This window comes from Astatotilapia calliptera, chromosome 20 (assembly GCF_964374335.1).
Source record: "Astatotilapia calliptera chromosome 20, fAstCal68.1, whole genome shotgun sequence".
Lineage (NCBI taxonomy): Eukaryota > Metazoa > Chordata > Actinopteri > Cichliformes > Cichlidae > Astatotilapia > Astatotilapia calliptera.
Genome location: NC_137441.1, coordinates 35,837,285 through 35,906,402, shown reverse-complemented (window position 1 = coordinate 35,906,402; position 69,118 = coordinate 35,837,285). Strand labels below are relative to the sequence as shown.

The window sequence follows — 69,118 nt, the reverse complement described above, 5'->3', positions numbered from 1 at the left end:
GGTGGAGAAGCTATTTAGTTTACAGTTTAGCTGCAGTGAGTGTATTTTGTTTTTCTGGCCACAGAATTTGAGCTAATTTTAAAGAAACAAAATAAACTAAACATACATATTTTGTCCTCCCCTGCTGCTTTTCATTTTTGTACTAAAGAAATTATCATTAGACATGCTGCATTATTTATATCCACTTTAAGTTCTGTTGCTTTGTGTTGCATTGTGCATATGCAGTGGCTGTGTATATTGTTTTTATAGCCATTATTCTTTATAACATAGAAAATCTAGAGCTTTTAAAGCTGCAGAGTTTTTTGTGCAAATTTTGCCTTATTCTCCTTAATAACCTGAGGTTTTTTTATGCCTCCCATATAATTCTTTTAGTCACTTCTTTTTGTATTTATTGAAATGTCTCTGTTTCATAATAAAGTCTTATATACTTTTTTTTAATTAAGTATAATTTAAGATTATAGAACACTTCTGTCACTGCAGTGCAATGTGTAAGCATCTCCACCAGGTGACGCTAAATGCTCAGAGCTGGGGCGGTTTCCTGCAGTTAAATCATCCACCCACTGGATGGAAGCAAACAGAAATAAAATGCTAGTGAAAGAAATAACCGGAAATGATTTGACCGGATAAAATAAGGAAGGAAAAGCAGCGGGAGAAAAGAAGCGATGGTGAACTTGTGACGCTGCGTTTGTTTACCATCTGTGTTATTGGGGCTGTTGCATTAAATGGTAAGAGAAAAGCACAAATACGTTCCGCCTGTAGCCTGCTTGGGGCATGAAAGCGAGTCTGTAAAGCGCATCTGGAAGTGATCGACCACAGATGCCACACAAACCCAGGAAGTGCAGAGATTAAAGGGGTTTCGAATTGAAGTGCTGGATGTAGAACAAAGGCTTTGCGTCCTTCACGCACTGAAAGTAATAAACTCTGTAAGCACGTGGTCGTGTCACGTAGGCAAAGAAAAAAAGTTGATCAGTGATTGTGCACGTGCTGTGATTTCTGATCTGTGTACATCAGTATTAACGCTTATTTGAACAATGCTACAGTTACTGGTCTATGCTTGAACTGAAAAAAATATTAATGCCACTTAATTTTCTTCATGTCCGAAGCTACAGATAAGATAAGATAAGCACTATTCAACTCCCGTGTATCACAGTGTGAAATACTCACCACTCACTTCATTAGCAGTGGGTGGGATCCCCTCGTATCATTGATTCAACAAGGTGCTGAAACATTCCTCAGAGATTTTGGTCCATAATGACGTGATGGCGTCACACAGTTGCCGCGTATCCATGATGCATCTCTCCTATTCTGCCACGTCCCAAAGGTGATCTGTTTGATTGAGATCTGGTGACTTTGGTGGCCGTTTGGGTACTGTGAACTCATTGACATGTTCAACTAACCAATTTGAGATGTTGTATAGGTAGGCTCTCCACCACTACAAGGTGCCTAAATTCATCATTTATTGTCTTTTTGCCAAATTCTCAACCTACCATCCAAATGTCGCAGCAGAAATTGAGACTCATCAGATCAGGCAATGTTTTATAGTCTTCTATTAAATCATTTCAATGACCCGATGCAAATGGTGGTTGTAATGAGTGGTTATTTGAGCTACTATTGCCTTCCTCACAGCTATTTTAATCTCTGAGAACTGCCACTCACGTGATACTTTCTCTGTTTCTGATCTTTCTCTGTAAATTCTAAAGATGGCTTGTTAGGGCCATGGCTGGGCATGACTTGCTCTCTTTCCAGCCGTAGATGCTGCCCTTTCTCTGCTGTCCTTTCTATTCAACAATTAGGCGTTGAGTACTTAAGATCAGGGATCAGGTGAGCTCCAGTCCTGGAGAGCCTTTGTAGTGAGCTGAGTTGCGTATGGCTTAACTGCTTATGCCTGCTCTGTGGAGCAGAGGGCATTTTTAACCATTTAACCTTTTTGATGTGCTCTTATGCATTAAATCTTTTGATGCATATAGTGACTTGTCTGTCTTCTTTAGTATAGTTATTAATTTAAAAAAAAACTATTTCATCTATATTTTTGCCTCCTTGTCTCTTTTTTGCCCCAACCTAGATACTTTTTGTTACTTCCCTGCATCCCCTCGACTTTTAGAGGAATGTAACATGGATTTGTGGGAAAATCCCAAACTTTCTTCCCTGTTCTGAGGTTGAATTTGACTGTATCTACATACCTAAATACACTGAGTTTCTACCATATCATTGGCTAATTAAATATTTGAGTTAAGGATCAGTCACACAAGTATACCCAGTGAAGTGGCCGGTGAGTTTATTTTGTCAGAGATTGTGGTTTTCAACACGTTATAACATATTATGTTACATATTACATGTTAATTTATGTTAAATGTTACAGTTTTATATACTAAAAAAGTAGCTGCAAAATTGAAACATTTATTTATTAGATATCTTAAACAGTCTTGAATATTTCCCATTGTACATTCTTCATCCACTGGATTATTGGAGAGACTTGAATGAGTCATTAAAATAAATGTGAGAATATCACATTTTTCCATAGCCACATAAATTAAAAGGCAGCCAGGAATATGTTTAGCAGTGATTATGCAGGCATGTGCAGGACAATTAAGTGTTGCATTAGAGCCTGATAGATATATATCAAGTGAGCAATGTCATTGGCTAGTATTGGCTTAGAACAGATATATAAGCATTGATGCACATGCTATCGGTCATGCAGCAACTTGAAAACTCTTTGTCTTTGTTTTTAAAATAATGAGAAGGCAATGAATGCTTGTGGGAATGTAGACATGCTGTCATTGCCTATTTGACCAGCAGAGGGACCCTGACTCTGGTTCCAATACACTCCCTGCTGTCTGCAGCACATTTAGCAGAATAGCGTCACAGCTACAATTATTACCACTAGAAATGTTGGAGAATGGATGGATGTTGGAGCTGTTTACTTTTTTGAAAGTTTAATTTAGTCAAAAGGTTTTTGGTTGAGTTTGTTGGACATGTCACATATACTTTTATTAAAAGAAGTCTTCATCAACTTGTTTTGCCAGGAGTTGATTTAAATCAGTCATGGCTGAGGAATCAGGAGAGGAAATCCAGCTACTCAGAAGTCAGAAGCCAAAGCTTATAGAAATCCTAAGTGCCGATCCTGACTTTGTACTCCAGCATGCAGATGCTCGCCGTCTGCTGCCTCTTCACGCCTACCAGCACGTGAAATCTTGCCGCACTCCTAGTGAAAAAGTGACAGAGCTTTTGGATCACGTCATACAGAGAGGTCCCGAAGCAGCAAAAGAACTACTGGAGCTTTTCAAGGATAACGCCTTGCAAGAAACCTTCCCAAGGCTTGACTTTATTAACAAACTGAAAGTCAACACACGGTCCTCGGGTAGGTTAAAATTTGCTCGTTTTCAGCAATCTTTTATTCCAGTTAGATTTCTATTTCTGATCTATAAATATAAAGATTTTTTTTTCACTTCCAAGGGGGGAAAGAAACCTCAGAAAAAAGAAAACAAGCGCCTGAGATACCAGATGTCATTCCAAACAAAAGGATCTGCAACAATGGTGAGTGGCAATGCACTGAAATATATTCCACTGTCAAACTCTGTAAAACAGTCACATACTTTAACGGCCTCATCCCACAGGCTCTGGCATGGTGAGTGAGAAACAGCTGATGTCTGTGGCCCGTACCATCGGCAAATCTTGGAGGGCGATTGGCAGAGAAGCTCTGGAAATCTCATCTGTAAAACTGGAGCAAATCGAAGAGGACCATAATCTCCATGTGGAGCGAGTCTTTGCCATGCTGCGTCACTGGCGTAACTCACAGAGGGAAAAAGCCACACCCACTCAACTGCATTCACTTCTCAGTCAGGGAGAGTGGATGTTGCCACCTGAAAGCATCGACTTCCTGTTGAAGACTGACTGATTACTTGCTTGGAGTATAAAGGAAATGTTTTTACTGACAAGTCAGATCATAAATATCAGGGCTTAAACAAGAACAAGATTTTATTGTTTACTACTCTGCATTTAGCACTACTGTACTTTATACTGTACATTTTTAAATGATGCATTAACAGTTATCGTAGGAAAGTCATAGAAGTTTTGCCAGAAGTTTCATGAAATCTCTTACAAGAGTTGCTTTTATGTCTGTTTTCTGTTGTGGTATATGTAGTATGATTTTTATTCACCTTTCATTTGAGAAGATAATGAAAAGCAAGCTGTACTTACTTCATTTGAACGGTATTTTCTTTTTATGTTGGGATTATTCATCTTAGGGATGAAGCTCAGCGGTCCACATGAAGCAGCAGAGAAAAGAACATTTTCAAAACTCTTTCATGGAAAACATCTGCAAAGGACAGAAGCAGGAGAACCTTAGTACCACTTGAAATAACTCTTTGTAATTGTATTATTCGTTCAACTGCCATAAAATAAACAATTTTTTATTTTTTAACCAGTGTTTAAGAATTGAGCCACTGCAAATGGGGCACAGGTGACTGGACAGAAAATGGTGTGAAATCGAGTTGAAGGCTGATAAACTGGTGTGTAAATGTTTGGGGGTTTTTTTGGTATTTGAATTTAATCACCAGAGTAACCAGAGCAAGTTCAGCCACAGACGAAAGCATCACTGAATGTCCCAGAAACATAAGAGACTATAGAAATCCTTTTTTTTTTTTTTTGCTTTTTTACCCCTCAGCCGTAAAAGAATGATGGGGTAATGCTGTCACCCCACTGGTACGTGTTGATTACATCAGTTACATTTTTCTCAGTGCTGTTTTACCCATAGAACCAGATATTTTCTCATTTTGCACCAATCTCTGTAAACCCTGGTCGTGGTGGAAACTCCCAGTACAGCAGCAGCTTCTGAAATACTCTGACCGGCCCGTCTAGCACCAACATCCACGTCATGCTCAAAGTCACTTAAATCATCTTTTGTCCTCCTGTTGTTCAATTTGAACTTTAACAGTTCACCTCGAACATGTCTTTGTCAGTGCGCCCCAGGGCAGCTGTGGCTACAATGTAGCTTGCTATCGCCAGTGTGTGAATGTGTGTGTGGATGGGTGAATGACTGAATTTTGGGGTCCTTAGGGACTGAGTAAAAGCGCTATACAAATACAGGCCATTTACCATTTGTGCATAAATGCATTGAGTTGCTGCCTTTTGATTGGCTGACATTTGCATTGACGAACAGTTGAACGGGTGTACCTATTGAGGTGGCTGATGACCGTACATTCGTCCTTGACTAGCTGCAAACTTCTCCTAAACGTTAGCTGTTGCTGCTCATTAAAAAGGTAAATAAATAAAAATCACAGCTGGAAGAAGAAAAGAAGCCATAACTGGGAACAAAGCAATCCTAGGAGTTCTTTTCTGTAAAACTATGAAGGTTTTCTGTCTGAGCAATCTGGGAATCGCTTTGCTCCTGCATTGATGTTTCATAGAGTTTCTGTAGAGGCTGACTTGTGTCTTTTAAGATTCATTTACCTTCTCATGCATATCAGAGCAGATATACAGCCTCTATTGCATAACACTCCATAACTCATCACAGTAAAACGACTGCCTTTAACAATGTTCACCCACAAGCTAATCTGATGCTCTTTGTTGTGAACTGATGAGAATCATTTCATGAATCCACAAAAGTTTTATCCATTAAAGTGCTATACATGACTTATGACTTACTAAAGCATATTGACCTTCTAAAAATGAACTTTTGTGAGCCCATAAATCACAGTTGAGTGTATGTGTGTGCCCCATTGTCTTTTCTCAGCTCAGATAACATTAACTAGAAGTGTGGGACAAAGGTTGCCTCCCTCCCTCTTTTGCCACCTTACCTTTGCTTTGTAGCCATTTTCTGCAGTCTGGTTTCAGAGCAGCACAAACCCGTCTCCATTCTCAGGTTAGTAGTATGAAGTTTGCACCATGTGTCTGTTTCTTATCACACCTTTTGAATTTAAAAGTATTCATGTTTTTTTTTAAACAGCACATAAGAGATAATGGAACAAGCTAGTCTCCGTGACCTGAATGAGCCTCTCATTGACCATGCTGAAGGCCAGTTCTTCTTAAATGAAGCCTTCAAAATTATTATGGAGGAAGTGCTCTCCAATGGCACAGATGTCAAACAGAAGGTATCTTGTGAAGCACAAAATAGTTTCCCTGTCTGCGGTAGCTAACAAACTTCATAATCCACACTTTCCTCGTGCAGGTTTGTGAGTGGAAAGAGCCCGAGGAGCTGGCTCTGCTCCTGGATTTGGGGGTGAGAGAGACAGGAGAGCCACGGGACAAGCTCCTCCAGAGAGTAAGAGATGTTGCCAAGTACAGCGTTAAAACAAGTAAGTAGAAAAATGAGCTAAACAAACAGGCACTTGTCCGATCTTGAAGGGACTATTTCTTTTGTTAATTTCAGGTCACCCACATTTTTTTAATCAACAGTACGGTGGGGTGGACTATCATTCCTTGGCTGGAAGATTCCTCACTGAGGCTCTCAACACTAATCTGTAAGAAGGAGCAGATAAGATAAATATTGAGGGGATGGAAGGTTAAGCCTGTAAGAATATTGAACAATAAAATGTGTTAGGCACTGATCAAAGGAGATCAGAGTTTCTGCTTTGGTAGCAAACTGTAGAAATACTCTAGAAATAGGAATAAGCAGAAAGAATAACCTCCAACAGTGAGGTTATTTTAGGTATTTTGCATATTTTTAGCGTATCAGTGTTTAATAAACCGAATTTATTAGAAAGCATGTGCAAAAATATAAAGTCAAAGTGTTTCAAAAGGATGTTTGGGTGCACTGTTTGAGTGGTGCTTCTTGGCACCAATGCTGATGACATATTTCACAATGTTGTGGGTTTTTTATATATTGGTTCGTAAGCAAGGAAGGTTTCCTGACTCATAGAGCAGCGCTGCAGAGATTTACAAACTGAAAGATAAAATGAAGACGAGGCTAATCCAGCAAATTACATGATCAGACGTTTTCTGTGACAACTGCAGCTTCACCTATGAGGCAGCCCCAGTCTTTGTGCTGATGGAGAACGAGGTCCTCAGGGGCCTACGTCAGCTGGTTGGTTGGACAGAGGGTGATGGGATTTTCTGTCCGGGGGGCTCAACCTCCAACATGTATGCCATGAACCTCGCACGCTATCAACGCTTCCCAGAGGTCAAAAGCCAGGGGGTGTGGGCTCTCCCACGGCTAAGCATCTTTACATCTCCAGAGGTGAGGGCGACTGTTCACCTGTTTGTCAATGTGTATTGTTGATGCAATGGAAGCTTCATCAGGTTTATTTCTAACTTCATGACACTGTTGAAACAGACATACTTCTGTTTTTTCAGAGCCATTACTCTGTAAAGAAAGGCGCTGCATTTCTGGGGATTGGTTTGGACAACGTCATCTTTGTGAAAGTGGACGACAGGTAATTGAACTTTTTTATTGTCATTGTACAGTTGCTTGCACAGAGAAAGTAGGTAGCAAGACCACAAAGGTGCAAAAGTAAAGAAATATATAAAGAAGAATATAAAAACACTATATACACAATGTATTAGTTACATTATTCACTGTTGGGGGTGTATACATGGGCATCATAATAAGAACCCTGTAAAGCTGTTCTTTAGTCTGTATGTTTTGCACCTGATGGATCTGAACCACTTTCCAGAGGACAGGATGTTGAATTGGTGGTGGTTAGGACGAAGTTGGTCTTTATAATTGCCATGCCTCTAGAGAGACATCTAGAGGTGGCAATGGAGTCCAGGGAGGGGAGTGGACAGCCGATCACCTTCTCTGCAGTTCTGATGACCCTCTGGAGTCTCTTCAGTGTGCACCAGCACACTCTCAATTGTGGCTCGGTAGAAAGACACTAGTCTGCAGCCTGTTCCATCTCAGGACCCTCAAGAAATGGAGGCGCTGCTGGGCTTTCTTCACTAAGGCGGATGTGTTTGTAGTCCAAGAGTGTCTGGGGTGATGGTATTGAAAGCCGAGCGAAATCAATGAAGAGCATCGTCGCTGAAGTCCCAGGATTCTCCAGGTGATGCAGAACAGAATGGAGGGCAGTGGAAATTATATCCTCGGTGGACCAAAGCTGGGTGGGAGGCAGTCCTTAATGAGCTATAGGACCAGCTTCTCTAAACATTTTGCAAACTCAGGTGTCAGTGCAATGGGTCTGTAATCATTGAGGCCACTGAGCATGGTGGACTTGGAGACTGGGACTTTTGTTTCAGATTTCAGCCAGTGAGGGACAGTGTAACAGGGAGAGGTTGAATAGTCTGGTGAACACAGGAGCCAGCTGGTCAGCGCAGACTTTGAGCACTCTCCCAGGTATTCCGTCAGGGCCAGCAGCTCTCCTCTGATTTACTGCTCTGAACAAACTGTGAACCTGGAGTTCTTGGAGGGTAAATGTGTGTGGGCTGTGATCAGAGGCTATGGGCAGGGCAGTGTGCATGGTAGGGGTGTCTACAGTTCTCTGGAAGTGGGCAAATAAGTTATTTAGTTCTTCTGCTAATGAGATGTCCATGTTATCTGCATTTGTCCCACTGCCTTTGTAATTGGTGAAGTGTTTCAGGCCCTCCCATACCTTTCTGGGGTCGTTGTCTGAGAGCTGATCTGACAGTCTACTCGAATAGTCCAGTTTTGCTGCTCTGATGCCTTTTTTAAGGTCTGCTTTTGCTCTTCTGTACATATTCTGGTCCCCAGATTTGTATGCAGAGTTACGTGCCTTTAACAATGCCTGAACCTTACTCGACATCCAGGGTTTTTGGTTGGGGTAGACGCGGAACCGCTTTTCCGTGGTGACAGTGTCAATGCAATACATGATGTAACACAGCACTGCAGCTGTGTGAGTCTCTAGGTCGTCATGTTCAAAGACACTCCACTCTGTGAGGGCAAAACAGTCCTGCAGCTGAGCCAGAGCTTCCTCAGAAATGGTGCTAATAGTTCTGATTGTGGGCTTTGTCCTTTTACTGAGTGGTGTGTATAAGGGGACAACAAGCAGAGAGAGGTGGTCGGACATGCTCAGGTGTGGGAGGGGAACAGATCTGTAGGCCTGGTTGATATTTGAGTAAACATGTGTGTTATTCCCTCTCATAGGGCATGTCACATGTTGAACAAATGCAGGCAGCACGGTTGTTAAGCACACTTTGTTGAAATCCCCTGCGATGATGTGTACTCCCTCTGGATATCTCCGTTGCTGTTCAGAGATCGAGTCGTGCAGGTGGCCAGGGCTGAGCTAACATTAGCGTTTGGAGGTATGTAGACTGCTGTGATTAGCACTACAGGCAGTTCTCTAGGCAAGTAAAAGGGTCTGCACACGACAGACATCGTCTCTATGTCCGGGGAGCAGACTGTGGTGATTATCTTGGTGTTTGTGCACCAGTTGTTATGTGTGTAAATGCACAAACCTCCACCTCTGCTTTCACCTGCTGTAGCCTTTCCGCCGCTGCGGTGCATTGTGCGGCCCGCTAGTTGCATCGAGGCGTCGGGAATTTCCTCTTGTGGCCACGTCTCTGTGACGACCAAGGCACAACAGTCGCGGACGAGTGGCTGTGCGGGGAGAAGTGGGTTCACTTCGTCTGTTTTGTTGACGATCGAGCGTGCGTTGGTCAGGAAGATGCTTGGAAGCGGTGGTTTAAAAGGCTGCTTCTTTAGCCTGGCTCGCACGCCTGACCGGCAGCCCCGCTTTTTTTTGCGTCCTGTCCGCCGCCTGGGTTGCTTGGCAGAGCCGATAACAATCCACGGAGCGCCCGGTGTTCTCGCTATCTCCGGGGGGATGTTGTTGATCCTCTGATAATCACTGGTAACGGGGATCTGGCTGTTATAGCCGATGTTGCATAATTCCAGATGACTGTAGGTAAGTTTTGCGTTGCAGAAAGAAAAACGCCTAATTGGAGAGGCTGAAGCTGCTGCGTCCGTGTGCGCTGCCATCTTGGATGCTTTGGATGACTTGTTAGTTATCAGTTGCCCGCTGAAAGAATATTGAGCATTAAAGAAATTGAATTTTCTTCTGTCCTTAATTTATACAATTGCAAAACGAATGCTCATAAAACTCAACTTGCAGATGTTATATGACCTTTTCTATAGACTCAATAATTATTCAAAATACAGTCCCGATAAAAAGTTTAAGAACACTAGAAAAATGGCCAAAAAAATCATATTTTGCATGGTCGGATTTTAACAAGGTTCCAAGTAGAGCTTCAAAATGCAACAAGAAGAAATGGGAGTGAGACAAAGCAATTTCAAAATATTGAAAACAACGCTTAAAATGAAACAGGCCGTTTTCAGGCACAACAGAGTTGCCATTTTTCAAGTGATCTTAAACTTTTGATTGGGGCTGTAAATAATAGATTCATGTTCTGTATTGAAATAATTGTTACACCTTGATCTATTGTAACCTGGAGTTGTGCCAAGTAAAAATAATACCTTTCATCTAATTAAATGCTGTCTCTTGTGCTGCAGAGGTCGTCTGATTCCAGAGGATCTGGATGAAAAAATAGAGCTGTCCAAATCTCAGGTAGATTTGCTGATGTTTAGCTAGTTTTCATCAAATGTAACATGTAGCTTTTAATCATCATCTCCTGACTCTAATTGTATTTTTGTGTGTTTTCCATTAGGGTGCAGTCCCATTTCTTGTAAGCTGCATGTCAGGGACCACAGTGCAGGGTGTGTTTGACCCGCTGGATCACATAGCTGATATTTGTGATAAACACAAGCTGTGGATGCATGTAGATGTGAGTGCACTTGTGGAAGACTGATGTGTGTTGACGAGACTTGGTTTTGTGAACCTTGTGAGAATCTTTTATCTTTTTTTTGTCAGGCTTGCTGGGGAGGGAGCGTGCTTTTTTCTAAGAAACACAGACATCTGATGAAAGGAGTTGACAGGTATTAAAATGTACATGAGCTTGTACATGAGTGGAGATACAGTGTAAGGCTGTGATGTTGATTAGAGTTTGTTTCTGTGTATAACAAGAGCAAATTCAGTAGCATGGAATCCCCACAAGATGCTGGTGGCTGGCCTGCAGTGTTCTGCTTTACTCCTGAAGGACACCACGGTTTGGCTTCACAATTTAAAGGCTGCAGAATTAATAATCATAAAGTTTGGGTTTGTACGTTTTTTGACAATCATTGACTTTGTTCCAGAATTTGTTGAAGCAGTGCCACAGTGCCAATGCCACATACCTCTTCCAGCAAGATAAGTTCTACGATGTGAACCTGGACATTGGGGATAAGTCTGTGCAATGCAGCCGCAAGGTGGACTGTCTGAAGCTGTGGTTGATGTGGAAAGCTGTTGGCTCCATGGGCTTAGAAGAGCGTGTAGACAAGGCTTTTATTCATGCAAGGTAAATAAAGGATGTGTCACAGGGCGAGCTTCAAGTAAAGTCGTAAAGTCAGATTTGTCTCATTCTAACAGAAGATCAGCCTTACACATCCAGTTAAGACCCCTTGAAACCAGTTGTCTTTCTCTTGGTTTTCACTAACTAATAAATTATGTCTAATATGTTAGAAATATGATTTTTTTTTTTTTTTTAAATATGGTTACTTTTTGGGTCTTTTGCTAAATTTTTCTCTTGCAGATATCTGGTGGAGCAGATGAAGAAAAGAGAGGGGTTCCAGCTTTTGAGCATGGTAATTTCATACATTTTTCATAAAGCATACCTGAGTTTTTTACCTGCAAAATGTCATTACCATGCTTGCATTTGTCTCTGCGGACAGCCAGAGTTTGTGAATGTCTGCTTCTGGTTCATACCACCGAGTTTGAGAGGGAAGGAAGGAACTGAAGATTACCAGGAGAAACTGGCAAAAGTAAGTTTGTCTGTTGCTGAATAAGAATTAGCCGCCACATTTGAGATATTTTATTCCTTCCGTTGCACACATATTGACATGTACTTAGATGTGGCATCTTCATTTTTTGTAGTGTGCCCATTATCTGAAATGTACAGTTAATTCTGTGTATTGTTTTCTTGCTAAAAGGTAGCTCCTGTCATCAAGGAACGTATGATGAAGCAAGGCACTATGATGGTCGGCTACCAGCCTTTGGGAAACAAGGTCAACTTTTTCCGTGTGACTGTATTCTCTCCCCTACTGTCCCAGAAAGACATGGACTTCTTCCTTGATGAAATTGAAAGACTTGGAAAGGACCTGTGACAAAGCCCATAAGTGAACACCTTGCCCTTCAGAAAATGTGATTGTGCGTTTAATGCTGGTCATTGTAATTTTACAAATAACAACAAACAAGTCAAATTGTGTTCATTTCAATATCTGATTTCCTAGATTCCAACAGCTGTTAAATAAATAAATAAATAAATAAATGTTACTTGGTATTACAAACTTTATATCACCATGTTCTTTATTGTAAAGGAGTTTAAAACATTTTTGGAGAATGCCTACCCTTTACATTTTATACCTAACTAATTACTGATTTTTTTTTTTAATTGATTCCAAGAAAAGTGATTGGGAGCTTTTGTTTTGTTTTTTGTTTTTACTCAGAAAAACAGTTCAGGGTCACAATGTCTTTCTGTAAGTGTAATGTAAAACAAACAATAAAACAAATCGTCACCTCTGAGAACCTGCGTTTGGTCTTGTAATGGATTAATTATTCAATTATTTGGTTAGGTTTAAGCAAAAAAATTACTTTCTTTGTGTAGAAATAGTATTCTCAGTCAAAATGTAATATTTATAAAGTCTGCCAGACACAAAGCCTTTAAACAAAACTTCTGCAGCACACCTTACAGTTATGGCCGCAAATCTGGGTCACTCCGCTTCGGTCACGTGTCTTGGCGTACGACCAATCAGGACTCTCCCCGGGGAGCACTTCCGGTGGTGTTTCCTGTCAGTGTTTGTAAACTGAGAAAAAATTGGAAGTGCGACAAGAAATATTAATCTTCAGCACTGTGAAAAGCGAAAGGTAAGCGGTCGAGTGTGCAGCACGTCGCTCGCGGCTCTGTACACGTTTTATTTCTGGTGCCCGTGTGTTTGGAGCAGTTGTAGCTCGCGAGGGCGGCGTTATTTTGAGGTCGGCGCGGAGCCTGCACGCCCTGCCTGTTGTTGTGCTGTCCGGGGCGGGGGGTGGGGTGGGCGCTCACTCACACAAGAGTTGTCCCAAAATCCAACTCCGGGCTGGCTAGCTGCTTTCTGCTTTCGGTTCATTCAGCGGGGACTCTCAGCGTGCGGCACACTTTCATACAGACCCCCGCGGAAATACACAAAGCTGTCTGTCCCGTGTCCCGTGACCCCAGTGGAAAAATAAACCTCTTACTTTCTCTCCCCCCCCCCCCCCAAAAAAAGCTGGGATACGTTGCTAGCTAACTGCTGCTAACTGTTTGATCTTTGTAAGATCGATCAGAGAATAAACCCACCAGCTTACAAATGAATCGCAAAACAAAGCGTTTTCCAATAATAGATGTGGTCGAATCAATTAAAATAAAAATCTCTGCCCGTATTATGGAGTTTTCTGTATGGGTGGGTTTGGGTCGTCGAAACAGCCCCCTTTACATTACCATAATAGATCATGCAGTAATCGTGCCATTTATTGTGCATGTTTGTATGCATTCATCATTTAAGTACTTCTAGCACCAGCTTTTGACCTGACTGGGAAGCTGCTGTATGTATTTTATTATCTAATACACGAGTATTAAATGCAGGTAGAACAGACAAGAAAGGAGGGTAAGAGAGCAGGACAGCACACAGGGTTCACGGCAGACTGGAACCTAAGCCACTGCATATACATATACCCCCCCAAACCCAATGAGCTATACCGACCTCCTAGTAGCTTGGTTTTTACAGTATTTATGGCCTTTACATGTATGACAGAAGCAGCGTCATTCATAGCCTTTGTAATCAGTAATGCATATACTATTATATATTGTACATATATTTATTAGTCTCAGATTTAGCCATTCTTATATTTTGCTTGTTTTACGTTACTGTATTTTTGCACAATTCTGTTGCTTGTGAAGCTCGCACACAAGAATTTCACTCACATGTACTGTACCAGTGTACCTGCACATGTGATGTGACAATAAAAGTGATTTGATTTGATTTAATAGCCACATTTGTGTGTAGGGTTTTCAAGACTAATACTTATATCTTGTTATTTTAAAATTCATTTTAAAACATCCGCTGATATTAATTCTCACAAACACACAAAACATAATCAGATTTAAACATATTTTGATAAATGTAATTATTTAAAAATCCACACTGATTTAACGTGTTTGTAATGTGATTTCTAATTTTCTCTGTCATGTGCATGAAAAAGACTTTCAAACAAATTCCTGCTTCATTTAGGATGTTTTTTTTATTACTGCAGCTGTATGAGGTAGATACAGGTGTGTGTTTCATTACACTTGGACTAAAGTGCATTGCAAACCATTTAAAAAGAAGCATCATTTCTATATTCAACTACCGGCTATTGTCATTGAAGGATTTGTTTGGTTAATGAATTATTTACACAGTTGCATTGTGCATAACGAGCTTTTTCCTCATCTCCATCATTTTTCTCATTTTACCTTTTATTGTTGTGTTTTCTGTCAGCCATGTACCGAGCAACTGGTGCTTTCCTGTCTGATAGACAGCACGTATTAAAGCTGCACATACATTTTTAGTCATATATGCATATGCCTTTATTTTCAGACTTTTGCCCCTGATGATTTTGGAGGGTGTAGTCTCATCTGTCACCCCTCATCCCGAGTGAAGCCCCTCTGTCCCCACAAACACACACGCATTCAAAGCACGGCGATGACACACCATTCCAGCAATTCTGTTCGAGACCATATGAAATGGGTCAGTGGAAGTCTCTTCATCTCAAGATCACGATCATGGTTTTATCGTATGCATGTATCCGTTACTCCCATTGTTCAGTCCCCCTCTCCTTCCTTCTGATGCCTCGCTGCGTGAGGAGTCCTGCAATCTCCTCTTTTTCAAAACAACTTTTTGCTTGTATTGTCAGGCTGGGTTGCTGGGCTGCGAGGCAGTGCTGTCCAGCATGGCCCTAATGCAAGCCAACAACATCCCAGGCCAAAAGAAGATGATGTCACCCTTGGGTCAGGGGCAAAGGACCAGTCCTGAAAGCCACCAAACCCACTCGCAGCATAGCCAGAACCACCACAGCCACCAGGTGCACCATGGACAGCCACATCACAGCCACATGGGCCATCCATCAACTGGGAGCTGCCCACCCCTGGTGAGAGAAGCGTCTTTATTTTGCATGGAGAAATAACTCACTTTAAGTCTGCTGATGTTATTTCACAGTTTTGCTTTTATAAGCCAATTTAAGTCGTTGGTTGACAAATGTACACAGGTTGCAAAGCAGCATTTAACAGAAGCCTGTTGTCACGTTTTTTCATCTTTCAAAAGCTCATCCGGAAAGATGGAGATTATCATACATCAAGGATAATTGAGGGAAAGGGCATGCAGGCAAACCAGAATATGCAGCCCAAGAAGAAACACAAAAAATCCGGTTTAGCCAACAAAGTAAAAGTGGAGGTAAAGAAAGGTTAAAATTATACTGAAATTAGAAAGTGAACAGACTGTTGCTCTTAAGTTAATTTCATCTAATTGTCTTCACGTTTATAGCATTTAGTTCCATCAGTTGATATGGATGACGACAGCTCATTGAAAGTCCAGAAGAACTTCATCTGTGATCATTGCTATGGAGCTTTCCGGAGCAGCTACCACCTTAAGAGGCATATTCTTACACACACAGGTGAGAACTTACCCTCACCTCTTTACTTCAATTGGACTATTTTTTCATTTATTTTATGTTTTTTTGTATGTCAACTAGGTAAGTCTTTGTGAGGATGTTGCTCAGAATAAGCTTAAAAACACCCACCAACTTCCTTTATTTTTAGTATTTGCTCCTTTAACCAGTTTTGATGCATTTTCAGAGGTTGGTTGACAAGTTTGTAAAATGTGTCTTTTCCACGTTTCTTCTTCTAAGTTTGTATGTTGATCTGAGTTCTGCATTGGTCCTAATTTGTAACTCAATTATAAGACTCATACTAAAGTAATGTGCAAAAAATCTTGCCATCATTTTCTTTATAATTTGCTTCTGAGGAGCCACGTTTTGTTATAATCTTTTACAATGGGCTATAGAAGGCAGAGCAGTAGTTCTCCAGTCTTTCCAAGTTTTTCTTTGGACATCGATGCTTTTTCACTCATTTTCAGTATAGTCCTCATTAGGGCTGCCACAAACGATTATTTTGATAGTCGACTAGTCACCGATTATTTATGCGATTAGTCGACTAATCAGATCATCATCCACTGGACGTAAAACTACAGCTTATTGCACCAGCAGCATCTGCTCTTATATAACTATCATTAGCTTACAGCTTTAAGCTTTTAAGGTGCTAACTAAAAATAAAGACAAGGTGATAGTTTATTCAATTTTAATGAAATTTGCAGATTGTTTCGGTGAAGTTTAATAAACTCCTTGCTATCTAAAATATAACAGGACACCGGAGTAAATTCTCCAGCATCTCATACTTCTGATAATCAGCTGTCTGCTTGACGTTTATTCAGCTGTGTAAAAACTATAACTTTAATCTCAGACAAACCGGTTTACTCAGGAACAAATAAAATACTAAAAAAAAAAAAAAAAAGCCAAACAACAACATTTTTAATTTATCTAAGTGACTCATATATATTTAACCTGAGTAGCGAAAGACGGCGGTGGGTTTGAAAACAATTTGCCGGGAGTCCGGTGTTCTCACCGCGCTAGTGAGCCTAGCCCCCGGCTCGCTATCGAGCTAGTGGGTAACAGACGTCTCTGAAAACGTCGGAGCGCTTTTGAAAATATGCGGTGTCTTGATAAACTGAGCCGATATTTGAGGTTTACACAGCTACATTCTCGGCTGAAAATATGTTAAACGTTTATTTTGTGACCCAGAAAGAATAATAAGAGTAATATTAAAACTAACTAGCTGCCGCCATTGTTGGAAACTGAGCTGGGCCGCGCTATGAATTCTGGGACACAGCTGCTTCTTCTTCTTCTTCTTCGGGGTTTAACGGCAGCTGGCATCTTTGTACATGCAGTGCTGCCATCTTCTGTTTCAGTCCGTTATTACACTCTTAAATCCTGCTACTTATTCCTGCGTCTTTTGCGATCTTACAAAGCTTCAAACGACGCGTCGACTATTAAATCAGTCGTCGACGATTTTGATAGTCGACGTAATCGTGACTAGTCGACAAATCGTGGCAGCCCTAGTCCTCATAGTTGATTTTCAGAGGGGTGGGGTTTCTTTCCTTTGTTAAGCCACATAACACTGAGTATGAATCATTAAAGCATGAAAAGGGCATCTAGCTCAAGAATAAACCCCTGTCATGTCTACACATAACAGACAGCTTAGGAAAGAACCAATTTAAATAGTGTCTTTAAAATCATGTCATTTGTTCCCATTTCTTCAGTTGAATCTATTAAAAAAGGCCAGTAATGACACAGCTTGACAAGCATAAAACAGTATTTAGACCAAACAGGTCTTTCCCAAAAAAGTCTATTTACTGAAAAAAATGAGGAAACTGAAAAAGTGGGAAACAAAAGATGGTAGTCCTAAAAATCTATCTGTAGCATACGAACAGTGTTTGAAAGTCATTTCATGAAGAAAATGGAAGACAAATCCAGCGAAGACCTGACACAGGACCCGGCAGATGCATCTGAACCTTCTCTGAACTGTTTGCTGAACAAGAAGTGAAATTGGTGGAAGGCTGGGTGTCGAGATTAGATTCTTTAGGAGGGCGAATGGAGAGAAAATGCTGTGATATGTCAAATCAAACAAGAGCTACACTGAAAATCAGAGGCAACAGGACTTATGGAGTAGTTAATCCATATTTGAAATTGTTGTTTCAAATTGTCATCAGAATGTACAGAGTAGGTCACAGAGAGGTCAACAGAGTGTCTGAAGCTATCTTTAACACACAGTGGAGGCTCTGTCATGGTTTGGGGCTGCGTTTCAGTCACTGCTGTTGCAGATCTCCTTAAAATTGATGGAATTTTGAAAGCAGAGAAGTAACATCAGATTTTGATCCACCATACAGTACCATCTTAAAATGATCTCATTGGTAGTGGCTTCAATAATCCCAAACTGACAGCCAATGCAGTAAAAGCACAAAAAACGCACAATGCAACACTGTCAGTCTCGGATTGGCCTCAACATTACTGACGCAGTGTGGATCATGTTGACAGCGAACGGAACAAAAAACAGCCAACATCCAAAGCAGAGCTTTGTGTGTCCTTGAAGAAGAAGACTGCATAAAGAAATGACAAGAGTGCTTGTCTAAGAGAGTTCAGTTGAAAAAAGCTGGTCATATCTAATATCAATTATTAAGCTCATTAGAATTGCCAAAAGTGTGTTTTTGCCTTTTATGTTTTTGTTTGCACCCCTTTTCTCATCAAAGAGGTGTCTCCAGACTTTAACGCAGTAATTTAGATTTAGATGTCTTTTGTGAAATCAGCGATGATTAAATTCATTTTCCCCGTGTGTGGGTTTTGTTTTGTTTTCCAGGGGAAAAGCCATTTGCGTGTGATGCTTGTGATATGCGGTTCATTCAGCGTTACCACCTGGACAGGCACAAGAGGGTGCACAGCGGAGAAAAGCCTTATCAGTGCGATCGCTGCCATCAGGTTATTCATACTTTTTTTTTTTTCACTAATATACTTGGTGTACTTGAACAGATCCTGCATTAAGAGATTTTCAGCTTGTCTCAATCACTCCAACAACAGTGGATTGCAGATGTATTGGTGGACATGGCACTGCATGTGCCCGCTGTGTTGAAACAAAAACGAACACAGAAAAACAAAATAGAAATATTTTAGTTTTAAGCTGGAAAAACAAAAATTACCAAGGGAGGGGGCCTAAAGGAAGCAATCAAACAATGTTTAGGGTGCATAATCTGTAATGTGGGCAGTGCAAGTGAAAAACTAGCCATATGCTGCTAATTTATCTATCTTTGCTCCTCTTTATATTTAAAATCGGTTGTGCATGGAAATTAGAGCAGGGCGATATGACCAAAAATATTTATCACGATATACATTTGAAAATTTCCGATAACGATGTAACTGACGATATAATTGACACGAGACAAAATACTTTACAACTCCACAACTTTATTCGTGCAAAAAAAAAAAGATCAATGTATTTTCACTTAAACAAGCAGCTGTTTATGTGCATTAAAGTTATATAAAATTGTAACAGTGCAAACTCCTCGCTGACAGTTTAACCAAAAGGCATTTCCAGTGGAAACTGGCCGACATATCCTCAGCATAACCATGTATAACATCCACAAAACTTAAAAAGAGGTTATATACACACAATACGGTAATATTATGTTGAAGCACAGTACGTATCACTCCGCGAGGCTCCTGCCTATTATTGCCGTAATGCCCATCAAGCTGTGCGGGTTCGTAGCTTAGCAAAGTCGTACTAAAACATTTGACAGATTTTCGAGCGCCGTGCACATAAAATCGTTTCGAGGTCAGTAAACACAACCAGAGTTCATACATAAGGCACACGGGATTATAAGGGGCTCTGTCGACTTTCAGAAAAATCAAAGGATTGATTTTAAGTGTGCCGCATTTTCCAAACAACACGGTAACAACGACGGCCCGCTAGCATGCGCTACCAAAAATAGTGCTTTGTTGTGTATCTGACGGGGGAAAGCTAAACCAGTTCCACACCACTGAAGCTGCAGCATTTTTACAAACCAGTTCTGGTTCGTCCGTTTCATTCAACGATCCACTTTCGCCCTTCTCATTCTCTGTCGCCGCCATGCTTTTTCCGCCATATGCGTATGAAAACAAAGGCACTGCGCATGCGCGTTTTACCCATATTCTATCGCGATATTTCATTTTCTTATCGATGCCCGACATTATACCGGTATTACCGTGAACGGTATGATATGGCCCAGCCCTAATGGAAATTGAGATTTTCTACAGCACTTGGCATCGACCAGACAGTGTAAGCTTTTCAAGGCATTCGATTCTAAATTCTGATCAGAATCTCAGCCAGTTTCTGTGTGCAGATCTCTACTTGAACCACTTTAGCAACTGTTTTACAAGTGAAGTATTTACCAAGTGGAATTCTTATGGAGGTACACCAATAAATGAGCAACAGAAAAATGACAGACATCACCCAAATAAAACTGCTGGAAATGTACTACCCCACCCTAATTCAAATGCTACTTTGGCTGAAGCCCACATGTTTGTTTGCATTGCTTCAGAACTTCTCACGGACAGACAGGCTTCTGAGACACCGACGGCTGTGTACAGTTGGGATGAGCAAAGAGGAAAGCCAGTACTCCCAGGACTCATCTACCCATCCGGCCTCATGGAGCCCCCTACATCCTTCGAGCAACCGTCTGACTGTCTGACCCTCAACTTCCACATAGAGACCCAACATCAGTCTGCAGCTCAGTAACATCACACCTAGGAGTGGTGACCTGAAAATAGCCCAACTTTTCCACAGCCAACCTTTAGTTTGCTCTCACCAGCTCATAGTGGATTTTTATGGTTTTTTAACCTACTGTCACTTTAGAATCCAGGAAGAAGGCGATTGGGGAACGGACTCATTTGCAGTCACGGACATCGTATTGCGGCAATAAATGAAGATTACACAAAATTTGTGACTGCATGGACAGTCAGCACCTTCCGTGCTTTCAGCCTGCAGTCAACCCCAACTCTGCCTGTTAATTCAAACGAACGGTTCGCTAATGTAGACAGACAGAAAACCATGAAGCATTAAAACGTCCTATTTGTTTTGTGTTTCTTTTGTTACTAATTATGTACCGGCTGCAGCTTATAAGCAAAAGGTCACAGCAGGCTTTCTGTGTGCTGCCTCGAGGAAGTGATTAGTCAGTGAAATACTGTAGGTCGCTAACACACGTGAAGCTAAATTTAATGACCTTTTTGATGCCGCTGATCTAAATGTTAAAGATTGTTGGAGAGGAAAAAAACCATCAAATTAGTCAAACATTTTTACTTTATGTGCCGTATTCTTTCTGTGCACAAGTCTTAAATTAATCAAAATATTTTAATCTGCTGTTCATGCTGTTGTACATCTGGAAAAATAACTACACGTCCCTACTGGTAACCAAAACAAACACTAAAGCTGAATTGGATAGATGGTATCTGTACCATGGCAAACACATTTAGAGTTCTACCTTGTTTTAAAGGCATATGGCCCTAATTGTAAGACCTACACTGGCTAACAGCTGACAGATTTTCGAGGAGCTCCAGTTTTTTTGAAGCTGATGTTTACTGGATGTAGGGATGACCCGTGTGTGGCAAAGAATGAGGTTTTTCTTGACGTGCTTCTGTAAAATGACCTGCCGTATGAATGCATTGTGGTTACGCTCCCTTCCTAGAAACCGCTGTCTTGCCTTTTCCTGTTCAGTGATCAGAGATTGTTCTCACTTTAAGACTTTTATTCCCTTCATTGTATTTTGGTAAATCCTTAGGTTTACTCTTACTTAAATATCTATGAAATATTGTCAGAATCATGCTCGTAATATTTTTTAAATGCAGCTGGATCAACGCTCGAGGCTTTTCACACGAGTGCACTGGGGACCTTTTTCTTCAGCACTTGTGTGAATGGCCCAGGTCAACTAGGTCATAATATAAATTGGCTCTATACAGATTCTCACTGCTGAATTGTGTGTTTGCCTGACTGAGTGTGATCTAAATGCAGTTCCATGTCATTTAACACTGAGCATCTTCAGTGAAGATGACAAGTCGTACTTTGTTGTGGAACTTTGAGGGTCGTTTGTATGTTGATTACTGGCAATATGAAACTTCAGGCCTGTATATTGTGAAGTCACTGGACTGCAGATGTTAGTTCAGTTGTAGATGACTATTATTTAGACGAAAGGTTTTTTTAATAATAGACAGGTAGATCTGTTTCTGTCAGACTTTTAGATATGTGAGAAGAGTTTGGGCCCATTGCTGACTGTCTACTGTTTATGAAGTTAATATATATATATCTATAAATTGTTTTAGGGCTAGAAAATAGCATGTATGGGACCTAAACTCCAAAGGCAAATCAAAGTTTTGATGATGTTTTAACCTTTAGTCTGATCATTGTTATTCTTTATTATAGCTCAATAGGCCATGGTGACTCAGCACGAAGCTTGCTTTTAGGACAAAAGTTTGAAAATGTCACACTTGCCCTTTTAGTGCAGCAGCTGTGATTAGTTAGGATATTTTGTTTTCATTTGCATGTATTTGTTGGAGGATCTTTTGTTCATTTGTTTGGAAAATAATATTTTTTTTGTTTATCTGTTTTTATTTTATCAGCCCCTATATTTTGTTATGCCAGGAGTGACATCGAGTCAGTTTCACACTGTAGTGAATGGAGTTTTGGGCCCAAAGCAAAAATAAAGTTGTTTCTTTTTAAACGGCTGGTATTGGTCATATATTTACAGCAAAGGTTCAGAATCAGAATACTTTATTCATCCCGAGGGAAATTAGGGCTCGTGGGCGATTTTCTAATAACAGTTTTGAAGGATAGTCTGTAAAGTCTGCTACGTTCATCTGTGTAAGTAATGCAGCAGTTATGTCAGCAGGTGGCAGCCATGACCATGTGAGCGTTTCCTCCCAGCCTGTTCATGGAAATGGAAACAAACCTCAGCACAGTGCTCTGTGTGTTGTTTCAAAGAATGCTGCCTCCTTTACACTAAAAGCGTCGCTTCTTCTGACTTCAGTGTGAAGCTGGCGAACAACAAGAAACCCAGCTGTCAAACACACCGAATCTCAAACATACCAATTACTCAACAAGCAAACGTTTTCTTACACATAAGCATGTAAAACCTGGGCCATAATTTAGTGCGTCTTTACAGAACTCCCTAATGCAAAGACACTGATGGTACCTGCACTGTGTAAAAGTGTTTGGTTTTTGGGGTTTTTTTAGTTTATGGGATGTATTTTAGTAAACGCTCAATGGAGGACGTGTTCAGTGAACCTTATCTGGTGAATATGTCATACAAACATATCTGTGTTTAACACATTTATCAGGCCATCTGTCAGAAAAAAACAGAAAACCTCGGTTAAATTATTTTACCAAATTTTATAGAAAATGTCAAAGGACCATTTCTAAGCTAAAAATGTTATTTTTATTTGGTAGGCGAATAACAAACTGAATTCATGTTTTTATACCCAAATTTTAGCCGGCACACTGGACTTCTCTCAGAAGTCATAAATAAATCAAAGATTACATTTTTTGTAAAACAAACAAATAGAAAATTCATGGATAACAATAATTAAGTTTCAGCATCATTTAAGAGCTCGTTCATACCGGTGGATTAACCATCACAGAAATGTTTTTCTTTTAGTGATTTCGGTAATTACCGATATTGTTGATTCAGTTTAGGGCAGCTGTGGCATAAACCTTATCTGGGGTTAAACTCTGTAAATCATCTGCTTGGAAATTCTGCTTCTTGTAAAAATAAGGTAAAATTTCCCATAAACACACTTTTGGTCAGAGCAGAGTTGGCAAATCAAATTTCAAAACCTGCAGTTTGCAGTGAAGAAATGTGAAATATACAACAGTCGTTCATACAGATGATTTGTTTAACAGATTTCTTCCAAAGGACCCAATCAAATGGACGTAAACGCCTCTGTGGCTTTAGCCAGATTTAAGAGAATGGGGAAGAATTTCTTCCATCCTGCTGCCCTGTAATTCGAGCTGCATGGGTATTGCTACATCAGTTGTACCATAGGAAGTGCAGATCATACCCTTTAGCACCTTCTTTGCTATTGACCAGTTCTTTAATTACACAGCATTAGGATAGGCAGGATGAGATCAGCCTGAAGGCTGCTGGGAGTGTGCGCTTTCCCCCATGGGAGACATCCCCTCCCTCTGCAGACTGATTTACAGCACCCACAGGCCCCCGGCACTTAACAATGGACCTCCTTAAGTGAGGTAGATGGGGAGGAGATCAGAGAGGGGGAGATAACACTCCATCTTCATGCACAAAGTGCTGAAATCATCTAGGTTTGAAATCATCTCTGCACGACAGACTGATCATGGAGTCAGTCCAGAGGTAAAGTGTGGGAGTGCTGCCTCGTCCTCAGTCTGGCTCACTCTATCAGGGAGGAGAGCTCTCCTTAAGACTGATGGCCAGTTCTCTACATGCTCACCTCTCCCCTCAGAGGGATGCAGAAAAAAACATAGGCTTGACAAACTGAAATCTCCCAAACAACCGGTAAATCTCAGCTAACTGTGTACGCCGGGGCTCGTGTCATCACGTAGGTGGTTCAGAGGTTTAGGAAAACAAGTGCTCAGCAGCAGAAAGCCACTGTCTCCTACAAATGTTTGGTTGCCCTCTGATCAAACACATCACAGGCTTGCTGCAAATGACTCAAACCCTCCTAACAATAGCTCCTGCTATCTCCTTCTCCCCGAGGTGTGGGAGAGCCTTTTCATCTCAGGCTTTGATTAATAAAGGAATCGCTGGTTGGTTGAAAGCAACGATCTGCCCCCTACGAACATCCATCATGCGTGTGACAGCCCACCTCTCTGCGTTAATTAGCACTGATATTTAAGCTGTCTGAGGCGTACCATGACTGTCAGCGTGCGGTGCTGCTGCTCATCATTAAAATTTCAATCCCTTTGCCCAGGTTACTCCCATTTTCTGTGACACCTCAGTGAACACGTCCTAAAACGTTCACGCAGAAGCACGGGGCCACGGCAGAAATGTAAAGAACGGCTAAAAAAGACCTTTAAATTACAATAATTCATGACTCTGTTGGTGCACCCTGCCTTTCTCATGCATTTGAGAGTAAAAACATCAATTTGACTTATCACACTCGCTCAGTTATTATTTGATATTACATGAAAGAGTCTGACATTAATCTAAAGTTCTTGTCAAACAACGAGCAAAGAAAGTGTGAATGCATTACTTATTAATGATTACCAAATATTGTAATATTCTCTAATACCAGGAGCTATTATTCAAGAATAAATTATTTATGCAGCCGATTCTTGGTTTATGTTATAACCAAAAGGCATCCTGCACCAAAATGAGAACTTCAGCGGGGGCAGAAATAAAGAATTGCTGAATTAAACGAACATTTTTAGTCAAAGGCAGCCATCTTATGCCAATCCATGGACAAAATGGCTTCCAAAACGTATGCAAAGTTGGTGTAGCGGCGTCCATAGGGTGCCAGTGCACGACTCTCACCGTTAACAAAGTCTAGTAACTTGTGAAAGTTAAAAAGGGGTTGTCTGCCCACCTCAAAACGATCTCTCTAATGGGAACGTTCAGTCATGTCATGCTTCATATTGTCCCATATTTAGATGGCTGCCAACTCTTTTTTAATTAGTGCAACTCAACAAGATTAATTAGCCTCGGCACATCATTCCCAGTACTCAAAATACAACACAGAGGAGAAGAGGAGCGAAAGCTTTCACCCGTCTGACGGGTAACGAGGGAAAAGTTTGTATTCAGCCCATGTGTGCGATGATAGATCCGAATCATGAATATTCATACGTGAAAATGAACCCCGGGAACGGTCAGAAGTTGAGAGCTGAATTTTCTAAATTCCCTCATTGCAATATGCAATTAATTAAATAAGAGAAACTGGATGTGGGGTTAATGAAAACAGTTCGACTGCCTGGCAGTTATATGAGTTTCATTTACCAGCCTCGTCTTAGTGGTCCTGGTGTCTTACTGGGACACATGAAACGTGTTTTTAAGGCTTCTAATCAAAACTTGTGCCTGTCAAGTCAAAAATGTCCACTCTGACAAAAAAGGGTTAAGTCACAACTTTGTCTGAGTTCCTAATTGGCAGGCTCGTCCAGTACTGCCAGGACACATCAAATGAAAGATGAAGAGAGCAAAGCGTCCGCTGGTTTCAACAAGAATATAACAGGAATAAATGAATTATATCAATTCAAATATCCTACAGTATGTGCTGCTGATGTTGGTCATCTGCTACAGTGCTTTCAAAGAAAAAGTCAAATGTTGTTCTGTCAGGATATCTTTGTTTGCAAAAAGACTTCCAGTCGTGTGGAAGTCTAAAGGAAAACAACCCTTTTCCTTTAATATCGTTTATCTGAAAATGAGTGCGGCTGGTGTGGAGCGTAGACTGCTTAAAAAGTTTGTGTTTACGGTTTGCTGAGGGAAACTGTAGTGTTTTATTAGCAAATATGAGTGTCGTTGCATTATATAGATTTTATGGATGCATCTTGCTAAAGAAGCTTGCTAGCATTGGCTAATAGCATGACTAATAACTTGATATTTCAACAACAATGAAGATGTATTGAACTGGGGCGAAACGTGACTCATAGCAACTTATACATGATCTCATACATTGAGCAGCATATAGGGCGCCCTGTATGCTGCTCAATGCCAAGAAATGAAGAAATGCCTTTCAGTCTTTTTACAGTTGGGTTTTCCCCCTTTTTCCCCTTTTTTTTGCCAAATGCCTGCCTCGTTTCTCCAAAGGCAAAAAACCTCAGATTTCATGATTTACCATCTCTCCTTCACTCCTTGCAGCAGGTCCAGCAGGTGCCCTGCCTAACACGAGAGGCCTTCAATCTTCTCACACCAGTGAGTCTGTGGTATGTAACTATTACATTATGTGAAAGCTTTTGGTTGCTAGTCATTGTTGACCGTAGAGAAAAACAGTACTAGCTTTGTCTATCATGTCATCCTTCCCAGAGTAATAACAGCATCCTTCTCTTATTCCTCTCTAAGCAGTTAAAATGGTTTAGCTCTGCCGAGGAGCAGACGTGGCAGCATTATAGGTCATGACATGAAATGAAACAATGTAAAATGGCCAATTGCATTAACAACAATCAGAAAGATAAATAAAAATGAATCTGAAAGTATCTGAAAATATGCTCTTTCTAACACCACTACAGTTATCACCTGGAATTCTTTTCTAAAACTTGCTCGAGACGTTTACAGATTTGATTGAAAGGTCTAAACAACTGCTTTGATAGATTGCCATGAAAATTGGTACAAATGTCCATGTCTCCCTCACAATGACTAATGACAATTCTGGTGATCTTTTGACATCGTGAACACTGGCAACTCAATCCACTGCTGTGCTTTGGTATAGCCTCAGACTATGTTGTCTCTTTCACTCAAGATCACTGTTTTCTTTGCTGTAAAAACATATTTCAGTTTCAGAGATCCTTGGCGATCACTGCCCTGAGAAAAGATATTGATAAGCCATTAACTTTATGTTCCAAAGACCAGAAACACATGGGAGATTCTGTAGTGTGAGGTTATCAAGATGCTAAGCTTCAACCGAACCGTTTCCATGAACTCCAAACTGTAGACTTGATAAAAGAAGCCTTTTACATATGTATATATTACAGAACAGACACAAATAACATGATCCTACAGAAAAGACCTTGTTGTTAACTCTATACAGGTATATTTGTCTCAACCCCTTCCAACACACACTCAAACAATCCATCACTCCTCTGAGTTCAGAGGGATCATGTCTCTTTAAAGATGTAAAGCCTGTTTTCTTTCACTGACATGGCACAATGTCAGAGGGCATGCTGTGTAACCCCAAGTTATCGAGTTCAACAGAAGGTCTTTTATGAAATTATGCAATCCCACTTGACAAGGCAAAACCAGGGCTTTCCTCAGTCTCTTTATTTTCCAACAATTTTCCACTTGAGCAGACATCCTCAAGTGTGAAGTGAGAGAGTAAAGAGAGGGATTTGATTTCCAAGGGAAACGGTGCATGAATTCACTAGAGGTTGATAGACGGAGCAGGGGCAGTCATGCTATTTACCCTTAAGAGATTTCCGTGGGTCAAGGCTGTTACAGGGCCACATTCTCAGTCTTCTTGATCTTGTCAGGATTGACTGTCAGGCTGATGAAGAGATAGGCTGCAGATAGATGACGGTGTTGCACGAACACTGGGGCTGCAGCGAGCAGATATAGTAGTCAGACTCCAAAGTGACTTTGGCAGTTTGCTGCTGGTGATCAGCTTAGCGATATAGTGATTTATTCCATCAGTTATGATCTTCTGACCCCTGAGTCACCTGAAAATCTGCTCATTATTGGATGTGAGAGATGTCTAATGAGAGTAGAAAGAAAACAGCTTAAACAAATGAGGTGAGAAATAAGTTTATTTATTCCATATTTGTTTTTTTATGCATATTCAGGTAGGAAAACATCAAATCAGAGGCAGGAAGATTAAACGAACACTTTACCTGTTAGCAGCCCAGTTTGGGACATACCAGTTATAGAGATGGCTGCCTTTGTTTTTAATATAACACAACCAGAGGGCACTCGCCTTGCTCAAAGCACTATGTCTAAATAGAAATCCTGATCCAGTTACTCAAAAGAAACCCAAATAGTAGCAACTCGCAAAGTAGCATGCAGCTTTCTAACATTACAGCTAAGCTGAGGGGGACACCCATCAATGTTTACATCCTGTCATGGTGTCACAGCCTCTAACCACGAGTCGACGCACCCTTCTGTCAGCAGAGTCATGCGGTTGATGGGTGTATTTTGGTAGAAAAGTAAATGCTCACAGCAAGATGTTTTGTTTTTTTTGACTAACTAGATCTATATTTCTAGAAAGAGACACAGTTCATCCATCTCTTTTGTTGCGCTTATCTTTGGCCAGTTCATGAGGGCAGCAGCCTAAGCAAAGAAAGAGACGCAGTGGAATTCAGTTCCATTACATTCAATTCAATTTAATTATACTAATAAAATATAAATCATAATAAAAGGGGCCTCAATGTGCATTATGTTGTAGGGTAAAGATGCTACAATAATACAGAGAAAACCCAAACAAACAGACAACCCTCCCATTCTGCTTTTAAATATCCAGGAACCACAAGTAAGCCAGGAGTCTGAGGGTGAAATGCTCTACTGGGGTTGATGTGGTATTATGAGGTCTTAAGATAAGATGGGGCCTGATTATTCAAGACCTTGTTTATGAGGAGAAGGATTGTAAATTTGATTCTGATTTAACAATGAAGAGACGCCATTATGGGAGAAATATGCTGTCTCTTTCTATTCCCTGCCAGGAATCTTGGATCACCGCTGCTGGGTTTTTTCTTTCAAATGTATTTTATTGGAATTTGAACACAGAGGTATTTAGTTCACGCATTCATATTCCAGAGAAAGCAGAGAAATCTACACCCAGAACCAGGCCGACTCACAACAAAACAGTACACGGCAAAGGTAAAATATGTAGTTTCATTTTGGAGTGAACTATCCCTTTAAGTATATTGCTTTGTGATCTATGTAAATCATTTTCAATAGAAATTTAGTGGTCTTTTTTTTAACCATACCACACATTTCTCTGTTCTTCCTTCTGTGCTCACAAGAAAGTCTCCTCTGCTCTTATGATGTAAGGACTATTATACTCCAGTGCCACCTCCCTTCAGGGATAAGATTTTACGATTGCAACCTGACACCGTTTCTGTGTCCTATAAGCGACAGAGCTGTAACTCACTTCAAAGGCAGGAGGCATCAAATCACAGTGCACCTATAAATTAACCTGTCAGGTCTTGGCCAATAAGAAGGCAGCATTAAATCTCAGCTGTCACGCTGGCGGCCAATGGAAAGACGATGGCAGTAAATCTGTCAGGGCCGCTCTGTTAACGGTGTTGTGGTGTGGTTGGGGAATCCACGGGGAAGGGAGGGGAGAAAGGGTAGATGACAGAGGGAGGAGGGAACAAGCTGGGGGTTTAGAGGTATGCCACAGAAAATGCTTTTTCTTTACATTCTTGAGCTCCTGCACACTCACACACTTACACTGTAGTACAAGAGAGTGGATTATCCAGAGGATCCTCTTTTTTCCATGCAAAACAAGACTAAACATGAACTGTAAGCCATGTTTAGTCTTTGACGGATGCGGTGGGAGCTGAATAACACTAGCAGAAACGCTCATAAACCGTTACGGCCAGCATGCCGGAGTCCGATGTTGACAAGTGAAAATGACTGATGTTCCTTCTTTAGCACAATTTTGCATCATTTTTGGACCAAAATGTAGTGCTGACTGTTTGATAGCCGCAGTAACCCAGTAACCTCTGACTGGTGTGACACAGCATCACCAGAAGCATGTCCTCCAGAGTGCACCCTGCCTGCAAGGGTCTGGAGGAGGCAGTTGAGCACATCCTCTTACCAGATGTGAGCCAGCTGTGCACCTTTACAGGATGGCGGAGTTGACCCAGCCGCTCAACAAACTTGAACAGCCGTGCTTGAGGATTTTGAGTTTTTGTTGTGCAGCAACAAAGAAACACAATGCGAATGCTGGCTGGACGCAGCAATCCTGCTGCATCCAGCCACTGGCAGCATTTTCGGAGGATTTTCACCATCACTCTTCTGAAGCATGCTTTCAGTAGAAGAGTAATGCACTGCTCTGGCACAAGAGAACTGTGGGAAAAACAACAGAGGGAAAACACATCAGGTGGAATATTTCCTCGATTAACAATGCCCTTGGTGGTGCACTTTCATTATCCTATCAAAGTTGAACATTTTCATGTAATAAATCTTACAGGTATCATAAAGTAACCGGTCCTGCAAAGGCAATGCCATTCCATCCCCAAGAAAAAAAAGCTTTCCCTTAACAAACCTCACAATTTTTTCACCCAGTTGTAACAGCATCCAATAAAGCAGACACATTTGTGGTGACAGTTTTATTTTACATCAACAAAAAAAAAATTAAACATTAGCATCAGAATTTACCGTCATCTTATGTCATTACTATGAAAACTCTTTTTTTTTTTCCTTGGGAAACATAAATAGTGGGCTGACTTATGGCTAAAGCAGGCAAGAGTGCAATGGTGGAGGTGTTGTTTTTGGCTGGCTTTCCTTGAAGTGGCTATGATTCTCTGTTCTATGGGAATCCATAAACAGACCCGGAGAGGGCAACTGCGGTCATAAACCACACCAGGCTGCCACAATGCTGCTGAGGCAAAGGGAGCAGGCCCGGGCCCATACCTCCTCTTCTCTGCATGCACGCATTCACACATGCAGCCGCACGTGCTTCGAGCAGCCTTCGATGACCTATTTCTAAATGCTGCCTTTGCAGCGATGCTATAGATTTTTGATGGTCTCTTGTTATTATTTTAAACACTGGAAATGAAGGCATGTGAAAAATGAGCCAGCGAGGGAGTGATTTCCTTTCATATTATTTTATTTCAAAACACTAAAGCAGCATCATTATGTTAGTAATTTTATATACTGGGTGGAAATGTGAAAGCAGTAGAGGTAAAATGGCCTTGTTAATTTTAATACAGTGGGTCATCCAACATCATTTGGTCTTGCCCTTTGCTCCGCTCAGACAGTATAATGGCACTTCCTTTAATACATTTACTGTACTGCATCCAACATGCTGTCATTGTTTTCCCCTGTGTTGTTTCTGGTTAGCAGGACAAGCCATTGGATGGGTGCTTGGGCCTATTGACTATGACATAAAGAGTCTGTAAGCTTACAGATGATGATAATTTATAGACTCTAATTCAGAAAGTCACTCACACACACACACACGCTGAGCGACTCTTTCACTGTATGCATTGATCAATTACAAGGCTCTGAGCCCACACGTCTCTGACAATTTTACTGCATGTTATGTACAGCATGTCAAGCCATGGCGTTTCAAACTGTTATACTCATTCCTATATAATTAATATAAATTACCTTGCTGGTTTTTATGATGGTGCAACTGTAATTAGTGGATGAAATCGCGTCACTGAGCTGCCGATGGTGCTGCAGGGCTATCTAGATGAAGAGTGAGGGTCTGGACGGGCACCTTGGGTGGGGATCTGGTTTAACCCTCTCTTTTCCGCATTGTGCCCTCACTGGGATTTCATCTAATTACATTTACTGCTGTCTACTTCAGCTAACCTCATCCTCTTTAACCTTCATCTCCCCACCCCCTCCTCCTCCTTCAGTGAAACCACACACAGAGACATCAGCTGTCCTCATTATACCACCAAACCGCTGCGATAACAGTAAACTGGTGCAATAATGGAGTCCATTTATAATGATTACCTTTCCTTTTCTTACTGCTTTTTATCCAGTAAAACGCTTAATAATCACAAGTAGCATCATCATGGTCTCCATTCAGTCGATCTGTGCAGCTATAAAGAGCCACAGATTCAAGGACTGAAACAAACTGGGGCAAAGTCAAGACACTGGGACCACAGCTCACACCCAATAACCGTTTTCATTGACTGCACTACTCTGTTTAGTAAAGACAACACACATGCATGCATCCAGGCAAAAACACACGCACACTGTTGTTTTTTTAACAACCGCTGTCACGAAGCCTAATACACAGTATTTTTGATATGTTTCAGGTGTTTTTTCCTTTCGTTTTTTTGAGCTAAGGAAACATAAATATTTTATTTCTAACATTGAATTAATCCAAATATCACAATTGCTTCTCACACTCTCGGGTTATTTTCTCACGAGATTTTTTTTTCCACAGGAGGAGGTATAAAATTTTCCATGGGGCAAATCAAAGGTGGAACGCTAATTTACCTTCTGGATTCCAACATTACCACAAATGTGTGTGATCCTTTCAGCAAACTCCTCCAGGCCACAGACACCTCTACATCAAGAGCATTTGCTCTGTCAGTTTCTTACTTTGATGTCTGAGCAAAATTACTTAGATATCCAGAACAGAAACATTGGCAAACTTCTGACATATGACAGCTTGTGAAAAAGCCTACAAACAGTAGCTCGATGACCTGAGACCTGTCACAGCATGCAAAGGGCTTCAGGATAATTTATGTAATCTAAAGTACGAGGAGAGAAGAGACTCTAATAAGGCCTGCTACCAAACGTGGTTTGGATTAGACATGGATATAAGCACATGGTTTTCAGCACAGCCAACACAAATCTCTGCTCACAAAGAGTACTTTGAAAAGATCAGAATTGGAACATATGGGAATACCTCGCTGGAAGAATGCAGATATATCATTTTCTTGTAATATGCATCAGGTACCAATATGATCTAGTGCCTATACTCGTACCCATTCCTCTCTGGGGGGTTTCCTTCATTTGCATTCAAATGAGCACAAGCTCAGCATATGAAGGTGGTGGGGGGGTACATACATGGGAGCACACAATTCACGGTGCACATAGCAGCTCTCAGTAGTAAAGAAATGAATCAGGGGTTTCTCCATAAAACTTCTCATGTCACAGTACCGAGTACTATGCAAGTTCCACAACAGACCTGCATGGATGAGTCTCCTCCCGTTCACAGTATTTTTGCACTTTGTTGCCAACGCCAGGAGATGGAGCCCTTGAGCTTCTGTTATGTATTTAGGCGTTGAAGAACAAAGAACACTTAAAATGTTCAACTCTGAAATGCAGAAGCTGTTAAAAGCAAGCTAAACAGAATTATGAATGTTAACAAACAGTTCGCGACTCTTAGTCTATGTGCAACAGAGTACTAACTAATATTAAAGCCACACAAACAGGTAGTGTTTGGACACATCATGGCTTTTCCCATGCCAGTGTCAGATATTTATTAACTGTATCTGCTGATGGAAGATCCCATACAGAACTTAATGACTACAATAATACTTTAATCACAACACCCACGTAAATGAAAGGGACAGAAACTGACTGGATTGTTTTACAGTAATGTGGAGGAGGTGGAAGGATGCAGTCCTGAATGACACAACTGTTATTGTAAGGAGACACGTGGAATGTTGTCACAAGCTATGATGGTGTTTATTAACATCTTACATCTGTATACTGTTTTTATAAACAACCAGCTTCTTTGATGAAGACAAAAGAAAAGAAAAACCATAACAGAAATAAAAACAGGACAACCATTACTGGAATGTACAGCACATCTTATCCCCACACTGAGCATGTTAAACAATGCACGCCTGTGCAAGAAAAAAACAGAAAATGAAACTTTGTCAAGTAGTCCTGGGAGTGTGACTGAACCAGCGGTCAGTACTGTCACAGCGTTAACTGAAGGAGTGGAAATCAGAGGAAAAGGAATATGTAGATCAGTGCTGTGAAATCTTGGCTGTATAGTGGCTCGATGGTATTCTGGTGCAGCCATGACTCTTATCGCAGAAGGGACCACTTGATCTGTTCTTTGGCAGACTGAAGTACCTGTGGAAAAAAACACAAGCTTGACCAAAGAGATCACATTGACTAACGTCCGACTTTACTGGCCCAGAAAAGAACGGCTACCCTTAGGAGAAACAGTACCAAATAAAAGTAAAAGAAAAACACAAGTGGCACGACCAAGGAAGATAAAGTAAGCACAATTAAAATAAAGTTGAAATCCTGAGAGAAAAAAATGATGAGCAAGTGATATGAATGAAGGAAAATATGCAAGAGCTCATTAATCATCTTAATCCACTGAAGGAAAGCCGAATCATAACCATAAAGCATGGGGACTGGGCACAGCTATTAATCATGGCCAAAGGAGGGGTGGTAGTAGCCAGTCTCAGGCCTCTTAAATGACAGCATTAATCAAGAAGAGCTCACACACACACACACACACACACATGTAAGAGCTAAAAGACAGGAACCACCGCTGGCTACCTACCACCTCACCACTGAACAAATGAGTAGTCATGTACCCTGACGTGCATATGACACAATGCAAAATGCGAGCATGGATGAGAATGAGTGCAATGACCTTGCATTTGCAGGTTTTGAAGAAATTAGTTTTAACAGTCAATAAACTAATGGAGCCTTAAAACTTTATGGGAGAGAGAAGATCAGAGTTCGAATGTTTTTCTCACCTGGGTGACTGTCTGCTCTGTCAAAGGCACATCATCACCCTACAAGAACAATTACATTACTTTAGCAGCAGAAACAACCGATGTCAAAATTGGCTGAATGTTTCAGAGGAGAGCAACTTACTCTAAGAGCCACACGATGCACAACCTGCTGTGGGTCGCTCTCTAAGATCACCCTGCAGGAAATGCACAGGAGACAAAGTGATGTAAAACTCTAAAAGATGACTGACAAGAATCAGAATTATCAGGTTAGTTTTACTCACCCGCCATCTACAATTTCATCCACAGCCAAGAAGAGTCCCTCCATATTCTCCAACAAAGCTCTCCTCTCAACATTTTTTCTGCAGTTAAAAATATACACGTTAATTTTAGTGAAAAAAATGTGCCTTAAAAAAGTTTGTATGTTTGTAAATAACTGCTGCAAAAACATACCTCAACATCTGACTGAGCGAATCAAAAAGGCAATTTAGAACAGCCATAAGCATGAGCTGTTGAAAACAAAAGAACACATCAGAATCGGTGCACTATATAAGCAGTTCTTAAATTACAACAGTGTACAAATAAAAGCCACTTTTTATTGAGGCTAAAACACTTGATTCGTTACTAAAGGTTCAACAGTTTCTTTTATTTATATTGGTTTACTTAGGACATATTTGCTAGAGTCGCATATATCGTGTGAGAAAAAACAGGGACACAAAATACTACTAATACATTTGAAAAGCAGCTTATAGCCAAATCATGATAGCAAATTATACGCTTCTACAATTTGCTTTAAAATTCTATTCGGTAAGACAAATACAAAGTTACATATGAGGAAGGGGGGGGGGGGGTTATCCTGACACCAAGTTGGAGGGAGTGAAAAACTTAAAATTCAATAATTTACTATATAACAAAAGCTGAACTACAGAATGAAGATGGAAATTAAGGCTCAGCCTCACACGTGTGCTGTAGCCTTCAACTTTTCTACCCTGCGACGCGCACAAGTGAACGCAAATATCACGTCATCAGATGATCTTTACCCACCAGGTTACCCACTGAAGTCTGTGTCAGAGTTATTAAACTTTTATATTTTTCATTAGTTTTAATTTTTTATTTCATTTTTATTTTCAATTCAATTTAAATAGATTCAAATCTATTTAATGTAGTTCTTTTGGTTTGTAAATCTTCAGGTTTGTTTATCAGTTTAATAACAAAAAATAAATACAATTAAAAGATTAAATAATAATAATAATTCAGGGGTAAGATTTATTATTTTGGGTAAGATTTAAAGAGTACTATTGTATTGTAATATTATCAAGTTGTTAACTTATTAATATTACAATATTAATAAGTTAACAAATAAAATGTGACTACCCTTAAGAGTAAAGCTGACTTTTTTAAGTTTAATTTAGTTAGCTTTGTAAGCAAACATAATTTTTTCAGTTAGTTTCTGTGTTTTTCAAAAGCCCCCCTCCCTTTTTTTTTTTAAGTTAACTAAAACATTTTCTCCATGCGTAGTTTTAGAAATGTTTCAATAATGAGGAACCAAATGACTCTGTTTATTTCCAGTTGTCTGCCACGTGTGAGAAAGGGCAGCATTTCCACTGGACTCACCTGGAATTTTATGGACTTTACTTGTGAAAACTTCTTATGTGGTTTAGTGCAATTATAAGGTTCCAAGTGCAAAACAATAATAGTCAAAACTTGCTCATGTACCGTGATTCACACCATTACTCAGGCTATCACAGACTGGATGATGAGGCAGGATCCATATTCGGCATGTGCTGTCACTTTCCTCAGCACAACATAAGCAAGTTTCAACTCCTACTTAAAAAGGATTCATTACAAAACGTTATGGTCATTAAACTTACCTCATTTTCATGTGAACTTCCAATCACGTAAAAGAAAAGGTCTATATTGCTCTTGTAGACGACAGTGAGGCCTTCAAGTAGTGCTATCTCACCTAAAGAGGCATAAAAAAAACAACCATGCTCGATATTAGGTATGCATTGAGGCAAAGTAACTGTTTTTAACAGTGTAAAGACGACTTACTGTCTGTTCTGTGCGTTTTGTTGAATATGTTCTTCTCAAATGCCTTCTGCTCCTTCACTGTCGGGTACGTGTCATCATAATACTGCAGAAATTAGAAATTAAGTCACATTTAGATATTAGTCTAAAAATTACATCCTTTTCACTAGTTTTCATTTTTATTATTAGATGATGACATTTTCTTGCAAACAATCAACCCAAAATGAGAAAACGAGACAATAGTGAGTCATACATGTTTTAAAGGTTTACACTTTTCTAAAGTAACTGGGAGCTGTTTAGCACATAATTTTTAATCAGGAAAAAAATACAGCATTTGTTATGGACTGAATTTTGTGTTTAATGTAGCTATGTGAGAATTTACAGAATCAGGCAGTGTTTTTGTTTTTTTGGTGGGTTTTTTTTTAGGTGGCAATTAAAAATTAACTTCAGAGCAAGAGTGTTTCCATGATTTTTCTTTGAGTTCCTGTGGGCCCCTCCGCACAAACTCAGAATATTTAATCAGAATTAAAATTAGTGCAGTCTCAAAATAACTTGACACCATTCACAAGAGTTTGACAGATTATAGGCCAATAATTAATTTACATGCGTTTAAATATCAGCAGTGATTTTTGTCCAGTATTCACTGTTTCGCAGAAGATCACTATTTGGCATTTCACCGGCGTTAATAATAATGAAGTATCATGATGGCACAGATGTCTGAAATTCATACCTTGGCGTAAAGCCGGTCTCCATCGTTGTCCAGAATGAGAACAGCTTTGACCGTGTATAAGGACGGTTCCTGTGAAGACAGCACACGTTAGGCATTGTTTATCCTACCCAGGAACGAATTCGCCTTAATTCTTTAAAAATGTGGCAACTCGTATGTTAAATAATAAACATGAACTATTAAAACTATGCAAGTAAATTGAATAAATTGGGTGTCGACTGGCGTCACAAAATCAGTCTAAATGTTATTTAAAAGACTTCTAAATCACCAAATCGTGAAGGAGACATGACAGTTCCACATCATCAACAAACGCATATACGAGCTAACTTTAAAGATGCTAGCTCCTTAGCTAAAACGGCCAACCCGTTTACTGTAGTTAGCACTGGGATTATTCGCCTGACTCTACAAAACAAAACCGCGAGAAACATTTTGCTAGTAAATACTTATGTGAAGTACTAATGAGATAACGCTGGTGGCTTTTACATCGTCAGAAATGAATAAATGGGCTAACATTACCAGTATGGGAGAATCCATCTTCTTTCCTGTTAGCAAACCAGCTACCGGGCTAGCAGCATTAGGCTACGTAATACGTACAGTAAATGAGTCTCTTTCCTATTGGCTGACGCGGTGCCGTATGTTGTGCGTGCAGGGCAAAGATCAGTTCACTGCAGAGCAAACAGCCTCAAAAGCGATGTGGTTAATAAAGAAGTACTTTCAGACTCGCCTGTAGTTATAACACATTTGCCCTTTAAGTCGGAAAAGTCTGAACCGTTTAATGGCCCAAACGTAAAGCTAAACAATATATTAACTAACTTTATTACTGTAATTTCGGACTGTCTCCTGTTACTGTGTAAAACTTCAAACTATGAAGATTACTAACTACAATAGAACTTAAAAATTCATTTGTGGTTGAAACCGTAAATCCAAACATGTAAATGCCTTTAGTAGCTCGTATGAGCTTCTTAAAAAACACGTGTAAGTCAGGATGTTTATTTTAGAGTTCACATCCCTGCAGAGCTTACTGTAATTAAACCTAATGACTAAAGGTGGTTGCTGTTTTTGTAGGACTTAGTGGTAAATCTCTCGTTTTACAAGCCATTTTAGCTTGCTCGTACTCATCAACATCTTTTTTCAGTATCCTCCTACATTTAACCAACTCCAATTATCTTAGTTCCCACTTCTGGGAAGCATTTGGAAACACAGGCTGATGGGGATTTCCCTCTATCTAACTCCATAAATTACATCATTGTTTGGCCTTACTGTAGGATATTTTTGGGCTTCAAATATCACTGAAAAGCAAATAATGTCCAGCCATTATTTAACTGCAGAACGTGTATTGTGAGGAGATACCAACTATTCTTATGCGTGCTCACAAGAGGACTGTGGGAAACTATGAAATGTTGCAACACTGCAGTATGCTTGCACAAATTTAGCCACTACGATTTCAAAATTGCCTTGACCAGAGAGGAAACTGTATACTGCCTTGAACTAGCTCATACTAAAAGGTTAAATATCGCCTGATATTGTCATGCCATCTCATCCGCAAAGTTAAACTTATTTTTATTCTTTTGTGTTTGAAAAGCATCACAGTGGTGACGATGACTGGCAAAGCTGACTGATGTCTGAAAGTTGAATGATGAATCAACACATACAATGAATAAACAGAAACAAAATACCTACTGTATATAATGACTGTAAGTTTTCTGGATGGCATATGGTACTGATTCAGTTTACCTAAAAAAGAACTGGATTGATTATTACAAAAAGTAAGTGGTATTAAACATATACACCACTACTCTGTCATGAAAACATCCTAAATAATAAAGTCTGCACCGGAAAAGCATGATGTGAGGAAACTGATCGCTAATAATCTCTCTTCAGGAGCTTTTTTCGAGTTTCATCAAGTATTTACCTTATTTTTTAAAATTATCAGCAGTGTTTTTTTACGTAAAAGATTAAAACTAGAAAATAATAACATTGCATTATATAAAAGTGAAGTATTTTAATAGTATGGGCTGTTTCCCTCTCGCCACAACATGCCAGCAACCACAGCAGTTAGCAGTTCCCTTCCTATGAATCAAGTGCTCCTTTTATCGGTGTAAAACAGAGCTTCCGCCAACCAACATCCTCCTTTCCCTGCCCCCCCCCCCCCCCCCCAATATGTGTTCATTATCAACCAGACTTGACTTTCATTCTGAAGAGCACATTGAGAATACACAACCTGTTTCCAGAGGAATGTGATGCACTGCCTAAATAAAAAGAAAATTGCAACCAATTTAAACATCATAATGAGTCGAATATTAGAAGTTAAAAATGAAAAATGCTCTTATGCTTATTTTTTAAAAACAGATGGAATATCTCACAACTCACACAGATTGGTAATAAGTAAGCAACATAGAAGATGCTCCCAGAGAGTCTGAGTGTTTAAGATGAAAACTGGAGATGGATTCCACACTCTGTGGAGGCTCAGTAGGCATTTGCTTCAACAGTTTGAGAATTTCTTTTGTTTAAGAATTTGTATATCTCATCTTCTACCATGGTAGAGATCATATAAAAGAATCAGAAAACTCAGAGAAAGGCCAATATTAAAAATGACATTCTGCAGTGGATATCACTGGATGTGCTTGGAGAGACTTTTGAAAAAACATTTCCAGTAAAGTCAGCTTGTTGTGCATCCAAAAAATGGAAGTTAACATACTACCATTCAAAAAAATAAATAAATTTTAAAAAAAAATCCAGAAACAGCAATGTGCACCATTTTCTTTCTGCTTGTTATCAGCACACAGTTCAAATAGATATATGCAGGTTTTGGAGAAACATATACGGCCAGTGCAGCTCCGTTTTTCAGGTACATCTTGTTTATTTCAGCAAGACAATGCCAAATAACATTCAGCAACTATTACAAAAGCATGGCTCCATAGTAAAAGAGTACAGTTGCTAAACTGGCCTGCTTGTCCATACATGGCACATAAAATACTTACTGTATTATTAAACAAAGAATAACACAAAGGAGGCTCCAAGCAATTGAGCAAATGGAATCATATATGAAGTAAGAATAGAAAAGCAATTCATCCCCTCCGTTCCCAAGAGCTTGAAGAATCTCTTGAAGAGACCCGGTGATGCAACACCCCGTCGAGATATTTTTGGAAAAGCGTTGCTTTGTATTCTTCAGCAGTAACATTTCTCGGGTTTAGTACTTGAAACTATGTCGTTTTTGTAACGTTTTCAGTCAAATATAGATGTGTACAAAAACTGCAACTCATTGCATTCGCTGTTAGTTCACACTGTACAGGGCATGTCAACTTTTTTTTTGAGAAACACGCTTGCACAAAAATAAAAGAGGCTCTCAATAAATAATCAGGCAACGCAATACTGCTGTTGCAAAACATTATCTTTATCTGAACATCTTGAGATAAGCACAGGCACTATTGAGACATTCAGAAGAATGATGCTGCATGTTCAGGTTCCTCATTTTCTCGTTCTTATGTCTGGTAATGTGTGACCATCGTGACAAACAGAGCTACTGATGCTGTGTGAACGACAGACCATTGCGCTTCCAGTTAATTTCCAAAACGATTATTAATCTTTCAACTTTCATGCACATTTTTTCATTCTGTCTGCCACATCGGTATCAGCGATACCTGTGTAACAACATCCTATAACATGGGTTGCATTTTCAGTCAGATACCGATCTGCATATTCCCACTAACGGCTGCACACATTACCTGATACATGTCACCCCTTTTGTAATTTTTAGCTTCTTAGTTTTTTCTCAATCAATATAAAAAAAGAAAAAACTTAAACTGCCCTCTCTATTTTTTTCCCTTCCCAGAAACTGCCTCCAAAAATATTCCCCTTTTGATACCACAACCCATTGCACACATCCATTTTTTTATTTTTTTTATTTTTGGTCATGAGGCGGTTTTTCCCACTCATGTTTGCTAAAGCTTTCTGAATACTACAAAAAAACCAGAGATACCACAAATCCTTAATTTTTAATGAACATTTTAACGACCACGTAAAGAACAGCAGACAAATCATTTCAGATTAGCGTCAATACAAAACGTAACACACATGAAGCAAATCTAAGCCTGAGCGACTCAACTGTGGGCAGTTCCCAGCCAGCACCTCTGGCCTGTTTTTTAAGCACAGTTGTTTGGAGAACTGAGCTACACAATAAGTAAACTCTGACAGCCATGAAAGGTTCAGGCAAGCTGGAAAGCAGAGATGTCAAAGACTAATTGAAGCAAACAAACACAAACAGGGAATGTGGGCGTTGACCTGGGAACTGTGTCCAGATTCAAAACCACTGTGGTTGCAGTAATAACAGGGTGCTCTTTGGCATGCTGTGGCAGTGGTTGAGTCAGGGGCTGGGTGCTAGGAACTTGGGTTGGGAAGTCCCTTCTTTGATTCCTGGTAGACATTCACCTTTCTTGACTTAGTCAGCCACCTAGTTTTTCCATCTTAGAACAATGAGAAAACACTGTGATTTATGTCTCAGTGGGATGTGATATTATATTGGGCCATACAAAACCATCCATGTTCCCAAAGCTTGTGAATGTACAGCTGAATAAAATTTGTAACTGTAGCCCATCAGTGTATATTTAATGTTACATTAATTAACTCAAATGTAGTTATCATCACATTTACAACTTTTCTCTGGATGTTTGTGCAGATGTGTAAAATTTTCATTTTCATTTAAAATGTTTTGTACGATGATAGATAGACGTGCGTGTGCATGCGTGCATGCGTGCGCGTGTGTGTGTGTGTGTGTGTGTGTGTGTGTGTGTGTGTGTGTGTGTGTGTGTGTGTGTGTGTGCATGCGTGTCTGTGTGTGTTTTCCCGCTTTCTGTTTAACAAGTTAATTTCAGCTACTACAGTTCGAGGAAAGAAATGACTGTGACATCGGTTTTCAGATTCACATTTCTGAGAAATTCTGCGAGCAGTTCTCCAAGCATGTGTTTACTTCTGCTTGCTTTAACAAATACTTGAATCCTATACAAAGTATTAACATATGCGTCTGACACAGAAGCTGAAATAACAGCTTCAAGTGATTTGGTGCCATCGATGAACGAGTGAATCTAACCATTGTGTTGTACACAATGTACGCGGCAAGGGGTCTGCAACAGAGGAAGAAAGATGCCAAATATTTAATATGGCCCAGATTGGTTCCAAAATCATCATTGTCACTGTGAGGCTGCCAGTGCTGTACACACACTACAACACAATAAATATGAATTACTCTACAACACGATAAATATGCATCTCTATCATCGGGAATTGTGTGAAAAGTTTTGCACAATGGGGCAGTTTCTCTATAACACACAGCCTTTGTGAATTCACTGTTCACAGTGCTGCAGATCAGGGCAATGAGGGGATTTTTTGTTAAGGATTGTAATGGTCACTTGCTATGTAAGACACGCTCCCCTCCATTCTCCCCCGGCTCCTCTCTCTCCCTTGGCGGTTGCTCTGCCAGATAGAGGAACAATGTAGTCTTTCTTACCTGTTGGAGGGTGTGCATTCCATCTCTGCTAAACTAAGTCTCAATCCTGCCTTCAAGCCCACCCCTGCTTTAACAGGGCCCTCACTGCAATGCCGGCTCTGACTCCAGGTGCTCCACATCACACTCCTCATACCTTTCCTTTGGGAGGATTTGAAAGGACATTGTTCTTGTACGGTTTGGCCGGGACAGAGATAATCATACGGCTAGTTTTTCTCTCACATTTAGTTGTTTAATCGGATCCTTTTATGTGTATTGTCATTACACAATTAGAATCAGAATTGCTTACATTGTTTAGATATATATTTGTAAACATCTACCTACTCCACTGTGGACTGACAGAATGATTGCCGTGTTATGTGCCAGACTGTTGGTTTGTGGTTTGTCATGTGGGCAAAAGGGAAATTTGGAGGTTGGGGTGCAAGTGTGCTATTAAGGATACAAGAGTGCAAAAAATTGTGGTGTGGGTGCTTTACAGGAAGATTGCGTTTGTCTGCACTGAGCCATCCCATTTATGCCGGTGGCTGTATGTGTAGCTGAACAGAAAGAGAGACTCACAGTTGAATAAGAGATAGAGCGGGAGGCCTCATGTGTTTTACTTCTTGTGATCTGTTAAAAGTGAGTAACACCGCGACAGCAGCACTCAGTACTTTTCTTGCCTGTAATTCCAGGATTCTTCTTCACATCTGATTTTTTTAAACTCATCACCAGCTGAAGTCGCAGAGAATGTTGCTCAGGTAAGTTCATTCATATCTTCCTTTTGTTGATTTTTTAGACTTTGCTTTTTTAAAGCTTTTTCAAAGCGACGTTTGGAGGCTGTAATTTTCCTACTTATATTTTTTGCGATTTATAAAAAGCCTAACATAAAAAAGTGCTATGAGTGTATTGCATTAATGGTAAAACTAACATTCATTGAAGCAATAAAGAATACATTTACAGTAAAATAAAGGTTTTTCTTTATTAGATTTTATGTTTTTGACATTTTAGATAATATTTTTGCTTTTCATTTAGTTCTTAATCTTGAATTTAAACTCCTTCTGTACATGAAGGAGCCTTAAGCAACTCACCACCAACAGAGGACTGGATAAAGCAGAATACGATACTTATAATTCCATGTTGCAGGACATTTACGCAATTGCAAACAGACTTACTCAGACTCTCCAAACATTTTTTTTTTGCATGTTAAATGCATGTGGTTTGATTTTGAAGGTCAGAAACATTATATTAGATGTTTCATTCAAATAAAAAAAGGAAAATGAAGAAAAGTCCAGCAGATGAAGAAAACTATGAGATTATATCACATTTGGACTATCTAAGTAAAATTATTTAATGCAGGGAATTGCAGATCCTTTGAAGGCTATATCTAAAAGAAATAAACTGTGATCTGCGGAACCTCAGACACAGCCTAACTTTTTTCATTTTAAATTATTTAATTTTAATTAGTAGTATAATTTCCTGACCACTTTCTATAAGGATGTGAGGATGACAAATGGATCTCATGTCATTCTTTAATTGATGAAAAAACTGCTGCTTGGTCAAAAATACTTATTTTTATTCATAAAAATGACCTTTCAACCGCATGGATGAAATAAGATGATTATCATAATTTTCGCCCACAAAAAAAGCCTTAAGTCATCAACCACAATGTCAAGGAATATTCCCACTATAATTTCAGTATTTGTGTTTTAAACAGGGTCAGCACAGATACAGATTGTTATATAAAAAGTCTCAGTCAACAGATAGAGACTATAGTAGTCTAACAGAAGTGATGTCCCATTCAGAACCCTAACTGGGTTTTGAATGACTGAGCAAACAGCTATGAAACATAAAAAATGACCACAATGCTGTCTATCCTAATTAAAAGAGTTGAGAGAACCATTACTGGAAGCATGTTAGCCCTGCACCAACATTTCCAAAGCTGCCACCAGGCCCCCGTTACTCTTATAGAGCACGCTGTTTTCCCGCAGATTGTCTTATCAGCAGTAGGCATAGCTGCACCCTGAGACAGCTGATGGGAGGAGTCATCTCAACTGAACTGAACCTTTTATGTAGCCCAACAGAACCTTTACAACACCCCAACAGTCGTCTGTTTAGCACATATGTGTAATGTGCTAAAGACTCATCAGGAATTTGTGTTTGAAGGAGTGGTGTGACTAAACGGTTCGCCTGTACACACGAGTCAATGGAGTAAATGCGTTGTTTGTAATTTTTTCTGAATTTCCTTCTTTTTCAGTGTAATATTTCTTTCATGACATGCTCTTGTCTTTCTCTGCCAGGTTGAATTTTTGCAACAAAAGCGTCTCCTGAATGTGTTCCACAGCCAACTATGTTCTCCCTCTGAGGAGACCCTGTGAGGTAGGTCTGTCTACAAGGCATGAAAACACAAACCTCAACATGTAAAATAGATAGGTCCATATAAATATAATTTTTTTTAAATCCACAAAACAAATCAGAAATTCTTATTTTTCTAAAAGGTAGCAGCCACATCAGGCAAGTTGTGTGGGGGAGTGCCCATGCCAACTAATTTCCCTGGAGTGAGATCTCATGGAGCTTCTCAAGACACAGAGATGGATGTGGCTTGGCAGGAGCTGATGGCCATCACAGAGCTGCAGGTAACTATAGCACCAAATACACTGGGAGCACTGCAAAAAACAATGCTAAATTTTACTTTACCCATTGCGGATGTAGATTTCATCATCACAACTCTTTATGTTACATTATCATAGAGTTTCGGGTTTAATTTTAATAAATCAGTCACTGAATAAATAAATAAATGAGAACATGATATAACAGAAACTCTCACATTATTTTGCTTTGATTATCTTCTCTTATTAATTGGTTGTTTAAAGTGAAAAGAACCTGATGAGATATCTGAACTCAAGAAAAGACCAAAATAGCTGAACAGTCAGGTTCACTTATTTGTTAAGCTGTAGCTGATACAAGCTCAAGCTGTAACCTTTAACAGTATGGGCTATTAAGTGTCTACAAGCAGATAGCTACAAAGATGTCAGAGGAAGTCAAGCCCACAGCTGTGTTTAGGGATTTACAGTAGCTGTGAAAGGTAGAGCAATAAAAAAGAAAGTGAAAACTTTCCGCTAGAACGCCTCTTCTATTGAGTACAAAATTCCCGTATGACTCTGAAGAGGGTGCAAGCTTAGCTGTTGCAGGAGTGGTGGTGCAGCATTACACTTACAGTGTTTAAAAAAGGGCCTTGGCAGAGTCATCAGGAAGGAAGCATTACCTGCAACCTCATCACAATGTCTCAACTCAGTGTCTATAATGTACAGAGCAACATCTGGAAAAGCCAGAGTTGTTCTTAAAACAAGTGCTGTGGAAAGATGAATTCAAATTGAGCTCGTTGGCCACAGTCGCCAAAGGTATATTTGGAGAAAGTGCTGCTTCAATGAAAAAAATCCTCTGCCAGCTGTTTAGCTCTGAGGAAGGAAAATATATTTTGTTGAGGCTGTGTTGTAGTCAGTGGCATAGCAAGCAATATAAGGATCCCACTGCAACTCCGTGGGTTAAGAAAATAAATAATAACCCTCTCACTACAGGAACAAGTGTGCATCTTTTCTCATTGTAACACACGGACGTTATTCTCTGTGTCTAGTTGAAAGTAGGACTAATGTGATTCATAGATGACAGAATATCTTTGTTTGAACAAATTTCATGTGACACTTGTTGAAAAACTAATATACATCCAGGTGAGATGGGCAACAATGGTCTATTTGAGTGATGGCAGGATAGGAGGATTGTGAAAGGGGGCATGCTGTGTATTGCTAGTGGCCGCCTGTACTGCACAATAGCCGTTCTGTTTCCAGGTGGAACCTGATCACATCTTTAAGAGCCCTTCATATTCTATGGGTGGTAGGTTGAAGTGGGGGCAAACTTTCTTGTATAGCAAACCAGATAAACTTTAAAAAAACAGACAATGATTGTCTCATGGGGTCTTATTTAAATTTAATTGGTTTTAGTCATTTCACTGTTGTGAGTGTGACATATCTTTGAACCTGTCAGTCATGAGTGGGTGTTTGTCTTACAGGAGTTCGAAGTCCCTACTGAAAACTCCTATGAGACAACACAGTACCAAACCATGGAGCCCATGGCTTCTGTGGGAGAGTATGGGATGGCTCAGCCCCACTCGGAGCCCCCTGCTGCTTGTGAGCTGAGAACCGCTGAGGCTTACAATGGATTTTATTCCGAAGAGGTGCCTACCTGTCATCGTCTAGGCACCTCCACAGAAACAATGTATGGAAACTCTGAACCTCAGCTCAATCAGAGAATACTCCCGATCTCCTCTCACCCACAGCAATCTTTTGTGCCCCTTAGGGAGCAAACAAATATGTCAGGTGTCAATCAAGGGCACAGGAGAACCAATGCGTGTCTCACTCAGGGACTACGTGGGCACATGCAGTGGACTGTACATGGACAAAATGCACACACTCGCTCCGGTGATGACCTGGAGTCCGACTCTGGTCTGTCACTGGGTTCCAGTCCACCTTTGGCCTCTCCAGATAATCCTGTTGGTGGCGCACCAGGTTACCAAAGCGTAGACATAGGAATGGCATATAGTGATGGCGAACCAGACAGCATGACTGAGCACACAAGAAGATCCCACCTCCATTACTCAGCGGATTACCAGAATCATACTCACTCATATTTACACTCAGGTGCACATCCATCTTATTTTTCAGCCCAACCCATTTTATCTCAGCCACAGCCGAGTACTCCAACTCCTCGATCAATGAAACACCAGGGTTCAGCTGCAGCCTTGAGTGACCTATACAATGATTCTGCAATGTCCAGCAGAGGAAGCTCACACCTTAACATGTACATAAAACCCCAAGGAAGCATCTCTACCCCTCCCCTGAGCAGAGATGAGCGGCGGGCCTTAGCTTTGAAGATCCCCTTCCCCATGGATAAGATTATCAATCTACCTGTCGATGACTTCAATGAGCTCCTGACACAGTATACTCTGACAGATGCTCAACTAGCACTGGTCAGGGACATTAGACGAAGGGGGAAGAACAAGGTCGCAGCTCAGAACTGCAGGAAGAGGAAGCTTGAAAGCATAATTCACCTTGAAAGAGAACTGAATCAGCTCCAGGCCCAAAGGGAACACCTGGCACAAGAAAGGCTCGAGTTCCAGCGCAGCTTGGCATTCGTTAAATGTCGTCTTACAGATCTTTACACCCAAGTATTTTCTCATTTGCGAGATGAAGATGGACAACCATACTCGATAGATGAATATTCTTTACAGCAGACACCAGATGGTAAAATTTATCTGGTACCTCACACAATGCAGAAGAGAGAGCCATGCTGAAGAATTGGGTAGTTTCCTTACTCTGGAGAACATTCGACCCGATTGTACCGACTTTGACCGAGTCACACAGGAAGTTGTCATAAGAATGACGTTAAGCTTCACATAAATGTATTAATGGACACTGTTCATGTTCTTTTAATGAATGAAACCAGAGATTTGTTTTTATACAAACACTTTATTAAAAAAAAAAAAGGTTAAAAAAAATAAAATCTGCACAGCAGCCTTCTTAAAATATTTTGAGCACCAGCATGAATTTTCAGCCAACCTGTGGGGAGAAGAGAAAACTACATTAATTCAAATGTATTATTAAAAAAAAAAAAAAAAATAGATGTGTCTAGAAGTAGTAATGTTAGTACCTGGCAAAAACCATTGTCACAGAAATGAGGCCAGGTTTTGGGGTCCATGTCTCGTTACCTTACCTACCTACAAAATAGAAATACTTTAAGTAAAACAATACCCCAAAAATACAAAATATTTGCTCATTTCATAGCATGCAATATGTTTGGGCCTCAATGCACAATTGGAGGCCAAATTAAGTCAAATAGTAGAATGGTCATAAAACTTGATTAAATTATTACTGGGCTACATATCTCACTACCAGCTACATGACAAAATGCAAGATATACCATCAGTAGTTGAGAAGTCTGGTCTTACCTACAAACAGCACTTAAGCCTTTTGGTAGCTGCTGCCTGCTAGACTCAGGCCTCTGTTCTCACTCTCCCCTGCTTCAATGATCCTGGCGATGGTTTTGCTACTTCTCTCCCTCAGCTTGCTTCCATGGCTAGCCTCATAGACTTTGCATGTAAGCTAGCATTCTCCAGGTGATCTTTGCAGAAATCAGGGCAGAGCTTGTACCAAAGTGATGGGCTTTTTCTGATGATGGCATTTGCGCACCATTTCTTTGCCCGCCCTTTAACCAGTATTGCATATGCACTGACCTGAGCCAGCATGTAGGAGACACTGATATTGACTTTCCCCGGCCACCTTGTGATGTATATGGCTGAACCCATTTTCACCTAATAGTAAACCCTCCCTTTCCCAAAACCACTGAAAAGGCTAACGAGACTGTTAAAAAAACTGAAAGGTGTTTATTTCAGCTTGATTTGATGCAGTTACAAATAAAAACCAGACTTGAAGATCTACACAAAACCTCATTGGAATGCTTGCTTTCCATTAACACAATTGACGAAAAAAGAAAAACATAAGACAAAATGTTTAAATGAAGGCCCTCCATGATTTATCTACTGTACATCTCTTCTTGCAGCAGCTGTAACCTGCCACAACTCATAGGCTGAGCAGATTTAGGAGGTAAACCTGCAGTTGCCCTGTCACTTCGCTTGCTCTCCTCTCCTTGCTCTCCTCTCCTAAGTACTCAGTCCTGTTGAACAATACGGAACAACATTGTTAACTGTGCACTGACTTTGTGACCTGACATCCAGAGTGAATTTGTTTAAAGGTTATCTGCACTCAATGATTCCCTGCTCACCACAAGCTGTTGTTTTACATTAAAAAAAAAAAAAGAGAGACTCTTAAGGCATGCTCTCAAGCTCTTACCACTTTGTCATTTTAAAATCGTCCTGGACGTCCACCATAGCCGCTGTTGTTTGAGCCTCCGTATCCACCTGGAAGCAAAAAAAACAAAGTCAAAACAAGAGGTCAGCATACATAAAAGCATCTACTTGTGAAGTCTGGGAACTCATACCAAAGTTCCTGCCGCCGCCGCCACCACCACCAAAGTTGCCCTTCATGGGGCCAAAGTTAGAGGCCTGGGGGTCGTAGTGGCCCATGTTGTTGTAGTTATTGCCGCCACCGCCGCCTCCACCACCACCACCACAATTGCCTGTGATTACAGAGTTTGTAGGATTGGTCAACCTCAAGCAAGTTACAATTCTAGTAAAAGGCAGTGTAATGGCATTATCTTACCATAACCATTGCTGTCATAACCGTTTCCTCCATATCCACCACCCTGGTTGTAGCCCTGATTGTAACCACGGTTACCTCCATTATAGCCACCAGGACCACCAGGTCCACCTCCATAGCCTAAAAATATAAGACAGCCTTAAAATACACTGTGGAATTTAAGAAATGCAAAGAAAATAGGAAGACACGACAAAACCATGCTCACCACCATCACCCCCGTTGCAATTGTAAGGACCATCTCCATATCGCCCCCTGCCACCTAAATAAGATAATCATATGGTTTGCTATCGCACAGTATAACAATCACTCCACTATCAACAAAATAAGCCGTACCTTGATTGAAGCCCCGGTCGTAATCATAGGGCCTGCCACCAGTGTTGCGACCTCCTCTCATTCCCATACCCATTCCTGCACTCTGCATTTCCTGCTTTGTGAGGGCCTTCCTCACCTCACAGTTGTGAGAGTTGATAGTGTGGTATTTCTGGACTGTGGAGAGAATTTTTTGTAAACAAGCTAGCCAACAATCAAAAGTCTGACAAAACAGTCTGGGGGAAAAAAGTCAACTTCTGCACTTACTGACAATCCGATCAACTGAATCGTGGTCGTCAAACGTAACAAAGGCAAAGCCCCTCTTCTTCCCAGTGTTGCGGTCAGTCATGATATCAATGACCTCTATTTTGCCAAACTGCTGGAAATAATCCCTCAGGTGTGACTCCTCTGTGTCTTCTTTGATGCCTCCAACAAAGATCTTTTTCACAGTTATGTGGGCTCCTGGTCGGTTTGAGTCCTGGAATCAAAGACATTTGTTATTGTTATGCGCCTTTTGAATGCAAGAACAATTGCACCTCATCCAGTTGTTACACACCTCCCTGGAAACAGCTCGTTTCGGTTCTACCACTCTTCCATCAACCTTATGGGGACGGGCTGACATGGCAGCATCAACTTCCTGCACTGATGAATATGTTACAAAGCCAAAACCCCTGGATCTCTTGCTGTTGGGGTCCCTCATGACCTGAAAGACAAATGCTTTTGGATTAGCCAGTAACCAACGTGCTCTACATTATTGCAAAGATTTTAGATTATGGTGATCTGCTGTACATGAATGCTTCCGCCCAGTGTCTTCATAAGATTGACTCAGTTTATCATGCCTCCTTACGGTTTATTACAAACTGTAGGGCCTTGACCCATTGTTGTGATCTGTACGCTCGAGTGGGATGGCCTTCGTTGTCCTCCAGGAGGTTTGCTCACTGGTGCATCTTTATTTATAAGGCCCTGCTTGGACAAATGCCCACCTACATTTGCGATCTGCTCACACGGAGAAGTACTGTTTCTTACAGCCTGCGTTCAAGCGATCTTTTATTGCTCAATGTTCCATTTGCCAGAACTGAACTGGGAAAGAGGGCTTTTACTTATGCTGCCCCTTTCACATGGAACATGATGCAAAAAGACTGGAAGATAGCAGATCTTATTTCATTAAATGCTTTTAAGTCCAGATTGAGAGAGCCAGAGAAAAATGTTTTTAAAATGTAATTGTTATTTATAATATGTATGTAACTTTGTAATTTCAACGTGTTGTCGCCTCTTGGCCAGGACTCCCTTGCAAAAGAGGTTTTTAATCTCAATGGGACTTTTCCTGGTTAAATAAAGGTTAATAATAATAATAATAAAAAAAACCATGACCACTGAAACATCATGACTACATCTTTAATGAAACCCGACTTACCACGCAGTCTGTAAGAGTCCCCCATTGCTCAAAATGAGCACGCAGGCTTTCGTCTGTCGTCTCGAAGCTCAAGCCTCCGATGAACAGCTTGCGGAGCTGCTCTGGCTCACGTGGGACCTATACAATAGACAAAGCAATGCAATAACATCTGATTAGCTTCTCCAATGTCGGCTTTAATGTAATACAACCATAACTTTAATGTGATAGTAGTATTAATTAATGCTGTTCACCGTCTACATACATCCTTCCCTGCTCCCCTTATTTATATTCAGGGCGTGTGGAGGAGGGACACACCGCCGCCATTAACGTTAGCAAAGCCACTGAAAGACCAGCGAATAGGGCAAATATTTTAAGTACTTATTTGTCAGAGTAAGCCGTGATTTAAATGAGTGTTGCATTTAAGCGTGATTTCCCATCGTAAATGTTGATTCAAAGTCCTAAATTTCCACTGCAGCTCACCCGCAGGAACAAAAGGCCACGAGGCCTGGCTGCTATAAAATGGCGGCGTTTCAATACAGCTACGACCCAAACCGGAGACTGTACTACGAATCAAAAGCATGCCGCAACTTCATATTTCCTACCTTCTCTAACATAAAACAACGCATGCAATAACAGAGCAGTAGTCCCGAGCCCAGTACTCACACTCTCTCTCGACATGTTGCAGATTTAGCCTTGAAGACGTGTTGTGTAACTTGCGAAGAGCCGAGATCTGCGTCAGACGAGCGTAGCCTGCTATTCAACAGTACAATAAATAGCAACGGTACCGCCCCTGTCGCACGGCAATTGGGCAGCTATTCCCGCTGCAGTTTGTCGTCCGCAGTGATTCAATTTTGATTGGGCCATATAGAATCAATCATTACCAACATCCAATCACCTGGTGTACAATGACGACAATGAAAAAATGGATTACGGTTGTTGTATGTGAAAAGGAAAATTTGAAGAAGGTATCGAGTCTGTCGTGTATAACGGCTTTAAGTCAGTAAGCATACAGTGGGCACAGCTCGCTAAGTTATGTTCCTGGAAAACACAAGGAAGATGGTCAGTTTTTTTAGATTAAACATCATACGAACCGTAAATGATTCCTTTTTTGATTTGTGGGCGGAAGCACAGCAGCCTTGTACAGCAATAGCCCTACCTCCCACATTAACATACACACCTTCTTATCAAAGAAAAATATTTTCTATACAGAGTGCACACGTATTAAGATAAAAAAAAATCCAAATTGTTACAGAATAAACTTAAAAACACGATAGAAGCACATTCAACCACTTTATATGAAGATCATCAGCTGACTGAGGGGCGGGTCAGTTATTGTGCGCTTTAACGCGCGCTTTTTTGCGCACAGCACCTTTGTGTGTATGTGTGTGTGTGCTGTGCTAGCTGCTAAAGTAGCTGAAAGGTTGGCCTCGCCGCTCCTCCACAAAGACAGGGTTTGACGGGTACAGATCGACGGTTGGGACCTCCAGAAGAGTAAGACACTATTTTTTGCAGTTTCATGCCGCTGTAGATATGGGCGCATGGTTTGATAGCATAGTAGTTTAGCTCGATTTAGCGGTTGCTTGCAGGCTACCTGCTGTAGCAAGTTTTCATTTGCTTTGCTGCTAGCGCCATTCAGCTAGTAGCCGTCGTCCTTGCTATTTGTACGTTTTTGTAGTAACAGTGACCGACTTTTCACCGATTTAGCGAGTAGATTGCGATCTGGATATTTAGCTGCACTGTTTAGTTGGTCTTTTTAACGTTGCATGTTGCAATTAAACAAACTATAACGATATTAAGCCTCTCGTTGAAATATGATAACAATCTTGCTAGCTGTGGCTAATTAGCTAATGTTAAAGTGTTACCGATCTGTAATTTGTAGCTGCTTTGCGATTGGAGTGATGTGGCTGTGTAGCCATTATTCTTTTTAAAAATTGGTGCGGTTTTTTTTTTTATTAACTAGAGCTAGTGGGAGAGCGATCAAAACTCAAATATCTTTAACGCGAGCTTTTCCGTTCTTTCTAAACAGGGAAGTGTCACCTGCAACCGCGTTGTGTTAAGCACCAAACTTTACCATGGGCAAAAAGTCTCGCGGAGAAGAGTCTTCATCCTCTGATGAGGAAGAATATGTTGTGGAAAAAGTGCTGGACAGGAGGGTGGTGAAAGGAAGGGTTGAGTTCTTCCTAAAGTGGAAGGGATACTCGGAGTAAGTAATTAAATAAATGTACTAACAACGGTCATAGCTCCCATAGTCAAAAATCTTTTGAATCTCTATTAAAATTAAATGTTGTAAACAGTTGGTCACATTTTGGAGTAGGTAGGTTATTGGAGATTGCTATTCTAACACTCGGGTCCAAGATGCACCCAGTGCACAACAGAGCAGCTCTCTTAGACACAGATGCTGTCATCTAAAGCACAGTAATGACCATGAAAGGAACATTAGATTATAGTGTTTTAAACATTGCAAGATATCAAATTTTTTAGCATATCTTGCAGTTTCCAATCCAAACTGGTGCATTAAGGCTGCACTGATTTTTCTGTTCTGTGCTCTTTCTCAGCAAGCACAACACATGGGAACCAGAGAAAAATTTGGATTGCCCTGAGCTTATTTCAGAATTCATGAAGACCTACAAGAAAAGCAGTGGCGGGACCTCCACACCCAGCAGTGGGGCCAGCAAATCAAACACGGCCGCCTCTGGACGCTCCAAAGATTCTAGCAGCTCAAAGAAGAGGAGCTCGGATGATGACGAGGAAGGTGGAAGTAAGCCCAAGAAGAAAAAAGAGGTAAGAACTATTTTTGGCTGCAGAAGCAGGATGTCTAGAACTTGAAATGTGCTGCATTTGGCTTCCTTTTTCACTTGACATTAAGTTAGCACAACACATTTATCTAAGGTGTGTGGAAACTGAGACTGTTTACATTTAAAGACAGCTGGTGTAAATTCAAGAGTTTAATACAAAATCCAGATTTCTAAAGTAATTTTGTTCGGGGTCTTTCAGGATGACATTCTAGTCGCACGCGGCTTTGAGAGAGGACTTGAGCCGGAGAAGATCATTGGAGCAACAGACTCGTGTGGAGACCTCATGTTTCTTATGAAGTGGTAGGTTCTGAAAGTCTTGATTTAATTTTGCCTTTAGTTTTTGTGTGAAATCGATCAATAAATGCACCTAGTGTTAGAAATCTTCTTATATGCACAACCATTCAGATGCAGGCAGTTCTTCTGCTGTATGCAGGCTGTACTGACATAATTCTTCTTACACTCTGATATTTCTATTTGTAAATTGCCTTTAGCAGCATTTATAGCTTAGCTGGCCTATGGTATGTAATTGCATATTATCTTGAGGGATAAGGGTAGTACACTGTTGTTCATCCTTGGTCAAGCCCCGTTTAAGGGTTAATGTCAGATAATAGTTGTAGTAGTTTAATAGTAGTTTAATTTATCACAGAAAGCTGTGCAGTTCAAATTTCTTTTTCTTTTAATTTCTTGTAAGTTATTTTAAAAATCACTTGCAGCAGATGGAATTTAAATGCACTCCATGTAATTAATGTAATGTGTGAAATCTTATGCTACATTTTAACTAGTTGGACAAAATTTGCATGTTGCAAGTGTTTTGAAAACGGAGATATTATATCTTGGTTGTGCAAAGACACAAACCCAAGCGGTAATTTTAAACTTTCTCTTTCCAGGAAAGACTCTGATGAGGCTGATCTCGTGCTCGCAAAGGAGGCCAATCATAAGTGCCCACAGATTGTCATAGCCTTCTATGAGGAACGTCTCACCTGGCATGAAGACAGTGACAAGAAGGAGAAGGATGCAGTCAGTGCGTGAGTGTATCGCCTCAGGAGGAAACGGGACCTCTTCACTGCAGGGACAACCTTGAGTCGGACATTTTTCACATCCTAAACTCCCAACCTTCAATTTTTACCATGTCCAGCAATGACACACACAAATTTTGGACACTGTGTTATCTCCATCCAAGCCTCATTGGAGCACACGGGCCCAGACTACTAAAAAGGATCCATCATTCAGGAGGAGAAGCTGTAGTTGACATGGGTGATATGCTACTGGGGAGAGTTTATACTATTCTGTCTTTGTATTCTTTACTTTCTTCAAAAAAAAAAAAAAAAAAAAATTTTAACACATTGTTTTAGTGCTTACAGGATACGATTATGTTAGTGTTGAAAATCAGAGTTGGTAAAGGCTGTGTTAACCCAGAGTGTGTTCCATTGTGGGTTCACAACTTTTAATTTGCTATAAATGGTGTACCTCTTCTTTTTAAGAACCCAGCTGACACCACAAAGATGGAAACATTTTTTATTTTTTAAAGTCAGGAAGCCGCCGCCGCACTTTCCTGACTGCATAATCGCTTCCTTTTAAAAGGAAAAACTTCGATATCATAGGTTTCTCATTTGTCTTGCTGTAAAGCCTGCCAGGATGGATTTACTCAGTTTTTTCATAATGTAATTCATAATGTAGTGGTGGGTTGTTTTTTGTCTTGTGTGTGTGGGTGTTTTTTTTTTTTTTTTTTTAAATAACAAAGTTTTATTTTCACGTTCAAATATACCGGTCTATACAAATATACATTACCACATCAACAGCTAACCCAAAGGACAGTAAAACCAATTATGCACATTTTTTTTTTCCCCCTTTTAAATAAGCGTTTTTGTTTTGTTTGTTTGTTTTGGGGTTTTTGTGTGTTCAAGTCTGACAATCTTCTATGTATCCAAGTGAAATGAAGCCAGGGTTGTGCCTGTCATTAGGGTCTGCCACCTTGTGGCCAAAAGATGTAAACCTTGAATGTGTGACCAATCCCTATGACAACCCTGTGGTTTTAATAGTTGTTGTTAGTCATCTTTTGATTTTTATGTTAAATGGTTATTGACATTGCCATAATTTCAAACATTAAAGCAAGCTTTGAACTGAATTGGTCACATCCTGGGTTCTCTTGTGTTGACTCTATTTGTTCTTAGCTTAAGATTTCTTTTATTTTACTTACATTTTTTTTCTCTTTCTTTTCTGGGACCTGAAAAGCACCTCCAAGCTTTTATACACTAGATGTATGTCAGCTTTGCAGTTTGATCTGTTGTGCTCCAGCGTGGACTCTTGGGACCAAATGTTTCGTGTCTACCGAATAAAATCTGTTTTATTTTTGATTTAAATTTTTTTTTTATCAATGTTTTTAGCTTTAATTGGCATTGTGAATGAAGGCTGTGCACCTCTCCCCTTTTCATATGTACCATACACAAATTATGTCCCTTGATATTAACTTAGATGATCCTTCTGGTGTCGATTCCTTTAATAACAAGTATTCGGTTCCTGAATTATTATTTTTTATTTTCTTTTATTTTTTTTGCCAGTGCAGAATTTTTAAAATGTAGACTATTTCTTGTGTGAATGAAATGTTGTGAGTATGTGTACAGTAGCACCCTTTAATAAACATTTTCAGTGTTAAAGTTGCTGTCGGTTTCATTTTAGACTGAATATTCCATTCACAAAGCATTTAAGTCAGAAAATAATACTAGAAATTTCTTGAATATAATTCGTAAGAACTGTTATGGAGGCAAACTGTAACTTAATATCTGGAAGTTTCCTACCTGAGGGAAAATCACCATCTTGGCCGGATAACATATGATGGGTATCATTACATGGGCTTGTTTCTTTTCAAAGTGAAACGACTTTTTATCCGTTAAAGGTTTAAAGCGCAATGGCTGCTCTTCCCCAGCAGATGGTGCTGTTAATCAATAGCAATCCAAAAGTAAAGGTATTTTTATGCAAGTCATTCACAGTTCAAACTCTTAAAGTTGCTCACATGAACAAGTCATAAATGGGTGTTTATGGATTTTTATGCAGCTTTTTGAGGTCCAGGGATTCACAGTGTGTTTACCATTTCTGCTGAAGCCATCCATATCTCCCCAACTCATAGAGCTGATTAAAACATCTGTTAAATTAAATTAAGATACTTTATCTATATCTAAAGTGGCTCACAACACATAAAACAAAAATCCAATACAATTAGTCATTTTTGTTTTGGTGCTCATATTAATGTTCAAGAAAGACAGATGAAGGAATAGCACACAATAAAGGTTAGATAGAAACTTCAGTTATTATGGCTCATTCATGGTTGGTGCCTTAAACCCTTAGGCCACTGAAGCAATCCACTTCAATTTCATGATGCAGCCATAAAAACAAATATGCATCGCTGCAATATGTGGGTTTTTTTTCTTCTACTTGAAACTCAAAGAAAAACACAAGCAGGGAGTTGAAGCTATGCTAAAACCAGACTCTAAGCATGTGAGAACAAATTATAATTCCCTTTATCTGGCAACCATAACAAATTATGAAATAACTAAGTGCATTACAATACGAGTTGTTAATTTTTATTAAAAAAAAAAAAAAGGTATATAATATAAGGTAAGAATAATGTCGCTCCTATACGGACCAGCTGCAAGATTAGTCATAAACCGCAGTGAAGGTGTAGTCTTGTTCTTCTCGCACCACCATCTTTTTCTTTCTTGCTGCCCTTTATAGCAACTCTTTTTTACACACACACACACACACACACACACACACACACACACACACACACACACACACACACACACACACACACACACACACACACACACACACACACTGTGCTGCTTGGCTACGTCTAAAGTGATGGAATTTTCCTTGCAAAAAGGCTTTTACACTCCAAATGGAATGCAAAGGTCACTAGTAAATATCCAGCCCCTGGGACCATTAAGCTGGGCAAAGAGAGGGAGCAGCAGGCTGTTTTATGGAGCCTGGAGCTGTCTGCTCACAAACCCAGGCCAGTATGGGTTTGGTTGGGAAAGACACTGTGCATTAACAAGAGGCTCTGGTGACTATGTGTGGCAAATGCTGTACAAAGTAAAGGCGGCGTAGAGGGTATTTGATCAGAAGGATGTAAGTGTAAAGCTCCATCAAAGCTTGAAATGCTTAAAAAGTGTTGGCTTTTCAGGACACAGATTTTTGACGCTGCAAAGAAGTACAACTTGACATTTGTAATATATAAAATTTATAAAACCCTTAACGCTGTTTTTTGCCATGGGAATCATATTCTGGTGTAAATGTATTTATTTATTCGCAGCAGCCTCTCTGCACTTCAAACATACTTCCCCCCGCTAGTAACTTCTAGTGCAAATGAGTTCCACAGGGTACTGTCCACAGCAGAGGTGGGCCGTCTTGCTGCACACTGCACAAAATGAGCGTCGGGGGAGCTACTGTGCAGCTGTGGTGAGGAAAGGGACTGCAGCAGTGGGGCCTCATCAGAGTTACAGCTTGCTCAGGGATGCCACAAACAAATAAACATGCGCTCGTGGAGATAACGTGAGCACAAAAAGAGGAAAGATTCACCTTCCTCTGTCAGTCTCAGCAAAACTACGAAAAATTGTGGGAAAAAAGACAAAGCGTCGTGAGTCACAAGTATCACACAGGCCGGTGTAATTTGATGTGGCCTTTACTTGTGCTGTGATCATGTAGACACAGCTGCGCCTCCTTGATCCAATCAGATAAAAATGTCTGCGGCGACGACTGCATCGGCGTCGTCTCGAAGCGCACTGATCTGTGTGAAGGTGATTGCGGCGTGATGCTCTAATTTGGGTGCCCATCACACTTAATGCGCAGTAAAGCACCACAGACAAAGCTTCTTCCTTCTAAATGCCCCCCCACCCATGTGCTGCTCCACAGCTCTCACCACCAACCTACTGCTGGCTGTGTTTCCCCTTCACCGCCACCACCACCCCTTCACATCCCCTCCCCAACACTCCTCCCTTCATCTCCTCTCCCCACCAGGGGGAAAGAGTTATAGCTGCCATAAAAGGCAGGTAATGCATTGTTAACTAATTCTGTCTGCTCAGAGCTGATATATCCTCTGCTCTAAATCTCTGTTCCTCCAATAAAATGCAAATGCTAATGCTTGCCCTCCATGAGCTGATATCATTTTTAACAGGCCAGAGGTAAATGCTGGAGAAGGGTGGGGTAAGCCAGAGGTAGTCGGTGACATGGCAGGGCTTTGAGCTTTCAGGGTACACGGCTTGTTATAAAGGAGACCTGCTCCACATACCTCCGACCAGCAAGTATGCTGCACATGTGGCCACAGGTACCACAGTAAGACCGCAGCGGTGTGGTGCAGTGCATCGAGAGGCCGCGTGCACGCGTCTAAGCAGCAGCAGCAGCTAAGCTTCTAATAGTTTAAAGCTAGTGTTGCATCTTTGTTATTTAGAAGCTTATCAGTCAGTACTCACTCACCGTCAAATAGAAAGAGGAGCCAATTTGCCTGTGGATGTAATGCATCATATTTCCATGTTAATAGTAGTGTCATACTTCGTGTAACCTTGGGCTTCTAAATATTGATCCACTTCTAGATTTTCAATTATCCTGTGCCGTTTTTCTGCCATCTGGTAAGGACCAGTGATTTGTGTTCCTTCATATCTGGAGGCTTGTCCTGTAATTAGACCATAAATTAATTTGCAGAGAAGAGAGAGAGAAAGAGAGAGCACAAAAGATTGAAGGCATTAAGTGAGGCCTGGGTTGTTGGAGACAGAAAATCATAGGAAACCACAGCACAGTGTTTTATCCACTATAGAATAAGATTTTTTTTTTTTTTTTTGGGGGGGGGGGGGGGGGTTTCAGGCATGTGTCACTTTTTTTTCTCAGCTTTTTAAAAACCATGCTGCTGCTAATGATTGCTTGTAAGTCACTCCTTCAGTAAACTGCTAGAGATCATCCACTGACATAATTATGCCTAATTGCTCGCAGTGCAATAGCAAAATAATAAGGAAAAATTGAGAGCATTACTGTCAAAATGGATGTGAAACTTTGAAGTGAAATCTGCTGTGAACCCATCAGTGGATTGAAAATGACCCCCTCTGAAGGCAGGCAACAGTTACGTGCTTCGAACTGAGTTCTTATTTACAGCACAGCTTAAGTGGAGCTCCTAAAAAAAAAGAAAAAACTGTGCATTTTTACTGATTTTAAATTGGTAGTATAGGCTCTCCTGCAAGATTATCTCATTGTCCCCTGCTGCTAAATTACACATAGAGATTGTGGCTGTCGCTGCAGAGTGTTTGAGCAGTGCAACAGCAGCTCTCTTTGCCGTGCAGAAATTCACATTAGACAAGCCTAAGTTACTCGCTTGAAGCAATTAAGAGAAAAATTGCGTAACACAATGGGCTTCACTAGGGGTGCAAAGTGCTGAATCAGCAGGGTCTGAGTTTAAAACACTGTATGAAGACATAATCTTAAGCGGTTAAGGGTAATGTGACAGTAGGCTGTAGAATAATGCATTGCTGTACCTGCTCTACATGATACCTTGGGTGCTTTAAAGCAAGGCCACAGCTGCCGGCATGCTCTGATCATATCTTGCGGGGCTCCAGAGGCAAGGTCAGCCAACACAGAGCCCACCTGCTCCCCCATTCTCCATCACGGAGTCCCTCAGCCCTGGCCTCCCGGAGGGAACATGCCTGACTGCCGTGGTCGTACAGACAGCATGTGTCCCTGAATTTATGATGGCGACTTATTGGCGGCCTTTCACGTAAAAAGTCATCTTGAGTTTCCCAGTCTGGCTGTATGTGTGGTGAGCGTTAATCCATTAACATTCAGGGCAAACACGTACTGAGCCTGGCTTTCTGCCAGCTCAGAGCCCTGACAGTCTTTGACCCACCGCTGACCACAACATTCTCCCAGCCTTAGCCAGTCTTGACATAATACAGAGCCATAAACTATCTAATGTTACCATGTATATGAATGTGAAGCATTATATGCCTGAGGTAATAGAATGCAAGGCTTATAACCAAGTGAAAAGGGCCCAGCTGCAATAGGCTCATTTTCTTAGAGTAAGGAAAAAAATCACATTTGTCTACCGTAGAAGTTTACACATATTACAGTGAGCCAAATGATCATGAAGTTTCAGTCCTTTCTATTTCCATCAAGGATTAGAGTTCAGAGAGGCCATGAAATCCCCACAGTTTCCACAGTAGTATTTATTTCAGCAGGAGATGTGGAGGTTCATATTAACTGATCCACAAGGAACAGTTCTGGCAGAACTTAAAATGCTGCGAGGCTCAGCCGGGCCTTAGAATTGAGAGCTTTCAACAACACGGGCTGCTCTGCTGCTGGAGGTGGCTCCTGAACTGATTGTAATTTTAGTGGCTTATAAAGGCTCGATAAATACTTTATAAAGCTGCGTTCCATAACAAATCTAACATATAAAAGAAGGCATAGATGTTACTCCACACAGGATAAAGGGGCTCTTGACAGGTTCTTGAATAGGTTTTATAATTCAATATTACAACCACCATCCTTGTAAGGACCCTGTCATCTCCCAAGGCTCACAGAATATATAAGTTAAACACACATTCAAGTGCTCACGGTCCAGTCCATTACACTGATTAGCAGTAAACACATTTGTAATAAAACTAAGTGAAATAGAGGTGGACGGACTGCACACTGATTCATTGCAGAATCTTAGTGAAATATAATGTGTCCCGGATGTCGTACTTCTGAGGGCGCAGTGATACAGGGCTTTACTTGCGGGATCTGTAACGCGCACGGGACAATTTATCCTAACAGCTCATGTCTAAACATTGAGTCCTTCATCTCAACTGCTGGCCAGAAATAAACCCAGGCAGAGCAGCGTGACGGGGGTCCAGTCGATGTGAGAGATTCTAGAGTGCAGAGCAGACCAAACAGATGTCTCTCCACAGCATAGGCTGTTTGTTCTGTCTCCCTACTTTGTACTGTCTGTCCACCACTTTACCCCCCCCCCCCCCCCCCCCCCCCCACACACACACACACAAATTCATTGTGCTTGTGTTGCCTGGTTTGAAATCTGTTTGCCATACACTGAGCTACACATTACATAAGTGTTATTGGAAGGTTTAATGGTCTATTTTAGTGCAGATGGTTTTTCTTTCTTTCTTTCTTTCTTTCTTTCTTTCTTTCTTTCTTTCTTTCTTTCTTTCTTTCTTTCTTTCTTTCTTTCTTTCTTTCTTTCTTTCTTTCTTTCAACCAGGCAGCAATCATTAATGGAAGAAGAGCAGGAAAAAAGAAAGAAGAAAGAGTGGATCATGTGTTCCCACTTTTTGACCTCTCCACTGCAGCATGTGCACACCTGGTTCAGTTTAGATTGCTGTTTCTGTGGAATAGCTGCCGGCTAGTGGTTTCATCTGGGGAGCGGAGGTCTAAAAGTCTACAATATGCTTGCTCAGAGGTTATTTTGTGAAATGTTCAGTTGTCATGTCTGACACGACCTGAGGTGTAGGTGCAAAATCAAAGGTGTGTCAGTGCTAAGCCACGATACCAGTGGTTAAGCGTCAAAGCTGAACTCTGAAAAGAATGGCTTCACCTTAGGTAATCTTCTTTTAAAAATGGTTTTGTTTGGATTTTAACATTCCATGAAAAATAACTTTTGATAATATTTGTTAATAAGGCTGCATTACTTAAAAACAGCATCTTTAACGGCATGTTTTAGCCCCAACTATGTGAAAATCTATGTCAGATGTGTTGCTTTGATTATGGGAAGGGCAAATCACGGCCACCTCAGACTCTGAGCAACTCATCTGTTTCCTATTGGAGGAAGTGATCCTGGCAGGAAGGTAGAGGCAGTAGATGAAGGCAGGCTGGGATAGAAAGACAGTAAAAAGAGAGCAAAGGGGTAGAGAAACAGGAAATGACAGTGTGACCCACAGGGCCCACTTACTACCTTGCCAGAACCCCCTGGCCACAGCTAGCCTACTGGGCCAGTGATTTCCATCACCTGCTGCTTTTGGTTCCTCCACATAAATCCAGGTGCTCCTAAATAAAGCTCTCTTTCTCCAGGAGCCACGGGGAGCCAGAGAGGAGGCTGAAGGCTGGAGGGGCTGTACCACTGAAACAATGAAGCCCTGCCTCCCTGTGAGAACATGGCATGGAAAATACTGCTCCAAATAAGGCCAGGCAGAGAGAAGTAGGGAGCTGGGAATTTTTTTTTATCGGTCTCCTGCAAGTTAAAAGCTCCATTTCATTAAAGCTGTCTTCTAATTAAAAGAAGGGGGACCATTCAATACAAAGTTGCTACATTTTGTAATTTTTTATTTATTTATTTAAATACCTGCCCGATTATTAATATAAGCCTAGTCCAGTGGGAAGGAGAATCTCAGCACTTTCCAGCTCCTCACTGCCCCCTGGCAAGCTGAATGGACGCTGCAGCCACTGAACTGATAAACCTAGAAATCATTTCCGACTCCAGCCAGAGCTCTTTACAGTACCTTCAGCGCTCCCTGGTGATGGATTAATGCACTGTTGTTGTCATTTTATTGCCATTTTATTGCCCTGGTGCAATTTACCAGGCTTTATGCGCCTACGATGGCCGGAGAAGCAACGCGCAAGCGCAGGCGACCGACATTCCGAGACAAAAGGCCACCTCTCACCCGATATACGCGCATGCGCATTCTCCTCGCCATGGAACACACACACACACGCGCGCGCACACACACACGCACAGTAAAAATAATAAATAAATAAAACACAGTTCATTTGTACCTCACATGTGTGCATCACTATGTGAATCATTTGCAGCTTCACATTCACTGCTGCTGTGTCCTACTCTCACCAGCTGGGGGCAATGTCACTCAACAGCTTCGACGTGAAGTAACAGCACCCCTCCGTCAAACAATACTATGCATTAAAATATAATAAGAATAAATGTTTCTGTGATTCAGAGCGTCTCTGTGCTTTCCATTGGTGCAGATTTAAGCGTCACTGCAAAAAATGCAAACAAAGCCTCAGTTAAGCAGCTCAGTTTATATGAAGGAAATTTTGACGTTTCAAAACTCTGCAGTGATTTTCTTAAGCTGTTAACATTTTCATCGGCCACCATTGTGAAACACAACAAAACAATTTTCACGTGTTATTGCTTCCCAGCTTTTTAAAGTAAACACGCTCGCCCACAGACAGCAGCTGCTGATCGTAGGTCCTTGTTCAAACATGTGGAGAGAGGCTTTGTGAAGTCTCCTGCCAAACTATTCAATTATCTCTCACGCCCTGGAAACCAGCCACAGCCAGGTCGCTTGGATGGGAGAGGCTCGTGATTTGCATTCTGTCTCGTCTGTTGTTATTATTGGTGTAATTACATTGTTGTTGTTCCACTTCTAGCAACGGTCTTAAATCAGCACTAGATAGATTTTAATAGCTACAAATTGTTACATTTGTCACCTGGTTTGTTGCTATTGTCACCTATTGTTTGATACAACAAACGGATCGAGTGTAAATCAAAATTTTTAAGAGCTACTTTTGAAAAAAAACAACCCAGAGTTGCACGTTGTTTCAGAGTAAACATTATTATGCGACCATGGCAGGTAGCGGCCACCAGAGGGAGCACTGATGCTGTCAAATTTAGGGGGGGGGGCTACCTGACAAATAAGAGCATGAAACTGCAAGAAAAGTAAATGCATACTATTACTCCTTTAAATCACTGTCAGGTGTTATAAAAATATTTCAGACACTTCCATTTCCCCCCCTTCTGTGTCAATCTCTGCCGTGAAAATTTACTCATGTTGCATGTTTGGTGTAAGGTTGTGTCTATGCCTCTCACATTTACAGCGTGGAGCACAATCTACACAAGGACCTGTAACCTCAGAGTCTCGAACGCCTTGAGAGCTACTGATCCATCACCCTTAATGGAAGAGGATAAGTTTCAGCCAGTGAAAGAGAGATCAGACAAAGGCAGGACGATTTATGAGAGACGCAGAAGTGGAACTCCTGACTGTGGGCCTTGATCTGAGCTGGGGTGGCTAGGCTAGTTTAGGCTACGCCCTAGGCCAGGGTCACACACACACACACACACACACACACACACACACACACACACACACACACACACACACACACACACACACACACACACACACACACACACATTAGTAGAGATCAAGAGAGCTTTAGTCTCCATACCGCATCCCCAAATCCAAACCTTTCTCCTCGGCTTTTGAAGTTCTCTTGCCCCCTTCTTCTGGACTCACTTTTGCATGTCCGTCTTTCCCAGTGAATGTCGAGCTCTGGGTGGTGAAATATGGAGTGGAGACCTGTTACATGTTAGCTTAGGAGATAGCCAGGGTATAAATTATGTGGGAGTCTCTAGTCAGCTTTATTTATGAGAGGCCTGTCAGGTGTTTAGGTGTTGGAGTGAGATGTGCGGCTTAAATCGTTTACTCCACTGTAAATCAGGTCACACAGGCCACATCTTTTTGGACAGTGTATGTTTACGTGTGTGCGCCTGTGTTTGAGTCCTTGTTTTTAGCCAGAAGACCAGGCTGCGTGAGGCCCGGTTGTGATAATGTCAAGGCATAGGTGTTAATGTGTCGTTGTGAACGTGAGAGTGTGCGCATGTGTTTTCAAGTCTGTTTTGTCTGGAGGCCATCGGGGCTATGGTACAGATGGTATGAAGCACTTGCTATTGTTCAAGTTATTAGGCTGTCAGACTAACAAAGATACCTTTTATAGATCCCCTCAATACACACACCTGCTGTTGCCATTTTTAAATTGTGAGCAAATATGAAACCTATTCAACATGTTTCATGCTTCTTTTGTGATGTCCCCTGTTTGCTTTTATCCCAGACATATCATGTAGAGGTGGATAGACCATGTGAATGTAGCCCATCTGAGGACATCAGGTATCACTCAGCAGGTAGTTAGACCTGTCACCAGATGATGTATACAGGCTCTCAGACAGAAGAACTGCAGCAAACAGGTTGTATAGACAGTGTATTCATTACCATTATTCCCCCAAAAGGCGATGCATGGGCAATGCAAAGCGAGAGATTTGTGCACCCCTCTGGTTGAGCTATTGTCTGTCTCCTGAATCAGTCTCGTCTCAGCCCAACAATGGCGTTTGGGCTTGGCTGAAGGGTTTTGTTCATCCTAAGTGGGAAGAGATTCGCTTCTTAAAGTGAGACCAAAGGGGAAGGGAGTGTAGAAAGTAGAGTGGAGGGGAGATGAACTGAGTTAAGGTTGAAAGGGGTTAAGAACATGAGACAGGGAACTCTGGAGAGAGATCGAGAGGATAAAAAGAAGGGGTGGAGAGGAGTAGAATGAAGGAGAGGAAGAGGGACAGAGGATGATGTGCTGGAGGCAGGTACATCTGCATTCTCTCCAAACACAGCATAGGCCTGTCTTAGGTGTCTCTATCCCAGCAGTGCTCACTGGCAGATTTATGGCATCCCCTTGTGTGTGTGTGTTGTGTGTGTGTGTGTGTGTGTGTGTCTAGCATGTGTGTGTGTTTGTGTGTAGGAGAAAGAGAGATAGGCTGTGTGAGCAGAGGCGAAGGGCGGCAAGCAAAATTTCAGCAATGTTGCATTCCATCGATATCGCAGTCTGCCGTATTTCATCCTTCCTCTCTCCCTTTATCCTTCCCTTCTTTCCCTCTCCCTCTCTGTTTCATCACCCTGGTCTCCACTCACTGCTCTTGGACCCTTCCATAGCTCTGCTGGGTCCCAGGCATTATAGCCTTCTCAGGGGGAAGGGTGTAAATCTGTCTCCCTGTCTCTGGAGATTTCCTGGGGCTCAGCAGACTCAACAAAGCCGAGCCAGTGTGGAGGACTAAATGTTACACAAACACACACACACATACGCACAAACGCTCGCACTTCCATCTTTTCTCGTTGACATAAATGCATTCTGTATCCCCTTACCCTAACCTTAACCTAAATGTAATTCTATCCTAAATCCTATCACCTCAGACAACACTTTGAAGGTGTGTCGCACAGGCAGGACCAGCCTAAAATATCCACACAAAGGCCTCACTCCCACTATTTCAAACTCAGATTGGTCCTCACTGAGACATGCACATACACAAACGGGCAGAAAATGTGATATTTGCTCGGACAGGCTTGGCCTTGTTTGGAGGCTCCCTTGATAACAAACAGGCATGGCTCTTTCTTGTCTAGCTGAGCGCCTGGGAAATCAATGTTTGTGTTTGTGTGCATCCACAGCAGGCCCAACCTCCCCCCCCCCCCCCCCTTGCCCCCCGAAAAAAAAAAAACCATTTGTTTGCAGGCGCTGTCCAGACGAGCTTGTTGTCTCTGCATTTTGTTTTTCTCCCACCCCCCTTTAGTTCCCACTTCCCTCCCTGCTTTATTGCACTTGATTCTAAGCGCGTCCATTCCTGAGATGGCTCAGATAGCAGCTGAAGCTAAATTGCCCATCATAAAGCATCTGCAATAGCAATGGAGCTCTCGGGGAGGGACCACTGCAAAGGGGGTACGAGGCGGTTAGGGCTCACTATGAAAATACAAGGTCCTCTTTTTAATCTTTAAATGTGGAATATGAACTCTGTTTCAACATCCACAAATCATAAGGCCCTTCCTTAAACATTAAACGATTCTGTTGCATGATCGATTTCCTGAGTGCCTCCTAAATCAGTTTTATGCATATAATTTTCAGGAACATTTGGCCATTTGAGTGTGTGGGTTTTGGAGAAAAGTGACTGAAAATCAAAAGGAAAATGATCTAATGGTATTTCGGGACGCCAAAATGCTTCTGCATGATACTACTAATTACTCATACAAGACAAGCTAGTTAGAGTGAGATGCAGTGATTTATGGGGGAGCCATATATTTGGCTGTACTGTGTTCCTGTCAGATGGTTGACAGATAGATGACTGCTGAGCCGTAATTGGCCTTCCTGTTTGTATCTTTTCTCATGTAACAACAAAGGCACTTCCCGGCCTTGACTGTAGAGGGTGCACATGTGAAAGTGCAGCCCTGTGCCAGTGTGACAACAGCAGATTTTTTTTTCACAGGAAGAAGAAACAAAAGAGACAGGAAGGATGAGGAAATCGCGTTTAGGTGGGGAAGACACAAGGTTATTGGAGTTCTTTTTCTCCCTTGCCTTCCCTGCAAGCAGTGTGTGTGTACAAGCAAGTCAGATCAGCTATGTTCCTGCAGGCCTTTGTATTGAGTCATATCTGATACAGAGCATCTGTGTGTGGCATTTGTAGTGAGAAATGTCTCACCACCGAGCCAAAAATAATCTCTAGAGATGCCAGATTGATATTAACAAAGACTTTAATTTTGCAATCAACACAGCCCCGTGGCCAAAAGATGAAGCGATAAACACGGAGAGTTGCACTGTAGGCATATCGAAGTGGGAAAATCCCTTTCTTCCGCATAATGCCTTGTATTCTATCACAGCTGTACTATTATTGCTTCGTGAATGACAAGAATTCCGTGGGACCACACGAGCAAGACAGGGCCAGCAGCCTGCCTGGCATGAGCTCCGGTGTGATCATCATCTATGGGCGGAGTGCCG

The 69,118-nt window shown here is 40.9% G+C and overlaps 7 protein-coding genes across 14 annotated transcripts; 5 read left to right on the top strand and 2 right to left on the bottom strand.

Moving 5' to 3' along the window:
* The first annotated feature begins 586 nt into the window (after positions 1-586).
* Positions 587-4,420, top strand: LOC113013313 (uncharacterized). The gene is made up of 4 exons (XM_026154124.2): positions 587-725; positions 3,024-3,358; positions 3,454-3,534; positions 3,615-4,420. The coding sequence occupies exons 2-4, from the start codon at positions 3,043-3,045 to the stop codon at positions 3,893-3,895; spliced, it is 678 nt and encodes a 225-aa protein (XP_026009909.1). The 5' UTR covers positions 587-725; positions 3,024-3,042; the 3' UTR covers positions 3,896-4,420.
* A 1,368-nt stretch (positions 4,421-5,788) lies between these two features.
* On the top strand, positions 5,789-12,506 carry csad (cysteine sulfinic acid decarboxylase). Its single transcript, XM_026154568.2, has 14 exons — positions 5,789-5,860; positions 5,945-6,089; positions 6,167-6,293; positions 6,368-6,458; positions 6,952-7,174; positions 7,291-7,370; positions 10,403-10,457; positions 10,558-10,674; positions 10,761-10,825; positions 10,914-10,995; positions 11,084-11,283; positions 11,518-11,569; positions 11,657-11,746; positions 11,915-12,506. The coding sequence occupies exons 2-14, from the start codon at positions 5,958-5,960 to the stop codon at positions 12,086-12,088; spliced, it is 1,488 nt and encodes a 495-aa protein (XP_026010353.1). The 5' UTR covers positions 5,789-5,860; positions 5,945-5,957; the 3' UTR covers positions 12,089-12,506.
* A 201-nt stretch (positions 12,507-12,707) lies between these two features.
* Positions 12,708-20,689, top strand: znf740b (zinc finger protein 740b). 2 transcript variants are annotated; one of them, XM_026154764.2, is made up of 7 exons: positions 12,708-12,848; positions 14,576-14,725; positions 14,892-15,125; positions 15,299-15,427; positions 15,518-15,647; positions 18,442-18,560; positions 20,156-20,689. In XM_026154764.2, exons 2-7 carry the CDS (start codon positions 14,681-14,683, stop codon positions 20,303-20,305), a joined length of 807 nt encoding a protein of 268 aa, XP_026010549.1. In that variant the 5' UTR covers positions 12,708-12,848; positions 14,576-14,680; the 3' UTR covers positions 20,306-20,689. The 2 variants fall into 2 exon arrangements, with proteins under 2 accessions (XP_026010549.1, XP_026010551.1); XM_026154766.2 differs by lacking the exon at positions 14,576-14,725 and having other exon boundaries at positions 12,747-12,848.
* Positions 20,690-33,346: 12,657 nt separating this feature from the next.
* On the bottom strand, positions 33,347-37,981 carry copz1 (COPI coat complex subunit zeta 1). Its single transcript, XM_026155062.2, has 9 exons — positions 37,886-37,981; positions 37,373-37,441; positions 36,667-36,748; positions 36,486-36,577; positions 35,068-35,123; positions 34,899-34,976; positions 34,760-34,811; positions 34,639-34,677; positions 33,347-33,997 (listed from the first exon to the last, which is right to left on the bottom strand). Exons 1-9 carry the CDS (start codon positions 37,901-37,903, stop codon positions 33,950-33,952), a joined length of 534 nt encoding a protein of 177 aa, XP_026010847.1. The 5' UTR covers positions 37,904-37,981; the 3' UTR covers positions 33,347-33,949.
* Positions 37,982-43,371: 5,390 nt separating this feature from the next.
* Positions 43,372-48,401, top strand: nfe2 (nuclear factor, erythroid 2). Of its 4 annotated transcripts, none has more exons than XM_080295528.1 (4): positions 43,372-43,606; positions 45,146-45,228; positions 45,348-45,481; positions 46,912-48,401. In XM_080295528.1, exons 2-4 carry the CDS (start codon positions 45,177-45,179, stop codon positions 48,190-48,192), a joined length of 1,467 nt encoding a protein of 488 aa, XP_080151654.1. In that variant the 5' UTR covers positions 43,372-43,606; positions 45,146-45,176; the 3' UTR covers positions 48,193-48,401. The 4 variants fall into 4 exon arrangements, with proteins under 4 accessions (XP_080151654.1, XP_080151657.1, XP_080151653.1 ...); XM_080295531.1 differs by having other exon boundaries at positions 43,408-43,606; positions 45,146-45,224; XM_080295527.1 differs by lacking the exon at positions 43,372-43,606 and adding an exon at positions 44,907-45,056.
* Positions 48,348-53,130, bottom strand: hnrnpa1b (heterogeneous nuclear ribonucleoprotein A1b). Of its 4 annotated transcripts, XR_003270795.2 has the most exons (12): positions 52,907-53,130; positions 52,479-52,710; positions 51,837-51,953; positions 50,979-51,125; positions 50,690-50,900; positions 50,447-50,599; positions 50,319-50,372; positions 50,117-50,233; positions 49,896-50,033; positions 49,748-49,815; positions 48,549-48,615; positions 48,348-48,457 (listed from the first exon to the last, which is right to left on the bottom strand). XR_003270795.2 is itself a non-coding variant. In XM_026153811.2 (11 exons), exons 2-10 carry the CDS (start codon positions 52,491-52,493, stop codon positions 49,760-49,762), a joined length of 1,008 nt encoding a protein of 335 aa, XP_026009596.1. In that variant the 5' UTR covers positions 52,494-52,710; positions 52,907-53,130; the 3' UTR covers positions 49,262-49,571; positions 49,748-49,759. The 4 variants fall into 4 exon arrangements, 2 of the variants coding, with proteins under 2 accessions (XP_026009596.1, XP_080151658.1); XR_013904345.1 differs by lacking the exon at positions 49,896-50,033; XM_026153811.2 differs by lacking the exons at positions 48,348-48,457; positions 48,549-48,615 and adding an exon at positions 49,262-49,571.
* Positions 53,131-53,149: 19 nt separating this feature from the next.
* Positions 53,150-57,264, top strand: cbx5 (chromobox homolog 5 (HP1 alpha homolog, Drosophila)). The gene is made up of 5 exons (XM_026153812.2): positions 53,150-53,306; positions 53,842-54,018; positions 54,371-54,596; positions 54,810-54,910; positions 55,498-57,264. The coding sequence occupies exons 2-5, from the start codon at positions 53,888-53,890 to the stop codon at positions 55,637-55,639; spliced, it is 600 nt and encodes a 199-aa protein (XP_026009597.1). The 5' UTR covers positions 53,150-53,306; positions 53,842-53,887; the 3' UTR covers positions 55,640-57,264.
* The last annotated feature ends 11,854 nt before the right edge of the window (positions 57,265-69,118 follow it).

Coding starts and splice junctions, on each gene's coding strand:
- hnrnpa1b (XM_026153811.2), bottom strand. Junction 50,234..50,318: donor TTGCAACGGGGGTGATGGTG/GTGAGCATGGTT, acceptor TTATATTTTTAG/GCTATGGAGGTGGACCTGGT. Junction 49,816..49,895: donor CGGCGGCGGCAGGAACTTTG/GTATGAGTTCCC, acceptor TTTTGCTTCCAG/GTGGATACGGAGGCTCAAAC.
- cbx5 (XM_026153812.2), top strand. CDS start 53,888: ATGGGCAAAAAGTCTCGCGGAGAAGAGTCTTCATCCTCTGATGAGGAA. Junction 54,597..54,809: donor AGCCCAAGAAGAAAAAAGAG/GTAAGAACTATT, acceptor GGGGTCTTTCAG/GATGACATTCTAGTCGCACG. Junction 54,911..55,497: donor CTCATGTTTCTTATGAAGTG/GTAGGTTCTGAA, acceptor TTCTCTTTCCAG/GAAAGACTCTGATGAGGCTG.
- znf740b (XM_026154764.2), top strand. CDS start 14,681: ATGACACACCATTCCAGCAATTCTGTTCGAGACCATATGAAATGG. Junction 15,428..15,517: donor CCAACAAAGTAAAAGTGGAG/GTAAAGAAAGGT, acceptor TCACGTTTATAG/CATTTAGTTCCATCAGTTGA. Junction 15,648..18,441: donor GCATATTCTTACACACACAG/GTGAGAACTTAC, acceptor TTTGTTTTCCAG/GGGAAAAGCCATTTGCGTGT.
- nfe2 (XM_080295528.1), top strand. CDS start 45,177: ATGTGTTCCACAGCCAACTATGTTCTCCCTCTGAGGAGACCCTGTGAG. Junction 45,229..45,347: donor GAGGAGACCCTGTGAGGTAG/GTCTGTCTACAA, acceptor TCTAAAAGGTAG/CAGCCACATCAGGCAAGTTG. Junction 45,482..46,911: donor TGGCCATCACAGAGCTGCAG/GTAACTATAGCA, acceptor TTTGTCTTACAG/GAGTTCGAAGTCCCTACTGA.
- copz1 (XM_026155062.2), bottom strand. Junction 36,578..36,666: donor CAAAACGCACAGAACAGACA/GTAAGTCGTCTT, acceptor ATGCCTCTTTAG/GTGAGATAGCACTACTTGAA. Junction 35,124..36,485: donor GAAGTTCACATGAAAATGAG/GTAAGTTTAATG, acceptor TGTTTTCAACAG/CTCATGCTTATGGCTGTTCT.
- LOC113013313 (XM_026154124.2), top strand. CDS start 3,043: ATGGCTGAGGAATCAGGAGAGGAAATCCAGCTACTCAGAAGTCAGAAG. Junction 3,359..3,453: donor AGTCAACACACGGTCCTCGG/GTAGGTTAAAAT, acceptor TTCACTTCCAAG/GGGGGAAAGAAACCTCAGAA. Junction 3,535..3,614: donor CAAAAGGATCTGCAACAATG/GTGAGTGGCAAT, acceptor CTCATCCCACAG/GCTCTGGCATGGTGAGTGAG.
- csad (XM_026154568.2), top strand. CDS start 5,958: ATGGAACAAGCTAGTCTCCGTGACCTGAATGAGCCTCTCATTGACCAT. Junction 6,090..6,166: donor GCACAGATGTCAAACAGAAG/GTATCTTGTGAA, acceptor TTCCTCGTGCAG/GTTTGTGAGTGGAAAGAGCC. Junction 10,458..10,557: donor TAGAGCTGTCCAAATCTCAG/GTAGATTTGCTG, acceptor GTTTTCCATTAG/GGTGCAGTCCCATTTCTTGT.